A 70,753-nucleotide genomic window follows, 5' to 3' on the forward strand; every position below is an offset into this window, starting at 1 on the left:
ACACAGAGATAATTAGCAGCCACATCTTCCCAGTTGAAATCACTAAAGGAAACACTTCAGAAAGAACATTAAACACACACAAAAAAGAAAATGAGACACAGAAAAAGAATATTCCAAATGAAAAAGGAAGCATAACTATAAATACTGTAGCAAGTTTTTATCTTTAAAAGACATAAGAAAACACTATGAACAACTTTAGGGAAAATAAATTTTAAAAAGTAGACAAAATGGATTATTTCCCAGAAAGATATGACTTACAAAAATAACTCTAGAAACAAAAATAGCCTCAGTCCAGCTTTGCAGGTGTGTTTTATTTAAATAAAATGTTTAGGGAATATTATAATTCCAGTATTTTACAAACTGTTACACATCACATAGAAAATCAGATCTCATTTTCTACTCCTTTTATGAGGCAAAATAACCTTTAGTGCCAAACTAGGCAAGCACATTAAGAAAGAAAAGTTATTAAGCTATCTCCCTCTTATATGTAGATACAAATAAAATATGTCACAAATCTAAGAATAAAACCGTTATATATATTTTTTAAAACCCATCGGAACTAAGTAGATGTCTTCTAAGGAAAGCAACATAATATATCTTTATTTTTAAAAGACATAAGAAAACACTTTAGGGAAATAAAATTCATCATATTAATGAATATGGAGAAAAAAATAGATTTGAAATAATTATTCTGCCAAACTTCAACACCCATTTTGATACAATCTTTAGCACACCAAGAATAGAGAAATATGCCTTTACTTGTTAAAGCATATCTATTAAAAAAAAAAATCTACAACAAACATTCAAATTAATGCTGAAATTTTTTAAATATCTGCTTTAATGGAAACAAGATGCTCCATCTCTGTTTTTAGTTAACATTTTATTTTAGTTTGTTAGCATGATAAGACAAGGAAAAAAATTAAAGGATAAAGACAAAGAAAAAAACAAAATTATTTTCAAATGGGTATGTTTGGCTACTTAGAAATTCCAAGTGACTATGTTGAAATGAGTTGGAATTTATGAGTTCACCAATGATGACAGAAACAAGATAAATGCACAAATAATTAATAGCATTTAAAAAATACCAACAGCTTGCAATTATAAAATATAACTCAAAACAGAGTTACAATTTATAATAGGAACAAAAATTAAAGTATAGAATAAATCTAACAATATATTTTTTTAAAAAAGAAAATTATAAAGATTTTTAAAAGCCATAAACACACTAAAAAGAAATGAAATTGAAGATTTATTATATAGGTCACAATTGTCCTTACAGGAACCCCAGTGACACTCAATAAATTCAGTGAAATTTCCATCATAATCTGACCAGTATTGCTTTTACTTGTTTATTTTGTAGAATTTGATGAGCTGATCCAAAAATTCACATAAAAAATAAAGAAGCAAGACATTAAAGAAAAATAAGAATAGAAAATTCACACTACCAGACATCTGGATTAACAAATAAGGTTTTTGTTTATTACAGCCATGTGATATTGTCACGGGAATAAACATGTGGACCATTGAAAGACAGCAGAGAAACAGAACTCTAATGCTTCTTTGCAAGTGTCTGTAATGACATAGGATATACTATATGAATCAGTTGAGAAAGGATGCAACGTTGAATAAATGATGCTAGCCAAATGGAGAAAGCTAAATTAGATCCTTACTATAACCCAATCACCAAAATAAAGACAGAGTGAAAAATCATCATGAAAAACAAAACTGTGAAACTTTCAGGAAAAAACCATAGAACATCTTCATGACATCAGAGTGTAGAAAGATTCCTTAAGACCTCAAAATCACCAGAGTTTCTGTGCAGAGGACCCAGGCTCCAGCCGTGGCTACAACATAGAGTTTTCACACCAAAAATGTAAGGTGAATTAAGCCTGCTTAAAAAAAAAAAGGAAAAGGACCTCAAAAGCCCAAGCATAAAAGAAAAGATTTAAATTTAAACTTCTGGTGACAAAAGGTGTTCAAAAGTGAAAAGTCAAAGCGTAAACTTGGAGAAGCTATGTGCAATCTAATGACTAACAATAGATTATAGAGGTTGCAAATCACCTTACGTAGCTTTGTCAAAATGTCATCTTCTCAACGCAGTCTTAACTGACCACCCTGTTTAAAATTGTAACCTTCTCACTTTGCTATTTCCTAGTTCCCTTCCTTGCATTATTATAATTATTCGTTTTTTTCTTTTTCTTTTTTTTTGAAACGAAATCTTGCTCTGTCGCCAGGCTGAAGTGCAGTGGTGTGATCTCAGCTCACTGCAACCTGGGACTCCCAGAGTTCAAGCGATTCTCCTGCCTCAGCCTCCCAAGTAGCTGGGACTATAGACATGTGTCACCACGCCCAGCTAATTTTTGTATTTTTAGTAGAGAGGGGGTTTCACCATGTTGGCCTGGATGGTCTCGATCTCTTGACCTTGTGATCTGCCCAGCTCGACCTCCCAAAGTGTTGGGATTACAGGTGTGAGCCACTGTGCCCGGCTTCTTGCACTATTTTTTTTCTGTGCTATACAGTTTACTTGTTTATTTATTGTTTCTTTCTCCCTACCAGAACATGAACTCCATGAGGGTAGAGATATTTGTCTGTTTGGTTTACTGCTGTATTCCTGGCCCCTACAATGGTTTCAGGACCATATACATTCTCAACACATAGGTTTTTAAATAAAAAGATGTATTTGTATTTGTATTCAGCAATTTTTTTAAAGTCCTACTAATAAGTAAGAAAAAGTCAAGCAACAACATAAACACGCACAAAATACATGAGTAGAAATTCAGAGAAGGAAAACCAAACAGTCAGTAAACATGAAATATTCAGCTTCACTAGAAATCGGCAATTAAACTAGTAAGTAAGGAAATTAGATTCACCAAAAGTAATGCGTAAGTTCCTATGTTATGCCAATGATGTTAAGGCCTAGGAACCCTTAGTACTCGATAGAAGTTTGAGCCGATACCACTTTAGGGGATAGCTTGGCAATATCTGATAAACTGAAGATTACACACTGGGCATTCCAGTAATTTCACTCCTGAGTGTATACTGTAGAGCAGTGATTCTCAGATGGGTAAATTTTACCCCCTAGAGAACATTTGACAATGTTTGGTGACGTTTTTAACTATCAGTCTGCGGGGGTGGGAGATGTTACTCGCATCTAGTGGGCAGAGGCCAAGGATGTTGCTAAACACCCTACTATGCACAAGACAGACCCACAAGAGAGAATTATCTAGTCCAGATCAGGCTCAATGGCTCATACCTGTAATCCGAGTGCTTTGGGAGGCCGAGGCAGAAGGATCACTTGAGGCCAGGAGTTCAAGACCAGCCTGGAAAACATGGTGAAACCCCAACTCTACAAAAAATGAGCCAGGCAACATGGCACGTACCTGTAGTCTCAGCTACCTGGGAGGCCAAGGTGGGAGGATGACCTGAGCCCAGGAGATGGAGGCTGCAGTGAGTTGTGATCACGCCACTGCATTCCAGCCTGGGCAACGGAGTGAGATCCTTTCTGAAAGGAAAAAAAAAAAAAAAAAGTCCAAAATGTCAATAGCGCTGAGGTTGAGAAATCTTCCCCCAGAAGCATGATCAAAAATGTTCATCACAGCACTATTTGTCATAATAATAATAAAACAGAAACAGACATAATTCTTAAGATGGAGTGTCATGCAAGATTTAGTTGAACAAATTACAAATTAAGTATCAACATAATACACCTCAAGATCAGATAGGATGGAGAAAAGACAAATTGCTAATGGATATGTACAAACATGATTTTTATAAATTTATAAGCCAATCAATGCCATAGGCAATTCTCACAACATCTTGGCCCATGATTGAACACAATCGGCCATAGATACCTGTCCTTCTCAACAGGCCCTCTTAGTTTCACTAACGTTATGGCAACAAGGCCTCATGTTTTATCCAGATTCATTTTGTTTTTGAGAAAGAAAACATGACAAATAGAGTCAGAGAACAATCCATGGTTTTCCATTCCATCCCTCCCAGAGATAACCACACTACTGATGTTGGAGCATATCATTTCCATGTATTTTTCTTTTTTACTTTTATCATATATGTATGTAACAAAAACCAAACCTTGTTTTTTCTTATATTTTTTCTTATATTTCTCTGTACTTTAAAGTAAATTTTTCTCCCACAGTCTTATTTATAGCATTACTCTTTATAATGATAATTTTTTTTTCAATTATAAGAAAATGAATGTAGCTTGAAAGGTTTTGTTGAATAGTGACTTTTGGGTATTCCAGAGGTGAGAGATAAGATGCCCTGACCTTCTCACTCCATCCCTTCCCTAGCTTCTGGCCCCTGAGTGATCATTCTTTGTCAGCAAAAGCTTTGAATGAGCTGGCATATAAATAAGTAGTGTCACACACGATGATTCCATCTGTAAATCAAAGAACCATTTTTCAATCCTAACTACTAGGGAGGCCGAGGCAGGAGACTGTCTTGAGTCCAGGAATTGGAAATCAGTCTGGGCAACATAGTGAAAACTCCCATCTCAAAAAACATTTCTTTAAAAAATTCCTTTTAGTTTTTAAAAGAATCATCTTCCCACTGAACATAGATTTCAAAAAAGAAGTAGTTACATAGAGGCCATTTCAGCCACATCCACAGAAATAAGTGCAAAAGGCCTAACACTAGCAGGACAACCTGGAGCCCAGGTTACAGGATGGCTGTCCTGCCTTGAGCCACTTACTGTAGGATGAGGTCTTTCTGCTCATGGTCTTCCTTGGATGGGCTCCAACCTAGAGCCCTGTTGGACTAAAGTTTTCACTTTGGGCCTAGTGTGTCTTCAGAGAGGCAGTCATGAGAGAGATCATTTAAAATTCCAGGCACAGTCTGCATTTTAAAGAATGACAAGGAATTTAATCTAAAATCATCTCTTTCTCTTTAAAGAAGGAAACACCCCTTTAAAAGTTTGGTGGGAGGAGGGGGTTGAGAACTGGAGAATGTCTAAAGGCTAACTCATCCAGTTACCCCTGTTCATCAACAAAAAGAATAAATGAAGAGTCACCACCCCATAGCAGCACAGCTCAATGAAAAACTGTTTTAAGAGTTTATGACGTATAAGGTATACTAGGAGCTTTGAGACATACACAGAAGAACTAGCTCTGGCACCTGATCTCACAGAGTTTACTTTGTGTTAGAGAGAAAGACATGTGAAGGTAAAATACCAGTAGCATGCACTAGAGAGAATCAGAAATCTATTTCAACACTTTTAAGAGACATCATAGAACAGCTACATACATGATCCACTCTTGACTAACTGGCAATGATAATAGCTCGATAGTGACCTACTTATTATTTTGATCACTCTCCAGTGCTTACTTTGTCCTAGGCATCATATGAAGTGTTTTTCTTCTTCTTCTTTTTTTTTTTTTCCTTTTTGAGATAGAGTCTCACTCTGTCGCCCAGGCTGGAGTGCAGTCGCATGGTCTCAGCTCACTGCAACTTCCACTTCCTGGATTCAAGCAATTCTCCTGCCTCAGCCTCCCGAGTAGCTGGGATTACAGGTACACATCACCACACCCAGCTAACTTTTGTATTTTTAGTAGAGACAGGGTTTCACCATGTTCGCCAGGCTAGTCTCGAACTCCTGACCTCAGGTGATCCACCTGCCTCGGCCTCCCAAAGTGCTGGGATTACAAGCATGAGCCACTGCACCTGGCTTGAAGCACTTTTCTAATGTAATCCAGGGGTGTCCAAGTCCTTCAGCTTGCTGTAGGTCTGTTTCCTTTAATATTGACATAAAATATCATGAGCCTCTATTCCTCATGACGTGCAAAGGCCAACATGTCCTACAGTATTTGGGGAGTTTTCTGAGTATGTGCATGAAGGGTTAAACATGGGAGGTGGGTGTTACACTCTCCCCATCTCCTCTCTCCTCTTAAAAAAACTAGTGTACCAAATTCATCTAGTTGGTAAATGACAAAGCTGGAATCCAGACCTATATATACTGACTCTAAAGTCTTATCCACTTGACCACCCTAATTATCTCTGGTACAGAAAGCAAGGGCTATAGGCATTCAAGAAAGGGAAGATACTGAAAGGGTGCAGAGAAAAGATTTCAGTTGGAAGAAAATACACTTAAATGAAAACTAGTCCAGACAGGAAGAGATAAAGATTCATAATGAGGAGGTAGAGAACTGTGGCTATTTGGTGACATGTAAAGAGAATATTAAAAATGACTTCAAGGCTTCTTGTTTGGGTAGCAAGCTTTGTTCATTCAACCAACTGATAGTTATTGATATGTCAGGGACTGTATATGTCAGGTATTGTGCCAAGTGCTTGCAATAGTAGCAGGAATAGAAAAGTCAGGGATGAGAAGATGGGGAGTCTACAGTCGGACTTAAAGAGGTTGCAGTTCGGAGATACTTTCCAATGCAATGTCCAACAGGCAGCAGGAAATACCAAACTCATTTGCCTGAAAGAGGGAGGCACTCAGAGAACACCAGGGGGCAGCACGTGCCCAGCAACAAAAGTGAAGCAGGCCTAGCTAGTATCAATTAATATTTTGCATCTGAAACATATTAAAACAAAACATCATTTTCTTAGGCCAGTACTTTGAAAAATTGAGGAGTAATGTTAACTCACTAAATGCTTTTTTAAGCACAAACTTGGCCGGGCGCGGTGGCTCAAGCCTGTAATCCCAGCACTTTGGGAGGCCGAGGCGGGTGGATCACGAGGTCAGGAGATCGAGACCCTCCTGGCTAACACGGTGAAACCCCGTCTCTACTAAAAATACAAAAAAAAAAAAAAAAACTAGCCGGGCGAGGTGGCGGGCGCCTGTAGTCCCAGCTACTCGGAGGCTGAGGCCGGAGAATGGCGGGAACCCGGGAGGCGGAGCTTGCAGTGAGCTGAGATCCGGCCACTGCACTCCAGCCTGGGCGACACAGCGAGACTCCGCTCTCAAAAAAAAAAAAAAAAAAAAAGCACAAACTTTCCCTTTCCTTGGTTTGTTTTGGTAGATGGTTAAATGTATTAATATTGCTTAGCTTTTACATAACATAATTTATTAAAATAGTGCAAAAATAACGCATATGAGTTGGGCAACAGTCTTCCAACTGGACACATATTTCTAACATTATTAAATTGTACCAGCTGGGTGCGATGGCTCACGCCTGTAATCCCCCACATTTTGGGAGGCCAAGGCAGGTGTATCACCTGAGGTCAGGAGTTCGAGACCAGCCTGGCCAACATAAGGAAACCCCATCTCTACTAAAAATACAAAAGTTAGCTGGGCGTGGTGGTGTATGCCTGTAGTCCCAGCTACTTGGGAGGCTGAAGCAAGAGAATACTTGAATTTGGGAGGCAGAGGCTGCAGTGAGCCAAGATCGTGCCACTGAACTCCAGTCTGGGTGACAGATCAAGACTCTGTCTCAAAAAAAAAAAAAAAAGGAAGGAGGAAGGAAGGAAGGAAGGAAGGGAAAAAAGAAGAAAGAGAGAGAGAAAGAAAAAAAAAAAAGAGAAGAAAGAAAAAGAAGAAAGAGAGAGAGAAAGAAGAAAGAGAAGAAAGAAAGAAAGAAAGAAAGAGAAAGAAAGGAAGGAAGGAAGGAAGGAAGGAAGAAGGAAGGAAGGAAGGAAGGAAGGAAGGAAGGACGGACGGAAGGAAGGAAGGAAGGGAGAGAAAGAAAGATTGTACATTCCCATGTTCAGTTTATAAGGTAACAGTTACCCATATGGGCAGGGACAAAAATAATGTAACTGAAAATCTTCAGGTTAGATTATTGTTCCATGAGGTGAATGTTTTGTTACATAATTAGCACTTTATGTTCCTATGTGTTTCATTTAGATTTATTTCTATATTTAGCATAGCCCATATTTCTCTGCCATCTCACCCCACCTTCCCTGACACTAAGTGCTCTTAATAATCCCTTGCTTTCAGGTTGTTACATCTTTCTCTCACAATTAGTTCTCTGTCTTCTCACTTCATGTACTCACAAGTGTCATTATAACACCACAGTGCTCTATTATTAGGGAAGGAATCAGTGAGAAAGCTCAACTTTGAACCAACACAATGAAAGAAGACCCACTTAGAACAGAAACAACACCCCCATGCCTCCAAGCTAAGAGTTTTATAGATGCTTTAGGAAGATGCAATTGGTAATTAATGTGAGACTCACACTATGTATATGACGGTTTATATGTCTGTGATTTGTGTTTTGATGTATAGATTTGTCAGTGATAGTTCATTTCAAACTGTGAATTAGTTCTCAATAAGTTGATTTGTTATCTTTATATAATTCCAAATTATTGAAATTCCTCAGCTATTGATCCATAGGACATCCATCAAAGTAAATAAAAATAAAAATATTTAGAAGAAACGTATAAATAATCCATCCATCAAAACAGGTGTCCCTTTCTGGAATTTGGTTGAACTCAAGAAGGTAGAAAAAGAAGAGGTTTCTATAATATAAAGGAAAATTGACAAAAGAGGAAGAGATGAAAGGAAATAATTAGGGAAAACATGATCCTCTAGTGGAAGGACGTTTTGTAAAACAACTGTCAATATCAGGAAAGACAAAGAAAGTCTGACGTACAGTTTCTGTACCAGATTAAGGAGACATGACAAGGAAATGTGAGGTATGGTCCTGGATTGTATCCTGAAGTGGGAAAAAATTGCTATAAAAATTATTGTGATAATTGTGAAAATTTAAATATGGACTATATATCAGATAAAGTATTATATCAATGTTACATTTCCCAAATTTGATATTTGTACTGTGGTTGTAGAAAAGAATATTCTTATTCTTAGGAGACAGAGATAGAAGTATTTAAATGGAAAGGGGCATGATGTCTGCAATTTATTATCAAATAGTTTCAGAAAAAATATATACAGAGAGGGACAGGGTGAAAAATCAAACATAAAATGTTAATGAATGTTGAATCTAGGTGAAGTTTTGAGGTATATGGAAGTTCTTTGGACTATTCTTATGACTTTTCCATGTATTTATTGTTTTTCCATGTATTTATATAGAATAAATATATATAGCATATATATTTATATGACTTATAAACCATCATATACATAGTGTGAGTCTCACAGTAATTGCCAATTGCATCTTTTGAAAGCATCTGTAAAACTCTTAGCTTGGAGGCATTTATAGGTACTTTAAATTTAAAAGTAATAATGATAATAATAGCAGTAATAATTCAGAGCCACTTGACCAAGAGCTTCACACTAGCTACATTTTTCTGCTTCAAATCAGTCTCCTATGGTTGGACACCCTTTGTCTCATCATCTATGATGCCTATAGACATAAGCATGCCAGTGTCTGTGTACAGAGTTTACATTAAATATCTTTCATTTTAATTGATTTACATATTTATGTATGTAATATGTTATTAAATATTGTTTGCACAGAAAAGTTATCAGTACAGTATGAAGAACTTCTTTTTTGGAATCGTGGAATGTAAGTTGCCAACTCTGATATCCCAGAACTAATGCAAGGCAGGTGAGCCCCGCAGTGAGGCTCAGCCCACAAGGGTTCTTGGCTTTGCCCAGGAAAAAATTCAGGGGCAAACCGGAAGTTGAAGGAAACAGCTTAGTTGAAGTGGCAGTGTCCCAGCTCTGGTGGTGTTACAGCTCTGTGACTGCTCCTGCAGAGCAGGGCAACCCCCTAGGAGAGAACAGCAGCTCAGGGCAGTTTTGCAGTCATATTTATACTCACTGGTAATTGCACGCCAATTAAGGGATTATGCAGAGATTATGGTTTATGCAGAAATTTTTAGGGAAAGAGTAATAACTTTGGGGTCATCGGGCCATTGCCATGGAAAGGAGTGGTAACGCTGGGGTGTTGCCATGGCAATGGTAAATTGACATGGCACACTGGTGGGTGTGTCTGATTGGAAAGCTTCTCCCCACCTCCCGCCACCCACATCCTGTTTTAGCGAGTCCTCAATCTGGTCTGGCTTCTGAGCCCCACCTTTGAAGTTGAGTCATGCGTCCTACCTCAGAACCTCAGAATACTTTAGTGCGCATTTCCTACAAAACCACAATTCAACCACCAAAAATCAGAGAATTAACGTGGATAAATAATTGCCATCTAATCATCAGATCCTGTCTCATGAGTTGTCCCAGTAATGCCCTTTTACAGCAAATGGATCCACTTTGGAACCATAAGATGGATTTAATTGTAGGTCTGCTCATTCTACTTCACTCTAGAACTGTCTCTTTGACTTTCTTGACTTTATGACCTTGGCACTTGCGAAGATTACAAGAGGGTTATTTGGTAGAGTGTGTGCCTCAATTTGAGATTGTCTGCGGTTTCCTCATGATTGGATTTAGGCTGGTGTCTTTGGCAGGAGCATTACAGATGTGAAACTGTGGTCTTCTTATCACCCACTATTGGTAGGACACTATTTTAACATGTCCTTTTACTGGGAATATTTGCCCTGGTCATTTGACTAAATCTAGTGTCTGCCAGACTTCTCCAAGATAAAGCTATTCTTTTAGAATAAGTGTTTTGTGGAGGGGTACTTTGAAAATAAATATCCCCTTCCTTACCACACTTATAATTTCTTAATAACAGTATGGATTCATAGTTTTCTATTTTATTCAGTAGGTTATAATTCACTAATAGTATTATTTATTTTGAAATGCAAATCTTTCCAGATCTGGCCAGTAGGAGCCCCCCCTGAGTTCCTTTGACACGTCCTCATCATTCCCTGAGTACTTTCCTTTTTTTGTTTTATTTTGTTTTGTTTTCTGAGACAGAGTCTCACTGTTGCCCAGGCTGGAGTACAGTGGTGCAATCTCAGCTCACTGCAACCTCTGCCTCCCGAAATGGAGTGATTCTCCTGCCTCAGCCTCCTGAGTAGCTGAGATTACAGGGACCTCCCCCACCACGCTTGGCTAATTTTTGTATTTTTAGTAGAGATGGTTTTGCCATGTTGGCCAGGCTGGTCTCGAACTCCTGACCCCGGTGACCCACCCACCTTGGCCTCCCAAAGAGCTGGGATTATAGGCATAAGCCACCCTGCCTGGCATCCCTGAGCACTTTCTTAGTTTCTGACACACACAAGAAGTTTCTCTCTCATCTTATACTTTCTCCACCCAAGCCCTGAAATAAACCAGTTTTATCAGGAAACTGGTTCTTTTTTGGTGGACAATGGTATTGAGATGACCAGATCTGGGTGCTAGTGACATAGGAGGTGGAAGGAAGCTATTTAGGCAGATAGTGAGGGAAAAGAGTCTTTGGCAGAACTTCCATTTTAACAAAAAGCAGCCCAAGAAATCACTTATTTTCTAACAAAGAGCAGCCTGGAAGATCAGGCTGCAAACATAAATAAGGAAGCTGGAAGCTTGCACTGGGAGGACGCCAGCAGCTGTACAGATAGAAAGGGCTACCTGGGGCCAGGCACGTCCACCATGGGGGCTCCTCCTCCTCTTTTTTAGCACATGCACAGTAAGAAAGAAACAAGCAACATGGAGTAGCTCAACCTGGGTACCCGCCTGCATAATAAAAGGTTGGGGTGGGGGCTGTCAGAGATTCATGCCCTATGCAGATGGCACACCTGGTCCTAACAGGTTTCTGTGCCCTGTTTAGATCAGATACCACCTCCCCACTAACTCATCTATAAACACCCCTGCATTTCACTTCAGGCCAGCAGCCCTGTTTCCGGGACGACTCTCTGTAGCAGAAGTCTGCTCTCTTTATTTCTCCTGTTAAATTTCTGCTCTAAGCCTCACCCTTGGCCTGTCCCTGCCCTTGATTTCCTTGGCTGTAAGAGCAAGAACTCGGGGTGTCATCCCAGACAATGAGGCCGCTTCACTAGGAGTCTTGTCCACTGTCTTTGGAGCATCACTTCACCCAGACCCTGTCAGTGGACAGAGCCAGGAATATATGTAGATCTATTTATATGTCTTTATCTACCTCTACGTATATTAAAAATTCATGTGTGGCACACGCCTGTAATCCCAGCACTTTGGGAGACCGAGGTGGGCAGATCATGAGGTCAGGAGTTTGAGACCAGCCTGACCAACATGGTGAAACCCCATCTCTACTAAAAATACAAAAATTAGCCAGGTATGGTGGCAGGCTCCTGTAATCCCAGCCACTCGGGAGGCTGAGGCAGGAGAATCACTTGAAACTGGAAGATGGAAATTGCAGTAAGCCAAGATCACGCCACTGCACTCCAGCCTGGGTGAAAGAGCGAAACTCCATCTAAAAAATAAAATTAAAAAATAAAAAAAAAATTCCATGTATTCACACTTATACTGCCCATTCCAATCCAAGAGCACTGGGTTCATTTAGTTTTCTCCCCCTCCCTAACAGTAAGAAATCTGTCTCCTGTTACCCTCAGTCTATTTACTTATTTGATCAATCCCCTAGTATGTCAACGCTCTGACTGCTGCCACCACCCACTCCACCGTAAGAATGTGTCATTCCTTGCCATACTCGGGCTCCCATGCTCCAGGATTTGGCTGCCATCTCTGCCTCCCTCCGTCGACTCCCCTTGATTTTCTTAGGACTCTGACTCCCCAGGTGGCTAACCTCTTGCACAGATGCCTTCTCACCCAGCCTGGGCTCCAACACTCCCACATCAGGCCACCTGTCTCTGAAGACATTCTTCCCACGCTCCTGAAGTTCTAACACCAGTCGGGACATGATCCATGCATGCACTTCCTCCTCCCACTGCCCAAGGGTGAGAGGTCATTCATCTTCCAGCAGGCTTGTTTATTTGTCACAGTTATAAAATCAGATTAAAATAACAGGGCAACTGAAATGTACGTGGAGGGAATTCTGCAACTGAAAACACATCAAGGTATTTACTTCAATGCAGCAGTCTTGATTTACTGAGTTATCAATATGATAACCCATGACGCTTTCAATTCTCTGAGCTCTAATCCTATGACATTTGTTCAAGTAGCGGAGGTTTGGTAGACAGCCTGGGTTTCTGAAGCCAAAAAGACAGAACCTGCTCTTCCTCCCTTCCCAAGATTGTGGAATGTTTTATCAGCGTCCCAGATAATAGCAAGAATTCAGAGAATGTACCTCAAAGCCTCCTCCATGTTAGCAAAGTCATCTGCTGATTCTGTTTTTATTCTTAAACAAGTCTTCAGATGTGCCAGATCTTCTCTTATCACTGAATGGCTCATGTATTGAGCAGTTCTTTGCCCAGTATTTACTTGAACGATTCGGATCACCCTGGCACAACGGTGATGGCACACTGCATTTGTCTCTGCTGTTTTCTCCGACTTTCAAGAATCTGTAGGCAATTTAAATGGTGTGGAGGATGCCATTGACATGGTGCCTTTCTGGCTTCCACTCTCAGCTCTTGATCCCCATCTCAACTTTCAGCTTTTCACCAGAGGCAGGATTGTATGCAGGAAAGAACGTGGGTTTTGGAGGCAGTCAGATATAGTTTGAAATCTGTTTAAGTGAAGCTTCATTAACTTATCTGTAGAATAGTGTCAAAAGTTATATGCATTTTGCTACATTTCTGTGAGGATTTGGGACAACATCAATATAATGGGGAACATAATTTGACCATTTTGTATGTGCTTTTTTTTTTTTTTTTTTACTTCCTGCTTTCCAAGTACATGGCCTTGATTCTAGTACATTCAAGGCACACATCAGCCTGAGAAAGGGGGATGATTTCTATAAAAGGAACACAAAGCAAAATTAACAAAAACCAGGGCAACAGTTAATATTGAATTTCTGTCATTAAAACTATGACTTATGTTCTATCAAAAAGATACAGGCACTATCATGTTCATCACAGCACTATTCACAATAGCAAAGACATGGACTCAACCCAGGTGCCCATCAACGGTGGACTGGACAAAGAAAATGTGGGCCGGGCGCGGTGGCTCAAGCCTGTAATCCTAGCACTTTGGGAGGCCGAGACAGGCGGATCACGAGGTCAGGAGATCGAGACCATCCTGACTAACACGGTGAAACCCCGTCTCTACTAAAAACTACAAAAAACTAGCCGGGCGAGGTGGCGGCGCCTGTAGTCCCAGCTACTCGGGAGGCTGAGGCAGGAGAATGGCGTGAACCCGGGAGGCGGAGCTTGCAGTGAGCTGAGATCCAGCCACAGCACTCCAGCCTGGGTGACAGCGCGAGACTCCGTCTAAAAAAAAAAAAAAAAGAAAAGAAAATGTGGCACATATACACCATGGAATACGATGCAGCCTTTAAAAAGAATGAAATCATGTCCTTTGCAGCAGCATGGATGCAGATGGAAGCCATTATCCTAAGGGGATGAATCGATACAGAAACAGAAAACCAAATACTGCCTGTTCTCACTTGTAAGTGGGAGCTCACACCTGTGATCCCAGCACTTTGGGGGGCTGAGGCACGCAGATCACCTGAGGTCAGGAGTTCGAGACCAGCCTGGCCAACATGGTGAAACCCCATCTTTTCTAAAAGTACAAAAGGCCGGGCGCGGTGGCTCAAGCCTGTAATCCCAGCACTTTGGGAGGCCGAGGCGGGCGGATCACGAGGTCAGGAGATCGAGACCATCCTGGCTAACACGGTGAAACCCCGTCTCTACTAAAAAAATACAAAAAACTAGCCGGGCGAGGTGGCGGGCGCCTGTAGTCCCAGCTACTCGGGAGGCTGAGGCAGGAGAATGGCGTAAACCCGGGAGGCGGAGCTTGCAGTGAGCTGAGATCCGGCCACTGCACTCCAGCCTGGGTGACAGAGCGAGACTCCGTCTCAAAAATAAATAAATAAATAAATAAAAGTACAAAAAACAAGTTAGCCAAGTGTGGTGGCACTTGCCTGTAGTCCCAGCTACTCAGGAGGCTGAGACATGAGAATCACTTGAACCCAGGAGGTGGAGGTTGCAGTGAGCAGAGATCATGACACTGCACTCCCTCCTGGGCAAGAGGCAACAAAGTGATACTCGGCCTCAAAAACTAAGTAAATAAAGTAAGTGCAAGCTAAGCACTGGGTCCTCATGGACATAAAGATGGCCACAATAGACACTGGGGATGATTAAAGGAAGCAGGGTAAAAACTACCAGCTGGGTACTATACTCAGTACCTGACACCACAAACCTCAGCATCATACAATATACCCAGGTAACAAACCTGCACATGTACCCCATGAATCTGAAATAGCAATTGAAAAATTAAACAAAAAAAAACCTTAGTTGAAAAAGACAAAACATTTAGAAGTTTAAAAACATAAGAAGTGTACTTTTAAATGGAGCAAAACAAAAGCCTATTGGGCAAGGCTTTTGCCCTCAAAAAAGATTAGCTGAATTCATTTTTTTCTTTTTCGTTAGCATTGTGAGTTAAACTGTAGAGTTTTATGTAAGGCACAAACAGCAGAAAGAAGAGGCAAGCAACTTGCCCTTTTCCAGCCCTGAAACAAAAACGTAAAGGAATAGGGAGTAAGAAGGGAGAATTAGATGGAAGGAGAACCACGCCCGTTTCTTCCCTGCAAAGTGTGTTGTGCATGCTGAGTTCATGGACTCTTGTCTTGTGGCTTATTGAGGTCCCAGGAGGGAGGATACCTCCCAAGCAGCCTCATACCAAACAGAACATCGTCACCACAGTCAGGCAGAGAAATGCCTGGGAGTTGAGCTCCTCAGCTCCTCTTCCTTTCTACTAGGTAAGGACACTGAGTCCAGGGCCAGCGGGGCTGCTGCAGGGCTGCTTAGATAAGGCAAAGCGATCCACAGCAGAGGCTGAGGATATATCATCTGGCCAGGTGACCACATGGAAGAGAAGGCAGGTTCAGGAGTCAGCAGGCAGTGAGACAGGAGGAGACCCCTGGTCAGCTTGTGGAGGTGACTGGTGCAGCCCAGAAGCATTGCCCAGAAAAATGGCCCACATGTTCATGAGCCCAAAACAGCAGGGTTGGAAGCAGTTGATCAAGGGACATCACCCTGGTGGCCAGCAGATGTTGCCAGATCACACCCCAAATCCAGCACGAGATCAGGGTCCCCCTTTACCCCAAACCCAAGAGGCTGTGTGGTCTTTCCTCAGTGCCTTCTCTGCCAACTGCACCATCTCAGAGAGGAGAGAAGAAGAGGGGGGTATTTGGAGAGACGCCCTTTGCTCTCAGCTTATTTCTTCATTCTCTTACCATTTTTATCTAAATTAGATTGTTTTAGTCCAAAAAGCATTGTTTAATTTTCTTGGGTCGGGTTGTTTAAACCATGATAAAGATTTAACTTTTGCTTCATCTCCCAGAGAGTGGGGGAAAGTACATCTGTGAAAGGTCTTCCAGTATATGAAGACTAAAGTTGTTCATACCTGACTTGTTCCCACCACGCTTTTAGGGGCAAGTCAGTCCCAGCGACTTCCACCAAAATAAACAGCCAAGAAACTGAAAACAGGGCCTGAACACAGCCAAATCATGTTCCAAGAATGGTTATTAACATCCCATCTGTCCCTGGATCTTTCAACCAACCATGAGTGTGCCACTAGTGGCCAAGGATAGGAGTCGGGGGAGGGCCAGTGAGTTCCATTTCCTTCTTTGTTGAGCATACCCAGTGAAGTCACCTCTTTTCCATTTTTAAGGACCTGATGTTAAGAGCCTTGAATTTCATGAAAACAAGAGAAAGTATTAGGGAAGTTTTGCATGTGCTAATCTAAGACTTTCTGCTACTCTGGTCATGGTAGGACAGCAATACCAGCCATTTCTCATTCCCATGTGTCCCAGAAGATGAAAACAGGGAAAAGCCTATTATATACGATATCTGAGTAGACACTTAGCTTTTTATTTTTTATTTATGCATTTATTTTTATTTCATTTGTTTTTTTTGTTTTTTTTTTTTTTTTTTTTTTTGCGGGGGTGGTATTACCCTGTCGCCCAGGCTGGAGTGAAGTGGTAGGTCTGGCTCATTACAACCTCTGTCTCCTGGGCTCAAACCATCCTCCCACCTTAGCCTTCTGAGTATCTGGGACTGCCAGCACATGCCACCACACCCAGCTTATTTTAAAATTTTTTATAAAGATGGGATTTCACCACGTGGCCAGGCTGGTCTCAAACTCCTGGGCTCAAGCAATCCGCCTGCCTCGGGCTCCCGAAATATGGGGATTACAGGCGTGATGAGCCACTGCACCCGGTCTACACTTACTTTTTTAAAAGAGCCTTGAGCTCAAGTTTGGATTAAAGGAAGAAAACAAATCGTAAGGCAAAACAGGAGAGGAAAGTGCACCACCTGGAACTGTATGATAAAACATCAGTGATTCAGCCTGGGAAGGTGCCCTGCCAAAATAGCGTTTCCAATGTGCTTGGAACATAATTTGTGTTTAATTTTAAATGAAACTGATTAGAAGTGTATCTATATTTTATTTACCAACAAGGCCAAATGACTCACTAGTGTGAGCTGTGTGTCTGCCCAAGCTTTGCAGGTGCCAAAGTCTATATAAAAAGATTCCTAATTCGGAAGAGACAATGGGAATTTTCCGACTGGCAGCTCTCATCTTGGTTAATTAGATGGTATTAAGAAGAAAAAGGTTGGCCACGTTATCTTGAAGAAAGTGTTATTAGAGATGGCAGTAGATCCTAAAACATTTAATACCCTGTGTTCTGGTCTCCAACGTGCCATCTGGAGTAGTTACTTAGGGAAAATTACAACAAATTGATAGAAATACTAACTGCCTCAACTAACAAAAATAAAAGCTCTCTTGATGAAAAATAGCATTTTAAGTGTAATTTGTGGATCATGATTTGACAGATGACAAATATAGGTTTTAAAGTGTCACAAGACTTGTGTCTCTCATTAGAATCACCACCACATATGTACTATTAAAACACAAGGACCAGAAGTGTTGGCTCACGTCTGTAATCCCAGCACTTTGGGAGGCTGAGACAGGTGGATCACCTGAGGTCAGGAGTTCGAGACCAGCCTGGCCAACATGGTGAAACCTCATCTCTACTAAAAATACAAAAATTAACTGGATATGGTGACGCATACCTGTAATCCCAGCTACTTGGGAGGCTGAGTCAGGAGAATTGCTTGAACCCAGGAGGCGGAGGTTGTGGTGAGCCAAGATTGCTCCATTGAACTCCAGCCTGGGAGACAAGAGCAAGACTTTGTCTACAAAAAAAAAAAAAAAAAAAAAAAGTCAAGTAACTTCTCTAAGACCCATTTAAAACACATACAACCTATTCGAATGGCCCACATCAAGAACATTGACAACACCAAATACTGGTGAGGAAGTGGAGCACCAAGAACTCTCTTTGCTGGTGGGAATGCAACGTGGTACAGACCCTCTGGAAGACGGTTTGGAGATTTCTTACAAAACTAACCATACTCATCATATGACCCAGCAATCATGTGCCTTGGTATTTACCCTAAGCAGTTGAAAAGTTGTGTTCACACAAAACCTGCACGCAGATATTTATAGCAGCTTTATTCCTGATTACCAAAATGAGGCAGCAAGCAAGATGTCCTTCAGTGGGTGAACGGATACATAAACTGGGTTACATCCAGACAATCGAATATTATTCAGTGCTAAAAAGAAATGAAAAGAGAGGGAGGAAACTTGCATGCCTATTACTAAATGAAAGCAATCAATCTGTAAAGGCTATATACTGTATAATTCCAACTATATGACATTCTGGACAAGGCAAAACGAGAGACAGGAAAAAGATCGGCAGTGTGGTTGCGAGGGGAAGGCAGGAAGGGAGGGATGAACAGGCTGAGCACATTTTTAGGACAGTGAAACTATTCTGTAGGATACTATAATGACAGATACATGTCACAATCCATAGAATGAACAATACCAAGGGTGAACCATAATGTAAACTGGACTTCGGGTGATAATGCTGGGTCAGTGTAGAGTCATCAGTGACAAGAACTGTACTACTCTTGTGGGGGATGCAGATGCTAGGAGAGGTTATGTGGGTCCTAGGGCTGGGAGTCTACAGTTTATCTCTGTGCTTTTCCTTCTGTTTTACTGTAAGCCTAAAACTGCCCCCAAAAAGTTGTCTTTAAAAAAAAAAAAAAAAAAACTAGCTATCAACTCACAAATCTCATACATATTTTTCTTTATTTTCTGGCTTAAACAAGGAAGGAATATTCTGATGAATTACTTACTTTGGTTTTAAAGTCCCAGATAAAGAAAATTATATTATGACAACCTTGTTTCAGAAAGCTTCTCATGCTCTCTACCAATTAGATTAGGATAAGCAGAAAGACTGAAAGGCTTAAGACATGGTTCTCAGAAATAATAAACAACAGTGAACACACCTGCTATTTACTTACTTCTTGCCAGGTGCTACAAAACACCTGATAGAAAATGAGGGAAAAGTGCTGGTCTCACAAAGGTCATTTCAGCTTTATCTGGGCCCACTGGCAAGTAAATACCAGCAGAATCCTTTTGGACCAAGGACAGAAATATGGTAACTTTACAGTGAAAGCTTTCCATTTTTCCTTCAGAAATGTCTTTTTTTTTTTTTTTTAATAAGTGGGGCAAAATAGAGGTTAGGAGATAAAACTTTCTTGTAACATGATTCATTTCTGGTTTTGCTAACAGAATTGCTCATCATTTTCTGTTTCAGAAAAAGCATTTTATCATTCTGAAGTGAATAGTTCTAACCTCAGACTCATAATTTTGAAGCATAGATTCTGTAGTCATATCTAGTTATGTTTTGAAATTCAGTTCTCTTATGAGTAAATAAATAGGGTTTGGAATGTTTCGTTGACAAAAAAAAATGGTAATACAGGATCGAAGTGTCTTTTCAAGTTAATGATCATGTGATAGCACACTGCAAAGAAAAAAACCCAGATAAAACACAAGAAATAAAGATAAATGGAATATGTTTTGGCATAGCCAAATTATCTGCTACAAAGAAGAGTTGCTATGCTTTCGGTGGAAAATAAATGAGGAACATTCTGTCCAAAACAAAACTTTTTGAAGAGAATATATTTCATTGAAAAGTTTTTAAAGTGTGGTTGAAGCTATTATCTAACTTTATGGATCCATTTAAAAATGCCTACGAGAGGCCTGGCGCAGTGGCTCAAGCCTGTAATCCCAGCACTTTGGGAGGCCGAGACGGGCGGATCACGAGGTCAGGAGATCGAGACCATCCTGGCTAATACGGTGAAACCCTGTCTCTACTTAAAAATACAAAAAAAACTAGCCGGGCGACGAGGCGGGCGCCTGTAGTCCCAGCTACTCGGGAGGCTGAGGCAGGAGAATGGCGTAAACCCGGGAGGCGGAGCTTGCAGTGAGCTGAGATCTGGTCACTGCACTCCAGCCTGGGTGGCAGAGCGAGACTCCGTCTCAAAAAAAAAAAAAAAAATGCCTACGAGAGAACCCTGTGGACTCCCTTGCCTTTTCTGTATCATATTTAGGATCATATATCATTCATTCTGAAGGGGGGGAAAACCCATACCTAGCTGGTACAGGATAATCCCTTGATCAGGAAGGTAATTAAGCAGCTTCGAGCTGGATTCCATAGTGCCAGTGACGTAGCCCCTGGTGTTTACCCTAACACACCTCCTGGCTCCATTACAGTAGTCATATGCAGAGTCCCCAGGCCTCCCCACTCCCACCTTTGGGCAACTCAGGCACTGTGACACAAATGTTACTCCATAGCCAAAAGCACTCCATAGTTAGTGAGGGTTCTTTTTAGGGCATGGGATGCCATTTAATGCAAAATGTACTTTGATATCTTCAAAGATTAAATGCTCTTTTATCACTGATTTCAAAGTTCGAAGACATTTAAGAGCGCTTATGATCTGGTCTTATTATCTCTTTCCAGCTTTTCTACAACTCCCTCTCCCATTATCCCACACTGTTACACAGCTGGAATACTAGGGTGTGTGTGTGTGTGTGTGTGTGTGTGTGTGTGTGTTTTCTTGTTTGTGTGTTTGCTTAATGCTTCCACATAATTTGTTTCATTTGCAAAAATCTGCTTCTCCTCTAATTCTGACTATTTATGTCTCATCCACCCTTCCTCCAAACAGCATTTAAATGGCATTTCCTCTGTGAAGTCTTCCCTGGATCTCTGTCAACTCCTGGCTAGACATAATCTCTTCTTTCCTTTTGCATTCTTATAGCAGTTAGCTAGTACTTCTCTTATAGACAGATGATCATATTCTAGTTCACATTTGTTATTTGAATGCAACTCTTATTTTCTCTAATAATAATAACAACAATAATAGCATCTACCATTGTTTTGAGGGCTCACTATTGGGCCAGCACTACCTAGCTGGTGCTTTATTCCTCACAGTAACTCTATCAAGCAAGTATTACAATATCTGTTTTACAGATGCACAAACTAAGGCTTAGAGAGCTTAAAGCAGTGTCCAAAGCCACAGAGCCACCATGTGTGTAAGTCCCCAGTCTCACTCTAGAGCCTATTATCTCAGCCACTGCTATATTGCTAGATCCTGAAGTTCTTTAAAGGAAAAGGGAGGAAACTCACATTTACTGAACACCTAATCTCTGCCTGGCACTGCAGCAGGAACTTTCATGCATATTATCTGATTTATCTGTGAGTGAGACAGTATCATCCACATTTTGCAACTGAGAAAACCAAGCTTCACCATAAATACATGTGTTTTAAAGGGAGCTGACTGGATTGAGATATTTGTGGTGCATATAACTGCTGAAAGATTGATAATCAGAATATATAAACACGTCCTACAAGTTAATGAGGAAAATAATAACTACCCTGTAGGGAAGTGAGCAAAGGAGATGAACAGGCAAGTCATCAAAGAAGGAGGCAGAATGAGCCAAAATCTATGAAATGGTGCTTAGCTTTACTAGAATTAAGTAGAATACAAATTTAAACAATGAGATATAATTTCTTTTTTTTTTTTTTTTTTGAGACGGAGTCTCGCTCTGTAGCCCAGGCTGGAGTGCAGTGGCTCAGTCTCGGCTCACTGCAAGCTCCACCTCTTGGGTTCACACCATTCTCCTGCCTCAGCCTCCCGAGTAGCTGGGACTACAGGTGCCCGCCACCACGCCCGGCTAATATTTTGTATTTTTAGTAGAGATGGGGTTTCACTGGGTTAGCCAAGATGGTCTCGATCTCCTGACCTCGTGTTCCGCCCGCCTCAGCCTCCCAAAGTGATGGGATTACAGGCGTGAGCCACTGCACCTGGCCACAATTTCATACTCATCAAAATGACAAAAATTTAAATATCTAATGATCCCCAAATGTTAAGGTAATGAGAATTTTCACACACTGGAAGTGGGAATACAAATTGATAAAGCCATTTTGGAGAGCAATTTCATTTCCACATATGGAAGAAGTGAAACTGGAGGTTTGAATTGTCCCAGGATAAGTACAAGTGTGTTCGCTCCAGTATTGTTTAGAAAATGGAAAACTATGATATTATAATATAATGGAATGTTACTAAGACAAAAGAATAACCTATATGCATCAAAAATAGATAAATCTTGATAGCATAATGTGATGACCCAACTAGAAGGCACTTTCTGTGAACCAGAAAGTGGACTGTCACCAGAAATCAAATCTGCTGGTGGTGTGACTTTGGACTTTCCAGGCTCCAGAACTCTGAGAAATAAATTTCTGTTGTTCTTTTTTTTAAGTTGCGAAAGTGTTAACCAGCCTGGCCAACGTGGCAAAACCCTGCAAAAAATACAAAAGAATAGCCAGATGTGGTGGCGCATGCCTGTAATCTCAGTCACTCTGGAGGCTGAGGCATGAGAATTGCTTGAACCCAAGAGTCGGAGGTTGCAGTGAACCGAGATGGCGCCACTGCACTCCAGCCTGGGCAACAGAGGGCCACTTTGTCTCAAAAAAAAAAAAAAAAAAAAAAACCCACCACAACCCACAACAAAAACCCACTTATGGAAGCAGAAGAGGAGGAGAAAGCAGGGAGGAGCCAGTCCTGAAGACAACATCGCTCTGTATTTACACCTGGTTCTCGGAGTCCCAGAGAAACATCCTGATTATTTTGGGGCCGATTTTTAAAACAAATGAACTCATGGATTCAATGTCTGTTCTTCATGCCCACTTAACAAAATGCATCTGTGTTATGTTTTCATTTGATGAAACAGGAGATGAGTTCCCTTGGCTCCCAACTTTTTTTTTTTTTTTTTTTTTGAGACGGAGTCTCGCTCTGTCGCCCAGGCTGGAGTGAGTGGCGCGATCTCAGCTCACTGCAAGCTCCGCCTCCCGGGTTCCCGTCATTCTCCTGCCTCAGCCTCCCGAGTAGCTGGGACCACGGGCGCCGCCACTGCGCCTGGCTAGTTTTTTGTATTTTTAGTAGAGACGGGGTTTCACCGTGGTCTCGATCTCCTGACCTTGTGATCCGCCTGCCTCGGCCTCCCAAAGTGCTGGGATTACAGGCATGAGCCACCGCGCCCGGCCAGCTCCCAACTGTTGATGTTTGTAACTGGATGGCATCTGGCTTATTCTCACCGTTGCCATCTAAGAGCTACTGTAAATCCAAGAACCTGGTGCCCAGAATTATGAAGCAAATTTTCGGTCCACATTCCTTCAAAAAGAAAATTTACCCCACCTCCCATCACTTGACTAAGTGACAGAAATTGATGGTATCAGGCAAACATCTAGTGAAATGCAGTTTAATTCTATGGCCTAAACTACAAAAATGCACTGACTTTATATTAGGAGTTAGCAAAGCACAACAAGTTTTAACAAGATATGAACAGACTGGAGGTTTGAATTGTATAAACATATTTTGGTGCCAAAAGAAAACATTGTCGAGTGGTTTGAGCACCTCAAAGAATAGATGGTTTGAGTATATATTTAAGCAGAAAAGGAGAACCTAGTACCTCTCCTGAGGGGTAGGGTTGGGGAAGGTAGTAATACCTGGTTTAACATTTTCAAACTCTCTCTTCCTTGAGCCTTTACTTATTTTAAATTCGTTTGCCATTTTGTTTGTATTTGATTTAAATTTATGTTTGTTTGTTCTACCTCTTTCAGTAAAATCCAGTACAAATAAACACAGAGAAAAATTGGAAGGTCCTTCTGGAAAGTACTTATTTCAACCTTCTCTCAGCCCATCCCTGTGAAGGTTCAGGGGATTAAAGTCTTCCATCTCTAGCCAAGAAGAGGACTCATCAAAAATTATACTATGTAAGCCTCTCTACTGATTTCTGTATGATATAGACTTAATTTGAACAAGGACTGTATTAATTGAAAAAGAAGTTGCATTCTGGTGCTAGGGAAAAGACTATATATGGAAGCTGCAATCTGATCTGATCTGCTCAAAGTTAGTGACAGTTAAACAGATTTTACATTAACTGTATATCTATGAGCCTCAGTGCTTTACCCAAAATGGCAGAGATACTTTCTCTTCTCATATTCCTATCTTTGCTGAATTATTACCCTAATACCACTGTATGTTGTCTATTACTCTGTAAAAAAAACAAAAACAAAAACAAAAAACCTCAAAATTTAGCAGTATAAAACCACAGACCTTTATTACACATAGTTTCAAAGGGTCAGGAATCCATGAGTAGCTTAATTGAGTGGCTCTGGCTCAAAGACTCTCATGAGGCTGTCATCAAGGTATAGTCCATGGCTGCAGTCTCATCTGAAGACTTGACTGAGGATGTAGGTTCTGCTTTCAAGATGGCACACTCACATGGCTACTGGAAGAAAGCTTTAGCTCCTTGCTGACAGGTGGCAGAAAGCCTCAGTTCCTTGCTCCATTAGGCACTCTATGGGCTGCTTGAGTGTCTTCATGATATGATAGCTGGCTTCCCATAGAGGGAGTGAACTGAGGGAGAAAGCAAGGCTGAACCACAATATCTTTTATAATCTAGCCTAAGGAGTCACATGGCATCACTTCTGCAGTGTTCCACTGATCATTCAGACCAATCCTGATGTCGTCTGGGAGGGGATTACACAGAGTGTGACAGACAGGAGGCAGAGATCATTGCAAGCCATCCTAAAGGCAGGCTACCACAACTACACCCCCAGGTAATGAACTATTAATATTTGCTTTAAAATTCTGAATCCCTGTTTCAAGTAACCTCTTTTCCCTAGTGCATTCAAGTTTATATTACCCTTGGGAATTACAAAAATTGAAAATGTATAAATATTAGTGCTGGACTTTGTGTTGCCCCTCCAGTAGTATGTTCAAAAGGATAGTTTCTTTTGGAGGGCAGGGGAGATACTCTGGAATCAAACTGTGATGATATTTGCATAACATTGTGAATATATAATACTGAAACCATTGAACTGTGCGCCTTAAAATGCTTAAAATATGTTATGTGAATTTTATGTCAAAAAAATGACTTTAAAAGAGAGGGCATGAATAGTATTATTATCAAATTGACTGGTTTAGAAAGACTTAGGGTTGCTTTTAGCGCTTTCTGTTCTGTTTGTTCTGTTAGCTCAAAATTTTAAGTATGATTAACCGACACTATTAGGTCCTGGGAAAATGGATTCATGGAAATAAAGCTCATGGTAGGTTGGAATGTGCTGGTGCAGTGTAATGACAAGGGTTTTCAGAGCACATTGGCCTACATTCTTGTGATCTGACTCCCATGATCCTTCCACTAAAACAGTAATTATAGCATATTTTATTCTGACCTAACAAGTGTTGAAAATGTTATTAAAGGACTTATGTATTGTTTGAGCAGTTCTCCCAAATGCCTTTTGTCAGGGCATTTTTCACGATTTGTCATTTCAGTTGGCAATTGTTTTGCGTTATGTTGTAGTGTGTTGTCAGTTATTCAGAGAGACACCACAATTTTTTGTCTTACATTTAATACTACTTATGGCTATGAGACCTGGGTCTGCCAAAGCTCCTTGAGCAGTTTTAGCTGCAATGTAAGCATCATCCTTATCAGTAATCAGGAAAACAAAGTCAATATCAACTAGCACTGATTGGCTCCATATGCCAGGAATCATGTATATTGCATCATTTAATATTAAGCCACTGTCCTGAATAGTTGTTAGTCTTGCCATTGAGCTTCAGATTCATTGCATGACTTTCCCAGAGGTCATATAACCATTTAAAAATATATCACCAAAACTACAATGCTCAGACACAAGATATTTATCCACTTTGAAGCAATTCAATGTATCATAATCAAATTGAACTGAAACTAATAACATTGAATTCATTCAACTAGAAATGTACAAAGATTGTGTGTCAGCTGGAACTCTCCAAGAAGCCATTGTAGGATAAGCTGAAGTGGCACAACTACTTAGAAAAAGGAGAGAAATAAACAAACAATTTTAGGTGCCCTAAACCACATTTCAAAATCATTTAGCTTAGTAAGAGGAGCTCTTTGAAACAGCAACTATAGATATATTACTTTGGAATATTGCTAACCGAAAAACATCAATTATGGAGAATCACCTCACACCTTACTGAATTTCATAGTAAATAGTTAAAAAAGATTTAATCTTGAAAAGTAACCAGGGGAATTGTAAATATAAGCTTATTTTATCTTTTTTCTTTCTTTTTTTTTTTTTGAAACGGAGTCTCGCTCTGTCGCCCAGGCTGGAGTGCAGTGGCTTGATCTCCGCTCACTGCAAGCTCCGCCTCTTGGGTTCACTACATTCTCCTGCCTCAGCCTCCCGAGTAGCTGGGACTACAGGCACCCACCACCATGCCCAGCTAATTTTTTGTATTTTTAGTAGAGACAGGGTTTCATAGTGTTAGGCAAGATGGTCTCGATCTCCTGACCTCGTGATCTGCCTGCCTCGGCCTCCCAAAGTGCTGGGATTACAGGCGTGAGCCACCATGCCCAGACTATTTTATCTTATATTTAATAAAATGTTGGTTTTTATTGCACCTATATGTTAATTCTTTAAAATGAACAAAGAATAAATGAAATGTTTATGTACAGAGTTTTGGGGGACATTGTCTTTCTAAAAATGTAGGCTGGCCCTTTTACGCACCTTTCCTTTATGTGCCTCACTGATGCAGTGTAATTGTAAAGAGGATTATTTTACTTAAAAATTCTAGGATTTGACCCATTTCCCAGGGGCCAGTCTTAATTCTCTGATACTGAAATCACACCATGCAATCATTGGCTCTCTCTTCCTAAGTTGTAAACTGGTGTTACTTTGTCAGGTTCTCATTATCAACAGATTTGTGCATGATTCGAGCAGTTTCCCAAAATCTCTTTTTTTTTTTTTTTTTTTTTTTTTTTTTTTTTTTTTTTTGAGGCGGAGTCACGCTCTGTCGCCCAGGCTGGAGTGCAGTGGCGCAATCTTGGCTCACTGCAAGCTCCGCCTCCCGGGTTCACGCCATTCTCCTGCCTCAGCCTCCAAGTAGCTGGGACTACAGGCGCCCGCCACCTCGCCCGGCTAGTTTTTTGTATTTTTAGTAGAGACGGGGTTTCACCATGTTAGCCAGGATGGTCTCGATCTCCTGACCTCGTGATCCGCCCGTCTCGGCCTCCCAAAGTGCTGGGATTACAGGCTTGAGCCACCGCGCCTGGCCCATCTCTTTTTTCAAGGCAACTTTTGCATGATTGCTGATTTCACTTGTCAATTGTTTTCCATTATGCAGCATTGTGATAACAATTTTATTTCCAAAATCAAAAAAGAAAATCAGTGACAATCCACCTAAGTGGATAGACCGTTCGTGAGTGCTTTTGTTCAGTTGACATTTGCTTCCCTCTATAACCTTGTAACTCAACTCAAATAATAAATCCTGTGATATTGAGGCCATCCTCTTGGTAAAAGATGATGTGGCTTCCTGGCTTCTCACAACCCCGGAGGTATCCACCTCAACCATGGTACTCACCTCTTTTTAAGGGAATTATTCCTTACACCCCCATTCCATTGCTGATGTGGTTTATAAAACAGCTGCCTTACCTTTCTGGCCTCAATGATTTGTTTACCTGCAGACACCTTTCTCAGCATGGTCCATCATAATATCGTATCTTCCCAGCCGTTTTGATTTTGCAGGGAAGTGGTCTTATGTCCCAGGTCATGACAATCAAAATTTCCCTTAGAGATTGTTTTTAGAGAAGAGCATGAAAGAGAATCCCTTTCCTCTCAGAGTTGATGAGCTGTCAGCCATGGTGTCTGCTGCAGCTTGGAGAAAGGAGAGGTGAAGTAAGAGAGAAGCTACCATGCCCAGCAAAGCAGAGGCAGTAAATGAAGAGGAAAGTGGATGACATTTGAGTCCCCTGTCATAATCATTACCAACGCCATCTCCACTCTGATATGGAAGTGCTGAGAAGGGAAGGGCGTGGTCCCTTTGAATAATATGGAAAGGGGGAAGGGAAGTGCTGGGCAGAGGAGGGCATGGTCCCTGCTAGCGCTCCACCCCCATGGACCTAGGTGAGGACAGGCACCTCTGCCTTCCCGCCCAAATGTTGCATTTCCCAAGACCACCCTGGCCCACCATGCCCCCATCCTGGGCCTGTAAAATCCCCAGACCCTAGCAAGGTGGAGACACAGGTGGTCAGACACAGAGAGAAGCACATCAGAAGACAAGACAAGCGGCAGGCAGGCAGAAGAGTACACCAACAGACTGCGGCATGCCCGCAGGCCACTGACTGGTGGGACAAGGCAGAGTTTGGCCAGGGCCGTCAGAGGAGAGCTGGGGCACCCAGTGGCCCAACTCCAAGGGAGAACCATCTCCCTTATGGCTCCCTCATTGGCAGAGAGCTATTTCCACTCAAAACTTTACACTCATTCTCCAAGCCCACTAGTGATCCGATTCTTCCAGTACACCAAGGCAAGAACCGGAAATACAAAAAGCCCTCTGTCCTTGCAACAAGGTAGACGGTCTAATTGAGCTGGTTCACAAAAGCTGCCTATACACACAAACTCAGAGCCCCTGTAACACATGCCCACTGGGGCTTCAGAAGCTGTGAACATTCACCCCTAGAGAGTGCGTGGGGGAGTCGGAGCCCCACAGCTTGCCTGTCTGCATGCTTCCCGAGAGGTGTGAGCAGCAGGGCACTGAAGAAGCTAGCCACTCCCCCTGTCTCATGCCCTGCGAGGGGGACAAGGGAACTTTTCCCGTTTCAACTCCATCCAATAAATTTCATTCCTTGTCTCCCACTACTCAATCTAGTGTGAGTTGAATTCTCTGCCTCTTATAATCTAAAATTAATTATGGGTCCAAGTGTTAAGGCCCGTTGGTTGCATTGCAGTCAACAGAATAAACAGCAGAATAAGGGAAACTCCCAACTTCACTGTGGTGTCTTCTGGTATCTAGTATCACTAGTATCACTAATAATAATAAAATAGCCACCAGGAGTGATAGAGTAAAGAGGACTTGCCTGGGAGTTAAGAATTTGTTTCTGGATCCAGGTAACTCTTCTACTAACTCACTTGGGCTCTTAAGAAGGTCACTTTTTCCCTCTAAGGTTCATGTTCTTGATATGTAAAATTAAGCCAAGCTGCCTTCTTACCTTATTAAAGATCCATGCACCTCAAAGTGTCATGAACACTATTCTAGTATGTGCTGCAGTGATTAAATGCCGACTCAATAATTTGAACAGATTGTAACCTAAGAGATTACTTTTTCTTTTTTTTTTGAGACGGAGTCTCGCTCTGTCGCCCAGGCTGGAGTGCAGTGGCCGGATCTCAGCTCACTGCAAGCTCCGCCTCCCGGGTTTACGGCATTCTCCTGCCTCCGCCTCCCAAGTAGCTGGGACTACAGGCGCCCGCCTCGTCACCCGGCTAGTTTTTTGTATTCTTTAGTAGAGATGGGGTTTCACCGTATTAGCCAGGATGGTCTCGATCTCCTGACCTTGTGATCCGCCCGTCTCGGCCTCCCAAAGTGCTGGGATTACAGGCTTGAGCCACCGCGCCCGGCCGAGATTACTTTTTCAAGCCACGTCATTGTACTGATCAGGCCATTAGAAACACAAAAACCACCCTTCCCTTTTACCAAATTCTCCCTTATCATTCTGTGATCCACTGCTCACTCTGGCAGCACATGTATCATTCTATGGTCCAGACAAAGGAAGTGAGGAAAGATTCACAGTAAATGGGAGTGAGGAAGCATGCAGCTTTCAGACAGGTCCTGATCATCTCATCTCGTCTGTGCCTCTGCCCACTGCTTTTTCTTTTCCTCCCTTTTACCAAGTGCTATGGTCTGAACATGTCCCCTAAAATTCATGTGTTGGAAATTTAATTCCCAATGCAACAGTTCTTGGAGGTGGGGGCATTTGGGAGGTGTTTAGATCATAAGAGCTCCATCCTCATGAACAGATTAATGCCATTAAAAAAAAAAAAAAGCTTGATGGAGGGAAAAACTTGACCCCCTTTTGCCCTCCTGTTCCTCCTGCCATGTGAAGACCCAGCATTTCTCCCTTGGGAGGATGCAGCATCAAGCTGACATCTTTGAAGCAGAGACCACACCCTCATCACACATGGAATCTACTGGCACCTTGATTTTGGACTTCCCAGATTCCAGAACTGTAATAGAATAAATCTCTACTGTTTATAAATTACCCAACCTCAGATGTTTTGCTATAGCAGCCCAAACAGACTAAGACATTACGTCCCGAGCAGAATTGTTGGTATGAGATCAAAGCATGGCTCCACTTGTACATGTTGCTCAAAACTGGAGTGTCAGCACAACAGATCTGCTCAGTCCTCCTGAAGCCTGGTTAGTAATTTCAGTCTCTTGAAGACCTCTCAGATGCCTCTTACAGGCTCTGTTTTTCAGGTTTTCTATGGTGACTGATTAAAATAAGGAAGGCATTGACTCTTGAGATTGGACGTCTCTACCATAAGTTAGATTAAATGCTTTTGTTGTTTTTGTTCTGTATTAATGTCTTCTATTTGTCAGAATCCTGAAGTATCAGGCTGCGTGTGGTGGCTCATGCCTGTAATCCCAACACGCTAGGATATCGAGGTGGGCAGATTGCTTGAGTCCAGGAGTTCAAGACCAGCCTGGGCAACATGGCGAAACCCCATCTCCACTAAAAATGCAAAAAATTAGCTGGGTATGGTAGCACATGCCTGTAGTCCCAGTTGTTTGGGAGGCTGAGGTGGGAGAGTCACCTGAGCCCGGGAGGTCAAGGCTGCAGTGAGCCAAGACAGAGCCACTGCACTTCAGCCTGGGCAACCAGAATGAGACTCTGTCTCAAAAAAATAAAAGTAAATAAAAATAAAATATCTTAGGTAGAATCATAAATTAAGCAGCAATAATAAAATGTTCATTAATCAAACAGATGTTAGTCAAATGTAGTAAAATAGGAAACAACCGATTTTGAGTATTTATTATTGTTTAAAAATTATTTTATTTAATGGTAAGTTTACATGACTTAATTTTCGGTTGTGGCTATATTTAACAATTGGATTGCAAAAACTGGGCTGTCATGAGCCAGTACAAGCCTGCATAGGCACACGACTATTTGTGACCCAGATATTACACGTCTAGGTATATATCCACAGAAATAGGTACATGTGCTCTCAGAAGACGTGCACAACAATTCTTATTGCAGCATTTTCCATTATGGGCAAATATTAGAAAGAATCTGAAGGCCCATCAGTAGTAGAATGGAAAAATAAATTGTTACATTTTCATAGCACAGAATATGAGTCAGCAATAAAATGGAAGAAATGACTGCTTCAGCAGGCTCAAGGAACAGACTATTGAGCCAGGTACCAAAGAGTGCATATTGTCCGATTCCATTTACAGAAGTTCGGAATAGCGGCAAATTAATCTACAGTGATAGAAATCAGAAAATAAACTTGTTATGTTCTGGCGGGGGTGGGGAGGGGAGTGACTGCAGAGTGTCTTATAGGAGTTTCTGGGGTCCTGGCAAAATCCTATTTCCTGTTCTAGTTGTGGTTCCATGAGTGAGTGTCTGCATAAAATTTCGTGGAGTTGCACCCTTTGTGTTGGCACGTGTGTTTGTTATGCTTCCTAACAAAGTTTACATGAAAAAAAATCGCTTTGGGAGTTATCGTTCTTTGTTCTCACTTCACATCCCACCCCCCACCCCCGACTAGAGAATGTAATGTGATATCCGGTCCTGCAAAAAAATACACTAATTTTAAGAAAATTGTTGGGAAAAGTGAAGATGAGAGGCTGCTTATGGTGAAATCACTGGATGAAAGGGAAAACACGGCCTGGCCCTTATGTAGAAACCTCTTTCCCAGAGGGTGAAAAACACTTCGTTACAATGACCTACTCTCTAAGAGAAATGCCTAAGTAAGATCATATTAAATTAAAGCTTAGGGAAGATAACACCACATAAACCACCACTTCCCTAAAGTTTAGGGAAGAAACCACCAATGAAAGTCGGGGGATGCAGTTTCTATTGACGTTCAGGGAAGGCCAGAGAGCTTGGTAAAACCGTGTGGGATTATCAGACCGTAAGGGAGAGGAGGCTCCTTCAGCAAATGTCCTCAAACGCTGTTGTCTTCTGTAGTACACTCTGATTTCCAGCTTGAGATTTTTCAGGGTCAGTGATTCTGTCCTTCGAGGCTTCGTCTGATTTTAATGTACTGCATTATGAAGGCATTCTGCCCTGTCTGAGGTTTTCTTGAATACATAAATGTATTCTCCAGTGTTTTGGCTTCGTTACTTATTGTGCTGAGAACAAAGTCACACTCCACAGTCATTAAAATGATACAGGACATTCTGAAATGGTAAAGAAATCAATCAGGCAACTTCATTTTAAACAGTGGAAGATTGTACAGGAAATTCTAGAAGGTCAGAGTTAAAAGGCATTTAAGTCAAGTAATGAGTTGAAGTACAAATAGAACAGAGTGTTTGGAAGCCTGCCTTGTTTTTCCAGTGTTCACTAAAGCGGAATCATGTGATCAGTATTCACCCTCAGCTTCACTCTTTTCTCAATATTTTAACCATCAAGAATCCCTGTTTAAGATCTCGATCTCCCTTTATCCCCATGCTTTATAAGATTTTGCACATCAAAAAATTGCACATTATAAGTAACTTTTTTTTTATTTATTCGGATTGATATATGATTGCCAAAGAGAACATTTACCCAACATGAGATAACCAGTATTACTATTGATAAACGATGTAATAAATTCTATCCAAAGAAAAAGGATGAACATTTGAGTTACCCTGCACTAAGTAAATGAAAATATGATCTGGGAAACTTCTGCAAAACTCAACTAGCCTGCAAATTCCCATTACTATCACCAATACTTCTAGAGACGAAGACACTAGTTTATGAACCATGGCCCTACTATTCCCTTATTATCATGTTAAAGGCACATGCAACTGAAGCTGAGTAATTTTAGATTAATTAATAGGTAGTTGCTTTTATTTTTTTAGAAAAAGTCTTCTGCTGGCATTTTTCAGTCTTTTACCGCAAGTTGAAACTCCACTAAAGAATTATTATTAAAGCAATGTGGACATTTTCCCATTACTGGATGCTTCAGATTCAATTTGAGAATTGGCTGCACCAACAAAGACTTTCCTCATCATCTAACATCCCTTAGTAGAGAGTACAAGGGCAGCAATGTAAACAAAATTATGTCCTTGTCTAGGACAGAGATGAATGAGGTAGAGGTCAAAATGATTGTCTAAAGTAAGGTGTGAGATCATATGCCAAATTTCAATTACCCACATTAGCCATGTTTCTCTTTGAAGACAATAACACTTCTATCATCATTGAAAGGCTACAGAGCACTTTTCTATATCTTTGCTACAACCCTTACAGGGAAGTCAAGGAGTGTATTGTGATCCTTGTTTATGTATATAGATATGTAGCCTGGAGATTTGATAATGGCCCACTCAGGACTTCGGACTCCTCATTCAGAGCTCTGTCCATCATGACATTATGCTGCCCTACAGAAAATTAAGGAGTCTTTGGTATTACTATGGATTGAATTGTGTCCCCTCCAGAAAGTATGTTGCATTCCTAACACCTGTAAAGAGGAAGATGCCATGTGAGGAAAGAGGCAGAGACTGAAGTGGTGCAGTTGCAAGCCAAGAAATGACAAGAATCAATGGCCACCACCAGAAGGTAGGAGGAGGCAAGGACTGCTGACACCTTGGCTTTGAACTTCCGGTCGCCAGCGCTATGAAAAAATAAATTTCTGCCAGAATTAGTCACACGGCCTTCCTTAGCTGCTGGGGAACTTGAGAAAGGTAGGGTACATGCAGCCATGCAGTTTATGATACTTTCTTACAGAAACCCTAGAAGATGAATACAGGTGTAAATGCTTAAATTTCAGTTAAAGACAAGAAGCCTGATGTCAATTATTTTCCTGTAATGAAAATGTGACTCACATAAATGAGCCTGGAGGTTTCTCCAAGCACTGATATAAGCACAGAAATCGGTCCTTTCTGCAGAACTACATCTGCATTGTGGTTGTAGCTTTCTGTAGCCCACCATCAAAGATCTTCCTCATGGGAGATGAAACCTCAGTGTGACTCCAACTCCCTTGAACTCACACCCTTTCCCCCACAGGTGATCTAACATGTTGTACATGTCACTCTTAGCTTTTGGTGGAGACCTGAGAGATGCACCAGTGTCAATGCAGAAATGACAATATTGCTGGAATCAATGCTTACTGAACAGCAAACTCCAGACAGGGAGCAATTTTAAACAATAAAATCAGGAAGAAAAATCACCTTCTTCCACTAATGCTACAAAAACAAAAACTTAGTTTCCCCCAAGAGATAGTCAATAAATATTTGCCGCTGATATCAGGAGAGTGCTTTCAAATCATGCTTCACAAAAATATAACCCACAAACTACTTAAAATGGGGGTTTGGTGGTTCAATACTTTTAGGAAATACGCCTTCTCGTGCTGGGATATTCACTAGGCACATTCTCACATTGCTTTCTCTGGGAAATACTGTAGTTAAAAACATAGACAAAAATATATTAGCTAATATTATATTTTTCTGTTACTCTTTTTTCTTATAACAATTATTAATATCTAGGAATGTACTTTGAGAAACAATGGGCTGTGCTATTCCTAAATGTCACCAAGTAGATGATCTGAAGCAGGAGAAACTCTGAACTATTGACTGTGCTCCATGCCCCATGCAAGAGACACATGTGAAAAGACTCACTGGCTTATCGTGGATGAGTTGTGAGGTTTATACAATTGAGGAACTCTTTAAAGAAAAGAGTATAAGATGACCATGTGACCCCAGTGTCGGGGTTCCTCCTCAGGCTTTGGAGTTATCCTGGCAAGCGAGGGTTTTGTTTTTTGTTTTTTTGTTTTTTTGTTTTTAAGATGAAGTTTTGCTCTTGTTGCCCAGGCTAGAGTACAATGGTGTGGTCTTGTCTCACTACAACCTCTGCCTCCCAGGTTCAAGCAGTTCTCCTGCCTCAGCCTCCCCAGTAGCTGGGATTACAGGCGCATGCCAACACGTCCACGCCCACCCCATTTTTGTATTTTTGTAGAGATGGGGTTTCACCATGTTGGGCAGGCTGATCTCGAACTACTGACCTCAGGTGATCCATCTGCTTCAGCCTCCTGAAGTGCTGGGATTACAGACGTGAGCCACCATGCCTGACACAACTGAGGGTTTCTAAAGTTCTGCTCCATTAGCTTTGTGGAAAATCCACCTTGGCTTAAAGTATGACTGGGTTCATGAAATAAAATTGAAACTCAAATTAACAGTGGTATAAACAAGATACAAATGTATTGCTCTTTTACCCCAGAGTCCAGAGATAGGGTCTCCAGGGCGGGTATTTCACTGCATTGCATGAGGTTTCTTCTGGGACATTGCCTTTGACACCAAGTCCGTGGTCTAGACAGCAGGGTTGAGGAAAGGCTGGAAGAATGGGTGTGTTCCTAACTTGCTCTGTGAAATGTGCTTCGAATTTCTTACATCCCATTGGCCGGAATTAGTCACATGGCCTTCCTTAGCTGCTGGGGAACTTGAGGAAGGTAGGGTACATTAGTTAAATATCAAGGGCTTGTAGAAGAGGAAAATCAGTATTAAGGCAGCTAGCGTTTTTCTACTCTCTCTCTCCCCTCACTCCTCACTCTCTGGACTTTTAAATGTATGAACTCAGAGCTTTATTATCTAGCATTAATATCTTTGCATTGAGGAATAGATGTTCCTAAAGTCATCAGAATGGGCTTATGTTGTAAGTGCTTTTAGAAAATAAAAGGCTTTTGAGAAGAAAGTAAAATAGAAACAAAAATTCATGGACTGCAGGGATTCCCACATTCTTCGTAAGCGAACAGTATTCTTCATTTCCCTGTATGGTCCTGGAAGACCTGATTGAGGGTGAGGCCAGGGAGATACCAAGTGAGAGGAGATAGGGAAGGGGTGGCCGCCAACTGCTGGCCCTCCCTGCCCACCCCTTGGAATCAGCAGAACTTGAGAGCTGAAGGGAGGGGAAGTGACTCCATTTGCCTTAAAGCACCTTAAGCCTTTTATTTCGTCACCCCCAGGGGAAAACAGGAATGCAGACATTTTCTGGGAGGAAGGTTTTTAAAAGAAAATCTGTACTTGGATAGTTAAAAAGAGAGAAACGAAGGAGAGAATGGTCTGAGAAATTTGAGTAGGTTGATTTCTGACTATCTGAGCTATATATTCCTATCAACCGCCTGAGCTCTCAGCTCAAGAGCCTGTCAACACTTCAGCAACAGCAGAAGATTCCCGGGAAGCATCTCTGGGTGTTTGGCAGGCTCCCCCGGGGCCAACTGCCTGGCCCTTCAGACTGATGGGCTTGGAACTGCTCTTTAAGGAGTGCACTCCTGGAACAAAGGGGCCTTGTCTCCTCTGTGTTCTGGAGTCATCGCTGCCTTTAAAGACGTTGTAGAGCGAATGTGATGCAAACTTCCTATACTCACAGGAATTTTTTTTTAATTTTATTTTTTTTAAGTCAGCTTAAGAGGCATGTGGTTGAAACAAATACACACTTCCAAAAGGAGTCTGTCTGCTCCACGGCGGTGTTAGATGCCATTCCTAACCCTCCTGGGGCATAAACTTGCACCAGTAAAACAGAAGGCATGAGATATGGCCTATAAGGAACCGTTGTTACCTTTTGTTATGAATGATACTTCAACAACCTCTTACTGGTTTGTTGAGTCTATTCAATTACGTTGATTAGATGTGATCTACAATAGAAAAACCAGATTAAATCCAAAGAAAACCGTTCTTAACCAGGTGGAGAAAAAAAATTTGGAGAGAACTGAACTTCCAGTAAAGGCTAAGCACAAGTTAAGATGAATGATTAATAGTTTATAATACTTTACTAAAGTGAAGCATTAATTTTAAGAATACATGTGACATATACATAAAGTTAGATTATTTGGTATTTTGACTAAACACATGTAGTGTTCTACACTACTAATTATATGGTTCTCGTTTTTTAGGTAAGTAGTAATTAATAATTTTTTTCTTTTTTTTTTGAAACGGAGTCTCGCTCTATCGCCCGGGCTGGAGTGCAGTGGCCGGATCTCAGCTCACTGCCAGCTCCGCCTCCCGGGTTTACGCCATTCTCCTGCCTCAGCCTCCCGAGTAGCTGGGACTACAGGCGCCGCCACCTCGCCTGGCTAGCTTTTTGTACTTTTTAGTAGAGACGGGGTTTCACCGTGTTAGCCAGGATGGTCTCGATCTCCTGACCTCATGATCCGCCCATCTCAGCCTCCCAAAGTGCTGGGATTACAGGCTTGAGCCACCGCGCCCGGCCATAATTAATAATTTAGCATTAGGGTTGGTGCAAAAGTTATTGCGGTGTTTGCCATCTAAGAGCTGAAGCAGCATCGTTGGTCTGTAATACCCGAGGTTTGTTGCCCCATGCCAAGGAAATTAAGGACGCAAACACACAAACAGTGAGGTTAAGAGTGGAGGTTTAATTGGCAAAAGAAAAGGAAGAGTTCTCTCCTGCAAAGTGAGAGGGCCTCCCCATCAGGTGTTCTGGTCCACAGCCAAGTGTGTAAGATTTTATAGATGAGCTTGAGGAGGTGGTGTCTGATTTACATAGGGCATGAGAGATTGGTGAGGCCAGGTGAGCCATTTGCATAGCTGGCCACCCCACCCTAATCTTTTATTGTGCAGATGACTCTCTACTTGGCCAGTGCCCTGTTACCTGTTCCTTTACTGCACACGTGGTGACAAAGAAAAGAGAAGATGGAGCCTCCATGTTGAACGTGCCTGGCCGCCAGGTAGCCTTCTCCTATTGCAATGCACAGCCGCCGTCATCCACCCATGCAAGCTTCCAGCCTGCTTATCTGTGTTTACAGCTAGATTTTACAGGCTGCTCTTTGTTAGAAAGGAAATCATTTGGGGGCTGCTTTTTGTTACAAGGGAAGCCTTGCCAAGGACTCCCTAACTCTCACTCTCTGCCTAAATAATTTCTTTTTAGCTTCTGTATCACTGATAGAGAGTCAAGTCTGTTTTGGCACATTCAGTCCACTCCGTTGATCAGACATGTATTGACTGTATATATTGTGCAAGACAGCTGGGTGGGGATGGAAGAGATAAAAAAATGGGCAGCTATTGTTGCAGCCTCAGCAAGTGAATAATCAATGGGAAGGGATAACTTAGGTCTACAAATAGATATAATTTAACCATATTTTGTCATCAGTGCTAAAATCTAGCTAAAGGCAGTAATAGTAGGCTCCCTTTTTGGTGACCGATGGATACTTGCCATTATCCTATTTTATTTATATTATGTCCATTAATACAACATGACAACTCCCTGTATGATATTTTAGGAAACTGAGTGACAACAACAAAAAAATAAGTAATTTGCTCAAGGTCAGAGCTAAGAAGCCAAGGAGCCAGGTTTCAAATGCAGATTGCCAGATCCTTGCTCTGGGGCACGCTTTGGACACACAAATGAAGGCTTAACTGTTTTTGGCACAGAAACAGAGTGTCTCCTAGAAATGGCATCTGAGCTGGGTCTTGAGGGGTACATTTGTTAATGATGGAGTGAGGAAAGGGAATAAAGTCATCAAAGACACGGAGATGAAAAAGTACAGAGATTGTTTAAGGACCTGAAAAGAAGTCTGATTTGGAAGCAGCAGGGTGAGAGTAAAGGGAGATGAAACGGAGAGGCTGAAGCCAGCTGGGAGTCACGTGACCGTGCAATGATGACAAGTCATGGGTTTCTAGAATTGTGGGAAGGCCCAGGGCAAATCACAGCTCTGTGGAGTGGTTTCCTCTGTAAAATAGAAATAGAATAAGATCATAAACTCACGTTCCAGTTCTGGATCTATGCTTTCCTGTCCAGGATCATTTAGTCTCCCCTTCCCACTTCCTCCCTCTGTCCATGAGGGAAGCAAAATGTGTCCATTCTTCTGCCCATGCCCAGTCCTCCACTAACTCCTCCCCAAAGCAGAGCAAGTGGTTTCCTGGTTGGTGAGAACTTGAGAGTGTCACCGCACTGGGTTTTACCCATGGTCAGAATTCCTGAAATTCCTGAGTGGTTAAGGACAAACCCACGCAAGTCACTCTACTGCTGTTTCCTGTGTCCACATGGTAAGCTCTCTGCTTCTGGTCAAAGACCTTGGTGGACCCTGCTGACTTGCTGTAAGATCTTACTTTATTTTTGTTTTTTTTTTTTTTGAGGCGGAGTTTCACTGTCTTGTCCAGGCCAGTGTGCAGTGGCACGATCTCAGCTCACTGCAACCTCCGCCTTCTGGGGTCAAGCAATTCTCATGCCTTAGTCTCCTGAGTAGCTGGGATTACAGGTGTGCACCACCACATCCGGCTACTTTTTGTATTTTTAGTAGAGACGGGATTTCACCTTGTTGGCCAGGCTGGTCTCAAACTCCTGACCTCAAGTGATCTGCCCACCTCAACCTCCCAAAGTGCTGGGATTACAGGCGTGAGCCACCATGCCTGGCATCCTTATATCCTTTTTGATGTGTTTTGGAGCATAGGTGGACTCCCTGATAATCTTAGAGTCAGGCACAGGGACTTAGGCTTCCTCACTTCAACTTTATTCTCCAAATTCCTCTTGCTAGAGAGTGTTGCGTTGGGATGATTGAGTCCTCGCCTAGCTCTTAATAAAGTGATATCTTGTTTTCCCATTGGCAGTTGTTCTTTGTGTGTATAGATTTCTTGGTTAGAAAATTCTAGGTTAGGGAAGAGGAGAAAGGGAAGGAACAGGAGTGGATAGGAGAGAAAGAGGAGGAGGTAGGAGCAGGAAGAGCAAAGGAAGAAGAAGGAAGGGGAGGGAAGACAGGATACTCACTCCCCAGCCCAGTAAAGGCAGATGCTTGAGAGGCTGATGTCTGTGGGTGTTTGTGGGGAAGACTGGTAAAACTTCCTGGCTTCATATTTTTTTAGCTTCATTTTCAAAAGAAGGAAAAATTTCCCAAATTCGATTTAATTCTACAATTATGGGGCACTCACTACATACAAGAAACTGTTCTAGAAGTTGGGAGTAGGTTGGACATAGATAGGAAAGAGATAAAATAGGTTCCCTCAATTTAGTTTCTTAAGAAACTAAAGCACAAAATAGTTTGTCATTGAAGTTAAGTAGAAGAATTCACGTCTTCCAATTTACTGCAAACTCTACAAAATATCAAATGACAAACTGACTCATGAGAGCTCTCAGAAGTGAGAACTGGGTGTCTTCCAGGGGGTTATATAAGACAATAGCATTTATAAAAATGAGCTTCTTTTGTAGTTTTTCTTGATTCTGGAAACTTCAGTTACCCTTCTCACTTCTGCTAACTTTTAAAAATCATGCAGAGGTGTTACCCAACAAATGCCTGTTTAAGCCAAGGGAGGTCACTCCTGAAGCCACTGTCCTACAGACCTGCTCTTTTCAAATCTCTTCACAGATAACAGAAAGCAAATGTTCAAAATAATTATAAACAAAGGAACAAGTATGAGATTTCCAGAAGCAAACACTTTTTAAATTAGATCTGAGAAAACACTATTTCAATAGTTAAGATTTATCTCCATCTAGGAACATTAATCCTTAAAACAGCCTGCCTCTGATAAAGCTTTTCTTTCTCACTGAAAAAGAGAACATGCAATGTTCTTTCTCACGGTTCAGTAGCGTTTTTGCCTCCTTCTGGGTATACTATGCTGTAGGATATAAATGTCATTCTTTTTATTACAGAAAATATTTCTAAACTTCTACAGGCATATTCTTAATATTTTTTTCTGGTTTTAATGTTTTCTATGGTAATTACGAGATTAATTTGTTGTTTTCCAAGTAGCTCTGGTGTTCTGTTGACTCTAGCCCAAATTAATTATCCCAAGAAGAAACTAAAACCAAAGCATTTTGATAAAATAACTTTGAGAGTCACACGCAAGACCGTGGACAATAAAGTTTGGAGAAGGCAAAGGCAGATTTGCTGATTTCACTGCTGAGTTTAGTTTTTGGTTTTTGTTTTGTTTTGTTTTGAGACAGGGTCTCACTCCTGTCACCAAGGCTGGGGCTCAATGGCACAGTCACGGCTCACTGCAGCCTCAACCTCCTGGGCTCAAGCAGTCTTCCCACCTCAGCCTCCCGAGTAGCTGGGTCCACAGGAGTGCACCACCATGCCTGGCTCATTGTTGATGGTTTTAGTAGAGGTGGGTTTTTGCCATGTTACCTGGGGTGGCCCCAAACTCCTGGGCTCAAACTTGCTTTGGGCCTTGGCCTACCAAAGTCCTGGGATTACAGGCATGAGCCACCACAGCTGGCATACTGCTAAGTTTTTGACAGTGGACTTCAAGATACACCCATCCACACTTTTTTTCCCCATTTTTTAACTCCTCTCAGAAGCCAAATCTCCTAGCAAATAAGAAAAAACAAGGTAAACACTTAAGTGCAACTGCCACAACTTTTGAACACTGTGTGGGGAAACGCAGTAGACACAGAAAGGGAGCAAATGGATTCTAGTGGAAGAGCATCGAGATATGTGAGTTTTTCCAAATCATGCCTTTACTGGTTTGCATGGTGGAGATCATCAGTGACATTGTACCCTGTGCTGCCGGAAGAATATGGCTTTTTGTACTCACAACCCCCCCATCAGAGGAGCAAATACAGAGGGACTCTTGCAGTTTTCCTGGGTGCAAATGATGGCACCAAAGACATAGTAGGATCTGGTTCTTACAGCGGTGAAAGAAAACACTGAAGTGGAAAAGAGGGCCTGGCGTGGTGGCTCACACTTGTTCTCACAGCACTTTGGAGAAGGCTGAGACAGGAGGACCACTTGAGGCCAGGAGTTTGACACCAGCCTGGGCAACATAGTGAGACCCATTGTCATGCGCGTCCGTGTGAAGAGACCACCAAACAGGCTTTCTGTGAGCAATAAAGCTTTTTATTCACCTGGGTGCAGGCGGGCTGAGTCCGAAAAGAGAGTCAGCAAAGGGAGATAAGGGTGGGGCCGTTTTATAAGATTTGGGTAGGTAAAGGAAAATTACAAAGGGGGGTTGTTCTCTGGCTGGCAGGAGTGGGGGTCACAAGGTGCTCAGTGCGGGAGCTTTTGGAGCCAGGATAAGCCAGGAAAAGGAATTTCACAAGATAATGTCATCGCTTAAGGCAAGGACCGGCCATTTTCACTTCTTTTGGGGTGGAATGTCATCAGTTAAGGCGGGGCAGGGCATTTGCACTTCTTTTGTGATTCTTCAGTTACTTCAGGCCATCTGGGTGTATACATGCAAGTCACAGGGGATGCGATGGCTTGGCTTGGGCTCAGAGGCCTGACACCCATCTCTACAAAAAAATTTATCAAAAAAAGTAGCTGGGAGTGCACACAGTGGCTCAAGCCTGTAATCCCAGCACTTTGAGAGGCCAAGGTGGGCATATCACTTGAGGTCAGGAGTTTGAGACCAGCCTGGGCAACATGTCGAAATCCCGTCTCTACTAAAAATAAAAAAATTAGCCAGGTGTGGTGGCACACACCTGTAGTCCCAGCTACTCAGGGGCCTGAGTCAGGAGAATTGCTTGAACCTGAGAAGTGGAGGTTGCAGTGAACTGAGAGAGCACCACCGCACTCCAGCCTGGGTGACATACTGAGACACCATCTCAAAAAAAAAAAAAAAAGAAAAAAAGCCAGGCATGGTGGTATATGCCTGTAGTCCTAATTATGGGAGGATTGCTTGAGCCCAGGAGTTCGAGATTACAGTGAGCTATGATTGCATCAGTGTACTTTAGCCTGGGTGACAGAGCAAGACTCTGTCCCTAAAAAATACGTAAATAAAAATGAATAAAATGAGAATAATAAAAAATATTAAATGGAAAAGAGAATCATCTTCCACTGCTATCAGAGAACACCTGTGGTTCAGAGTGTGTCTGTGCCAATTGGGGTGACGAAAATCTCTGGTTAACTCTGATTATGCCTTTAGGTAGAGAAAGAGAAGCTTGAGAGAATAAGGTTACTATCCTTGCTACCTTCCAAGGTACCACGGCCCAAGTCCATATCTATCCATGGCAAGTAAGGGCTCTGGCACCCTGATCTTTTTCAGCAGCCCTCAGGGAGAAATATGATTCATGATGATTCCCGCAGGGCCACTCTTTCTACTAAGATTGCACACCAAGTGGCCTCACCTTCTTTAAAGACTGAACTGAGCTTTTTCTTGCTCCGAGTCCTCATGCCTACCAGCTGGCACCTCATTGTTCCTAAGGGAACTCTAAGGACTCTGAGGGAGCTGCTCTCTTGCTCAGCGATGAGTCCGTCATGCATTGAGCTCATGTGCCGCTGCATACTGAGCCCATCCTTGACTTTCTTCTTGACGCCCTAGCTCTTCAATGGCCTGGCTCCTATGTTGTCCTCCCAGAGACTTTCTTCTTCTACGCTGCAGTCTCCTTCGTGGCTGGATGGTTCTGTTGTTGACTTCTTTCCTTGCAGTGACCCCTATCCTGTCAGTGCTCAACTGCCCACCTATAAGGGCTCTTTATGAATGTCTGGCCCACTTTTAGTTTGCCAAATACTGTGAACTTTTACTTTGTATATTGCCTGGTTTTCTTCTGAGGGCTAACTCTTCATTTCTAAGCACTCCCTTTAAACTGATATCTCTGGGTACCAATTGTTCCTAAAATAGCTGGCCCTTGACCCTACTTGCTTGTTCAAAAGCATAGCCTTCTATAGTGCTGTGGGTCTAATTGGATACTTAGTCTTTTCTTGTTTCACTTTGGCTCATTTTACAGCCTCTAAAGTCTGGTTCGAGAAGACTAAATCCAATAACTGAAATGAGCACTTAAAACTGATTAATTGGGGGTCTGTCTACAACTGTGTTGTCACATATATCATACTCTTCTGCTTTCTCTAAAATTAACATCGCTTCTCATGAATTTATTCAAATACATAAACATTTGTTTATGTTTGATTTTCATAAGTCTTAAACATTTTCAAGCAGTTGGTATTTTTTTAATAATGACACCGGCAGATAAAGCTTGAGACCGTCCTTGAACTAATAAGTTAATTATTAGCTTACAACTGAGCTCTCTGTAGGATTCTTATTCTTTAATTTGCTAATGGCCTATCATAAGAACATAGGATTTGAACTGAGTCATACTGGGATTAATCCATATCAGTGTTCAGCTATGAATAGTTACCTCAAATAACACGCAGTGAGAAGATGCAACTGTTCTTCCTAATATACTTTAAAAATAATTATATCTCAGAATGCTAGTAGCAATCGATGCCTCTATTAGTCATAAGTTAGTCCTTACCTTTTATTATTCTATTTGTGTGTCCTAAGAGAACTACTTCTGCTGTAGACAATAGTCACTCTCTTCTGTTGTATCAAATAAAGAGAAATAGGTACAGAGAATGACGGAGAAAAAATTGTATTCTTTATGCTAATAAAATGTAATAAATGTATGGCTTGATCTAGAAAAGCAGACATAGATAAAATTTTTAAGTATTTTTATCTGTTTGGTAGTTTTGGTATGATGTAGTGGGAAAAATATAGACTTCAAAGTCAGACAGGTCTAGGTTTAAATTCCAGCTCTGTCCTGTACTATCTTCATGACCTCTCTGAATTTCAACTTCATTGTGTAAAAAAAATTCATATTTATCTTGAAGGCCTGTTGTTAGAATTAAAAGTAATAATAAGGCCGGGCACAGTGACTCATACCTGTAATCCCAGCACTTTAGAAGGCCAAAGCAGTGGATTACTTGAGCCCTGAGCCCAGGAGTTCAAGACCAGCCTGGACAACACAGGGAGACTCTTGTCTCTAAAAAAAAAAAAAAAAATTAGAGTTTTGTTTGGTTTTGGCAATATGTAGACAAAACTGTCATAGGGAACATGGTCCCGACCTGTACTCTCTGGTGGCCACTAGCCACCTGGGGTTATTGATATTTACACATTTACATTAAAAAACTCAGCTCCTCACTTGTACTAGCCACAGTTTGTACACTCAATAGCCACATGTGGCCAGTGGTTACCATATTGGATAGAGTGGATGGAAGTCATTTCCACCATTGCAGACCACCATTCTGCTGGGCAATGCAGTTCTAGACCTGGAGATTCTTTATAGGCTTTACTGCTAATGTCGCAAAGGTCATAAAATGTCTAGGATCAGGCAGCCCTTCCGGGTGCTGGGAATGAGACAATGTCTATTTCTGGGTCCCTTTCCCCACCAAGTCAATTGTCTTCCCAGTCCCTGCCCCTTTACCTCATTTTACAAAACACCAAGGTAAATTTTCCATTCCTAAGCCATCTGCCAGTAACCTGTCTTGTTTCAAGGTATCTGTTCATTAAGCCCAGTTGAGATAGCCTTTGGGAGCATAATAGAAAACCCTTTATGGGAATGACCGAGTTTCAAATTCAAAGTAATGCCTGAGATGCCTCTGCTTATGGAATGTCAGGGGGAAAACTGGGGGTGAGGATTGCTATGTACTGAATGTTTGTGTCCTTCTAAAATCCATATGTTGAAACCTGAACTCCAAGGAGATAGTATTAAGAGGTAGAGCCTTTGGGGGTGATTCAGTTGTGAGGGCTCTGCCCTCATGAATGGGATTCGTGTCCTTATAAAAGAAGCCCGAGGGAGCTTTTCTGCCCCCTCTGCCATGTGAGGACACACAGAAGGCACCGTCCATGTGGAATGGGCCCTCACTGGATAGTGAATCTACTGGTGCCTTGACCGTGGACTTCCCAGTCTCCAGACCTGTGAGCAATAAAATTCTGTTTATAAATGACCCAGTCTAAGGTGTTTTGTGGGGTTTTTTGTTTTGTTTTGTTTTGTTTTGTTTTTGAGATGGAGTCTCACTCTGTCACCCAGGCTGGAGTGCAATGGCGTGATCTCAGCTCACTGCAACCTCCACCTCCTGGGTTTAAGCGATTCTCCTGCCTCAGCCTCCCGAGTAACTGAGATTACAGGCATCTCCTACCATGTCTGGCTAATTTTGTATTTTTAGTAGAGATGGAGTTTCACTGTGTTGGTCAGGCTGGTCTCGAACCCTTGACCTCAGGTGATCCACCCACCTCGGCCTCCCAAAGTGCTGGGATTACAGGCGTGAGCTACCACGCCTGGCCAAGTGTTTTGTTATAGCAGCCTTAACAAACTAAGACAGGGATCTGCCTAGTATTGGGGTGGCTATCCAGTTCCCTTAATGTCTGTGGCTAGTTCTGTTCTGGCTAACTGACTGGCTAGGTTAAAACAAAATATTTCTTAGAAGGATCATATTTTTGGAGATAGACAAACATGGCAGTTATATTAAAGTAGTATATTGTTTGGGGAGTTTTTGTTTATTTATTCAGCTTGTACAATGCTAGTTCAGTCCTCATACTAGTAGTGAATGATTAAACAATGAAACCTTGAGGTTCTGCTGCTTGGTAAAGCATTTAATGATGTTTGACTTGAGTGTCAGTCAAACATCAAGTCTTAATTGACTTACAGAAGTTAAAGGGTCATAATCTGCTCAGATCCCATCAGGAAATTACTCTTTCTGACTGAAGTTGCTAAGTTTAAATGCTTCTATTGCCATAATAGGGCAGAAGTTTGAGTCAGAGAGAGAAATCCAAGGTCACCTAATAGAAGAGACTTTCCCATTGTGTGGCATGCATTTCAGAGGGATCCTTTGAGGAAATCAACCCCTATAAATACCCCTGGCAAAGACTGTATCTAAAACCAGCACCTTGAACATTTATAACACAACAGACGGTTTTCTGCACTTAATACATAAGAGTGACAATCTTGGTATAAAACAGCCTGAGACCAGAATTACACAGAAAACACATAAAAAAGATCAATAAAACTTGGATATGAGAGTTCTGATCAGACTAGAACAGAAACAATTCTATTTGTCACCCCGAAGGGAGAAAGTTAAGAAGTCAACATTCATTAGAAGGGAAGGATTATAAATTGGTGATGATGCCAGTGATACTGCATTGGGATGGACCCTTCAACCAAGGAGATCAAGAGAGCCAGAGCTCTAGATCAGCAATCTTGGTTCTTGTGATAGTGAGCAAAGAATTGCAAAATAACACCAAAATGCAAGCTCAAAGCAAAGTTCATTGAAGCACAATAATGCACTCTCGGAGGGAGAGTGGGCTGATCCCTGCCAAGTGAAATCAGCCCCATATTTTTTTTTATTTTTTAATTTACTTTTATTTTTATTTATTTTTTATTTTTTATTATTTTGTGTGTGTGTGAGACAGAGTCTTGCTCTGTTGCCTGGGCTGGAGTGCAGTGGCACGATCTTGGCTCGCTGCAAGCTCCACCTCCCGGGTTCACGCCATTCTCCTGCCTCAGCCTCCCAAGTAGCTGGGACTACGGGCGCCCCCCACCACGCCCAGCTAATTTTTTTGTACTTTTAGTAGAGACGGGGTTTCACCGTGTTAGCCTGGATGGTCTCCATCTCCTGACCTTGTGATCCACCCACATCAGCCTCCCAAAGTGCTGGGATTACAGGCCTGAGCCACCGCAAATCAGCCCCTTTTCACAGAGCTCAGCTGCTTTTACGGAGTTTATGGGGAGGAGTCGAGGCTTGGGCTGTGTTTGACTGACAGGATGGTGTCATTTAATTGGCAGTTTATGGTTCTATCACTGAAGTTAAACTGTGCATTTTTTTTTTTTTTACCCATAATTCATTTAGGAAATCTCACTCGGGGGCAAACACACATGTAAATTTTATTGTAATGACTGTATAGTCAGGATGAAGTTACCTGGTTGCAGCCTAGATGGACTGGGTATTCATGACTTTAAGGGATCTTTATCTGTGCCCAGTTCTTCTTCCTCCAGGATGTGCTGGCCACAGACTTTACCACAGATTCCATCCATTAAGGTAGAGTTAGGGTGGTCTTGGGAGCTGAACATAGGTGGATCAGGGCCTGTCTTAGTGACAGCCCTTCTGCTGTCCTCTCTCACCCCTTCCCAGCTGCACCTAACAATATCTAACCACCTAACAATATTAGAATTCTTACTGCATATTAAAGATTGCTCAATTAAATTATTAATTGAATTTTATGATTAAATGTACATAGCTCATGATCTATAGTGTGAATTAGTCTTTTTTCAATTAATTATTTGTTTGTTTATTTATTTATTTATTTTTATTTATTTATTTTTTTTGAGACGGAGTCTCGCTCTGTCGCCCAGGCTGGAGTGCAATGGCCGGATCTCAGCTCACGGCAAGCTCCGCCTCCCGGGTTTTATGCCATTCTCCTGCCTCAGACTCCAGAGTAGCTGGGACTACAGGCGCCCGCCACCTGGCCCGGCTAGTTTTTTGTAATTTTTTTTTTAGTAGAGACAGGGTTTCACCATGTTAGCCAGGATGGTCTCGATCTCCTGACCTCGTGATCCGCCCGTCTCGGCCTCCCAAAGTGCTGGGATTACAGGCTTGAGCCACCGCGCCTGGCTGTTTATTTATTTTTTTGAGACGGAGTCTCACTCTGTCACTCAGGCTGGAGTGCAGTGGCCAGATCTGGGTTCACTGCAACCTCCGTCTCCCAGGTTCACGCCATTCTCCTGCCTCAGCCTCCACAGTAGCTGGGACTATAGGCGCCTGCCACCGCGCCCGGCTAATTTTTTGTATTTTTAGTAGAGACGGGGTTTCACCGTGTTAGCCAGGATGGTCTCGATCTCCTGACCTCATGATCTGCCCGCCTCAGCCTCCCAAAGTGCTGGGATTACAGGTGTGAGCCACCGCCCCGGCCTTATTTGTTTCTTTAAATCCTAGTTAACAGTTACATCATATTCAAAGATAAATAGATCTCCTATTCATCATTTCTATTTATAGACAGATATTTGGATTGGCTAGACTGAAGTGATACTTGGATTTGAGATTGTGTGCCCTAAATTGCAATGGAAATGGGCACTGTCCCAAATGTATCTTAGTAGGGCTCATTGCTGTTTCACCAGCAAATACAATGAATAAGCTGTTGGAGAGAATACAAAGATGTGATACACTTCCAGAAGTTAGCAGTCTAGAGAAGGGGACTTACATAGAAAGACTTGCCTACAATAAAATTATTCCAGTTTTCTATAAGGACAGTAGTTGCTATTCTAAAGCAAATCTATTTTGTTAAGCAGCTAATTCACAAAAAGCCATTTCAGCAAAAAGCAATTCACTGTGATCCATTGTTACATTACTGAGGGTTTTTCTCTTTATTTTAGTTTCTCCTCAGCATCACAGAGTCATCTCATCATGAATTTCTAAGCTCAGCTCAGTTGGATATGAATTTCAAGTGGTTCAGTTGGTTTTAAATTTCAGACCCTAGAAAACGTCTCTTAAGGTACAATGGTGATGGGAGCAGCAGCCCATCTAGAGTGGCCACTGCCGTGACACCGACTGTAGTGGGGAGGCACTGCCAGGGCAGGGCTGCACACTCCAGGGAGCCTGCGGGAGCCTCCTGGGCACAGCTGCAGCTGCCCAAGCTCTGGCTGTAAACCTGGGCATCTCTGCACTCTTGGGGGCCTGGGAAGGCCCACCAAGCCCTGTAGTCTCAGGGGTGTCTGCTCCCGCAGCCTGGCCTTTCCCTGCTCCTGGCACCCACTCCAATTTTGAAGCAAGGTTGGGGCCAAGCTTGGGGGCTGTTGCAGCCTGGCCAGGTGTGCGCACACTCAGGACAGCGCTGACGTGCCAGCCCCCTGCCACCTCGGCCCCCTCTGAACTTTGGTTACCAACGAGCACAGGAGAGAGGCCAAGGGAGGCTGAGGGCAGTTTGGGGCTGGCCTGCAGGTGCCCCTTGACATGAGCAGCCTGGGCATCATGAATGGTAGCAGGAGGCAGAGAGGCTTCTGGGCAGAAGGAGGTGGGTCGCCAGTGAAGCCCCACCTTCAAGCTAGGGAGGACCTGAAGCCTGGGGGCCAGTCTGCCCGTCCCATGGACCGGAGTGGGAACTTGTGGTGCTTTCTCCGGGCCCTCCCATGGCTGCCCATAGCCCAGTCAACACGCACTTCCTCCCCTCTAAAGACCATAAAAACCCCAGACTCAGCCAGACTTGGGAAGATGATGGGACAGCCAGCTGCAGAGAGGAGCTACCCAATGTTGGTCTCCTTGAGTTGTTTTGTCACTCAGTAAAGCTCTTCTCCACCTTTCTCACCCTCCACTTGTTCACGTACCTCATTCTTCCTGGATGCAAGACAAGAACTTGGAACCCTCCGCATGGTAAGGCTAAAAGAGCTGTAACACAAACAGGGCTAAAACACGCCCCTTGCTCATTGTGGGCGACAAAGAGAGAAGAGAGGAGAGAAGAGCTGTGACCCTTCAGGGAGTCTGGACCTAAGAGCTCCCCACACCAGGACTGTGACACCTCTTTTGGGGCTCTGGAGTTCCTGCTGTCTCCAAGCTTCTGGGTGCCACCATGTTCCCCAGTGTCAGCTGTGGAAGCTGCTTGTGGTACACCTGGTCCAGCTATAGCCTTGCAGGGAGACAGTGCCCATGCTAGCACCTGGAGCTGCCTGCCCCACTGCAGCTGGTGTGCCTGGCTGTGCGCAGTGGCCAGACCCCTTGCTTGCTCACACACCCCTTGCCGCTGCACACCTGGCTCGCCCTTGGTAGGCCTGGGGGATCCAGGCTGGTACCACCAGCTGAATGCAGCCTGTCAGGCCAAGTGGTGGAATGAGCCCAGAGGGCCCCAAGCAAAACTCAGGCAAAGGCACCACTGGCCACAGAGGTTTCCAGCTGGCAAAGCGACACCCCAAGGATCCTGTAATGGTGGGACAGGATGAGCCCAACTTCACTGCAACTTACTCTCTTCTTTATTTTTGAGAATTTATGTCCTGTCCCAGTTCTTTCCTGTGCATTTTCTTCCACTTCTCAAAGCGAAACACTAAAAGATCTGTTTTAAGATATCTGTCTGTCAGTATTCTTTGGGCCGATTGGTTAGTCAGTTATTCAGTGAACTGGCTTTTAGCAAATGGGTGATCCAGTGAGATGGCCATTGGTAAAATGATGACTTAGGGAATTGAATAGAGTCAGTTTCACCTGTTTCTCGTCTTGAAAGTGATGTATGGGCCATCACCAAGAATAATATAGATCAACCATGACTTGTTCATGCCAGCACATTGATTTCCCCATGCCCTGTTTCCTAAGTGTCAATCTCATACCAACTTCATGATTTTTGCAGTATCCTCATAGTACCTATACTATTATGTATTTAATATTTGTCTTGAATCTGACACACCTGTAAGTTTTCAATCATTATTTTAAAGGGAACTTTCATACTGAAAACTGCCAGACTACGCCACTCCAAAATCTGCCAGTGTGACATGAGGATTATTTTGAGCTGTAGACACTTGAAAAAATAGTAGGTATGAGAAGGACCCTCTAATCTTCCCTTTTTCTTCCTAAAGGAAGGCATAAATTCCCATATGGAAGATGTCCTTCGTAGACCACAAAGAAAGTCACACTCTTATCCCTAGAAATGGGGAGTGAACATTCAGACCAGTCTGTAGAAACTTTCTTAAACTAATCCTTATCTTCCTAGTTACTTTTCCACCATAACTGACCCAGCCCAAGCCCCTTCCATTTGTCACACTTTAACAATTTACTCCTCTTTGTCCAATTCAATATATGTGTTCTACCCCAACTGCTTGTTTGGGTCTTATGAGGGCTTCTGTGTCATGGAAAACTTATATTAAATGAATGTGTATGCATTTCTCCTGTTAATCTGTCTTTGGTCAATTAAATCCTCAAGCCTAGCCAAAAACCCTGAAGGCAGAGATACAATTTTGCCTCTCCTTCAGTATTGAGCAAAATATTTGTGCATTCATAAGTTTGACATGCCAGTTATATATATATATATATATATATATATAATATTTATTATTTATTATTTATTTATTTATTTGAGACGGAGTCTCGCTCTGTCGCCCAGGCTGGAGTGCAGTGGCGCGATCTCGGCTCGCTGCAAGTTCTGACTCCCAGGTTCACGCCATCCTCCTGCCTCGGCCTCCCGAGTAGCTGGGGGGGGCCTGCCACCACGCCCAGCTAATTTTTTGTATTTTTAGTAGAGACAGGGTTTTATGGTGTTAGCCAGGATGCTCTCGATCTCCTGACCTTGTGATCTGCCTGCCTTGGCCTCCCAAAGTGCTGGGATTATAGGCATGACCCACCACGCCCGGCTGCCAGTTACATATTTTTAAGTGCACATAAAAAATATTTAACTATTTGGATAAAAAATGTTCATCTTTGAACTCTATGAACTCATCTCCCATGTGAATATACACTGGGAAAACAGCTGGAATAAAGAAATAAAGAATATGATCACATAACACCTTGCATAGCAGCTGTCTGCCCCACAGTAATATTTCTCCGACCAGTAGTTCTTGACCACAGCTGCACCCTGCCTCCTCCCCAGGCCAAGTGAATAAGGATCCCTGGGAGAGTGGGACCCAGACATGAGATTTATAAAAGCTTCCAGTTGATTCTAATTGCGGCCAGAGTTGAGAATCACTGTGCTAAACCATATCATTCTGGTAAATTCCGTCAAGGCATGAACCCAGACAGCTTGTTTAATACTCTATCCCCTGCCTTTAGAACAATAGCTGCCCAAGTCAGTGTTGAGCTAATTTATATTATAGACAGGCAAAAAGGACCCAGTATCTCCATCTGGAGAGCAAAATGATCACTTATAATTCTGCATTAAGGTGGAGATACACTGCTAAGACAAAGAATAAGAGGGCTGTCCTAGAAGGCTGTGCTCTGAATGAAGAGGTTAGGAGTTTCCTTCAATTGTATCTTTTGATTTTTTTTTATGTTTCCTCTTTGCTACTCTTCACTTTTGTGGTCCAAACAGGATCTTTGAGACCTAACCTCTGTTTCAAATTTTCTCTTTGTCCTGAAGCATAGTGGCTTAACTTTTCGCTGCCTCAATTCCCTCATTAAAAAAAAGAAAAATCAAATCACTGAGCCAGTTAGTAGATGTGTTAGCTATGCTGGAGTTATGGTCTACAAAAGGCCTGGTGAACAACAGCTTGCTTTAAAAGCGTATCCAGGGCCGGGCGCAGTGGCTCACGCTTGTAATCCCAGCACTTTGGGAGGCTGAAGCGGGTGGATCACGAGGTCAGGAGATCCAGACCATCCTGGCTAACACGGTGAAACCCTGTCTCTACTAAAAATACAAAAAATTTAGCTGGGCCTGGTGGTGGGCGCCTGTACTCCCAGCTACTCGGGAGGCTGAGGCAGGAGAATGGCGTGAACCCAGGAGTCGGAGCTTGCAGTGAGCTGAGATCGTGCTACTGTCTCCAGCCTGGGCAACAGAGCGAGACTCCGTCTCAAAAAAAGTGCATGTATATGTTTTCAGGAAAGATTCAGAAAATAGCGTTCACAATAGAGAAACTCTCCTCCCTTTCCCCTACACAACCTAGGCTAAACATACTTGGAGGAACACAATGTGAGCTTTCACTGTGTTGGCAAGAATGTTTATAAATGTAAATGTGTGTGTTTACCCAAGTAATTTAAAAATAACCGAAGTGAACTAAGTAAGTGCATGCCATGCTTACCAAGAATATTAGGAAGCAAAGGTCCTTAAATATCTGAATTAGCTCTGACACTGATTCAGGAAAGAACTGGCTCACAAGTCTTGCATAAGACTTATGTAAGAGCTTATATGTGGTGCCCGAACTATTCCAGTTATCTACAGCATGAGGAAAAAAGCAAAGTATGCTACATTGTTGATACTTGCTCAGTTCTTTCCATTTCAACAGCTTCCTTGCTTAGAGAAGTAAAGCAGCTCTGATTTTTTTTTTAATGCTTAAGTATTCTAGTGTTTGCTACACACAGGTAGAAGTAAACTAAAAGAACAAAGCTATGGTATAGGTAGTAAGTAATTTAGAAATTAGGTAGAGATTTAAATTTGTTCATATATAGACAGTAACAAGAGTTGTCATTGTGATAAAACTTGAAATTCCAAGGCCACATTCTGCACGTAGGTATTACAGATTTTCCCACATCTTAGAAAATATCTTCTCAACATTTAGATCACAATTCATCATCTTAATCATTATATTCTGAAAGTGATTTTTGTCAAATCTGATTTCCAGATATTTTGACCAAAATAGTAATGATGATCATACATGACTCAGATAGCCTGGTCTCTGCCATAAGCTTCTCATTTAAAATACACACACACACACACACACCACACACACACACACACATAGATGTAGAGATATATAGATATTCCTCATGGGGCTATTTGATATAGAGAAAAGAAGAATTTTAGAGTCAAACCATTCAATATAAGTACAAATACCAGTACCATCACTTACTTGCTGTAAGACTGAAGAAAATTAATTACTCTGAGCTTATTTTATCTATTGTAAGATGGGAATAATAATATGTACCTCAGGGCGGTTGTGAGGATTTAGATTTAAATAATCAGCGTGTGTTAAGTGCTTACTATGTAACAAGCATGTTCTCAGCACTTTAAAAAATTATTGAATCCTTATATCAAGAAGTAGGTATTATTGTTACCGGGGATCCTGAGTTGGGATGGGCCCTTCAACCAAGGAGATCAACAGAGCCCGAGCTCTAGGTCAGCAGTCTCGGTTCTTGTGATAGTGAGCGAAGAAATGCAAACTAACACCAAAATGCAAGCTCAAAACAAAGCTTATTGAAGCACAGTTGCACACTCTCAAAGGGAGGGCGGGCTGATCTCTGGGAAGTGAAATCGGCTCCTCAGTGCTTTTCTGGGGTTTGTGGGGAGGAGTTGAGCCTGGGCTGTGTTTGAGTGACAAAATGATGTTATTCGATTGGCATTTATAGTTATATCATTGAAATTCAACTAGGCATGTTTTTACCCATAATTCATAATTCATTAAGGAAAACCCACTCAGGGGGGCAAAATCACATGTAAATTTTATTATAATGACTGCATAATGAGGCGGGAGTTACCCGGGTTTATGGCCTAGACGGACTGGGCATGCTCCTCGTTAGGGGATTTTTATCTGCGCTCAGTTCTTTCTCCAGGGTGTGCTGGCCACAGACTTTACCACAAGCTCCGTCCATCAGGGTGGAGTTATGGTGGTCTCGGGGGCTGAACGTGGGTGAGTCAAGGACCTGTCTTAGTGACAGCCCTTCTGCTCTCTTTTCTCACCCCCTGACGGAGCCTGGGAGTCACACTGTCAGCTGCCCTGGTTCTCGGGGATTTGTCTTCAGACTGAATTACACCACCAGCTTTCCTGTTCTCCAGCTTGCAGACAGCAGATCATGAGACTTCTCAGCCTCTGTAATTATGTGAATCGATTCTCATAATAAATCTCCTCTTATAGATCTCTTATTGTTTATGTCTCTCTGGAGAACTCTGACTAAAACAGATGACACCAGTGTCAACCTGTACATTAAGTATATGTAAAGGTTACTTCCCATCTTGTTTTTAGATGAAAAATAAACATAAATCAGTGTTCTCCAGTGAATCTTCTCACGTACACCCAGAGGAGTGTGTACTCCACTTTGAACACAACCACCGTAAGGTAAAATTAAAGTTAGAGAACGTTAAAACTAAAGCTCCTCCAAACCCATTATTTTAAGAATTAGCATGGATAACATCAGCATCCTTGAACGTTTTTTACAGAATTGTTTATTCTTCCTCCTCAACAAACTCTTTCTGGAAATTACAATTTAATACAATATTTGTTCAGCTATTGTTCTCTTCTGATGCCATCAGATAGTTTTGTAGCACAGATTACAGAGCTATTAGGTGCGTGCAAAACTAATTGCAGTTTTTGCCATTACATTTGCACCCACCTAATAGCTTATCCCATCCTGGAGTTTGTGGCAGCTCATGATGGATGGACCTCTTCTAGCATAAAATAGCAATACATTTCCGTTTGTTAAGCACCATCACTGAGGCAGACCTGTGGTCCTCCAGGCAGATTAGAGTGTGCATCTACAAAGATGGTACAGTCAGGCCGGGCGTGGTGGCTCACGCCTGTAGTCCTGGCTCTTTGAGAGGCGGAGGGGGGAGGGCAGATCATGAGGTCAAGAGATCGAGACCATCCTGGTCAACATGGTGAAACCCCGTCTCTACTAAAAATATAAAAATTAGCTGGGAGTAGTGGTGCACGCCTGTAGTCCCAGCTGCTTGGGAGGCTGAGGCAGGAGAATCGCTTGAACCCGAGAGGCAGAGGTTGCAGTGAGCCAAGATGGTGCCATTGCACTCCAGCCTGGTGACAGAGCAAGACTCCATCTCCAAAGCAACAAAAAAAGGAGGTACAGTTATAGGTCAGATCTGGTTTCATATGCAAAGACCAGTTAGCTCATTTCATATTTAGAAATGATGTGATTAAGATATTTAGATATGATTAAGATTAGTTTAAATATAGTTTACAATAAGAATAGAAACATTAAAAATCACTGTCATGCTTATGCAAAAGTTACTAACTGTACAAGCATTTTATTTTATGGTTTAGAAACAGTGGATTTAAAAAAAAATGAGATAAGAGAGGATGTCAATTTGAGGACTGCACTAAAGTTAGCTAGAAATAATGAGCCCCTTCTTTTCCCCTTACCACCATGGACACAGTTCATAGCTGAAGAGAATATCAGAACGGCTATCCATGAATACAAGACACAGTCTAATGTTAGCCGTTTACTCTGATTTTTCTTGAGACATGTGTGTATTAATAAAAATAGAGAATAGAGAGGGATTCAATGATCCTTTAATATATGAATGATGCAATTCTAAGACTTGAAGTTGTGACTGTAGCTGGATATTTAATTTTTGATTTTAGAATATCAGTCAACCGGGTTCCCTGCTTTGTGCCAAGTAGTGCCTGTCACCTGGGGAACTTGAGTGCGGAAACACCAATGCCACTTTTCTTTAGTTCTTTAGAACTTTTCTGCGCACATGCAAAGCAAATCATCTTGCAGCTCTTGGAAATTAAGCCCTTTGTTAAATTCATCAGCTAGCAACATATTCCCTCCATTATGTACATTTTGTGGTTGAGAAGGGTAGGAAAATAATAAACATGCTAAGTTCTCTTAGTAACTGAAGGGATGGATTATCTCCTGGTTAGAACTGAGTTTCTATTCTCCAGTCAAGCATGGAATGGCACTGGTATCGAAAACATACAAAGAAGTTGAAGGAATGATACAGAGAATACTTGTATATCCATGTTACAGATTAAATATTATTAATATTTTGCCATCTTTGCTTTATCGTTCTATGTATAATGCTACACACACATGCACACACACACCCACACTTTTTTCAGTATACATTGATGCTCCTTGCAAAACTGATTATTTCACTGATGGTGGCTAAACCATGATTTAAAAAATTCCGTCATTTCTTCAATACATATTAACTGTCATTCTTCTGAAAAGAAAATATTTATTTTGCTCAGTGATATGGTGTGGCTCTATGTCCCCACCCAAATCTCACACTGAAATGTAATCCCCAATGTTGGAGGTGGGGCCTGGTGGAAGATGATTAGATAAAGGGCTTAGCAGTATCCCCTCAGTGCTGTTCTTGTGATAGTGAGTGAGAGAGTTATTAATATCATGAGGATGCAGTGGCTCACACCTATAATCCCAGCACTTTGGGAGGCCAAGGTGGGCAGCTCACCTGAAGTCAGGAGTTCAAGACCAGCCTGGCCAACATGGTGAAACCCCCAACTCTACTAAAAATACAAAAATTAGCCGGGCGTGGTAGGGTGCATCTGTAGTCCCAGCTACTCAGGAGGCTGAGGCAGGAGAATCGCTTGAACCCGGGAAGCAGAGGTTTCAGTGAGCTGAGATTCCGCTACTGTATTCCAGCCTGGGTGACAAAGCGAGACTCCATCTTAAAAAAAAAAAAGAAAAGAAAAAGCACTAAAATTTATATTCGGCCAGGTGCCATGGCCCACACCTATAATCCCAGCACTTTGGGAAACCAAGGCAGCAGATCACATGAGGTCAGGAGTTCAAGACCAGCCTGATCAACATGGTGAAACACTGCTTCTACTAAAAATACAAAAATTAGCCAAGTGTAGTGGTGACCACCTGTAGTCCCAGCTACTCAGGAGTCTGAGGCATGAGAATCACTTGAACCTGGGAGGTGGAGGTTACAGTGAGCTGAGATTACACCACTGCATTCCAGCCTGGGCGACATAGCAGGACTTTGACTCAAAACAAACAAACAAACAAACAAACCTGATATCTAGTTGTTTAATAGCCCCTCCCACCTCTCTCTCTTCCTTCTGCTCTAGCAGCATAAGATAAGCCAGCTTCTTTTTCACCTTCTGCCATGGTTGTAAGTTTTCTGAGGTCTCCCCAGAAACTGATGTCACCATGATTCCTGTACAGCCTGCAGAACCATGAGCCAATTAAGCCTCTTTTCTTTACAAATTACCCAGTCTCAGGTATTTCCTTATAGCAGTGTGAGAACAAACTAACACAGAAAATTGGTACTTAGAAGTGGGGCACTGGTATAAAGACACCTGAAAATGTGGAAGCGGCTTTGGAACTGGGTAATGGGCAGAGGTTGGAAGAACGTGGAGGGCTCAAAAGAAGACAAAAAGATGAGGGAAAGTTCGAAACTTCCTAGAGACTTGTTAAATTGTTGTGACCCAAATGCTGATGGTGATATGGACAGAGATGGACGGACTGATGAGGTCTCAGATGGAGATGAGGAACTTATTGGGAACTGTAGCAAAGGTCACTTTTGTTATGTTTAAACAAAGAACTTGGAGGCATTGTGCTCCTGCTCTAGGGATCTGTGGAACATTGAACTTGAGAGTTATGATTTAGGGTATGTGGCAGAAGAAATACAACTGGAAACTGGAACTTATATTTAAAAGGAAAGCAGAGTGTAAAAGTTAGGAAAATTTGCAGCCTGGTCATGTGGTAGAAAAGAAAAGCCTGTTTTCTGGGGAGGAATTCAAGCAGGCTGCAGAAATTTGCATAACTTGCGTGGGCATGGTGGCTCATGCCTGTAAACCCGGCACTGTGGGAGGCTGAGGTGAGCAGATCACTTGAGGTCAGGAGTTCAAGATCAGCCTGGCCAAGCACAGTGAAACCCTGTCTCTACAAAAATGCAAAAGTTGGCCAAGTGTGGTGGTATGTGCCTGTAATCCCAGCTACTTGGTGGCTGAGGCACAAGAATTGCTTGAACCTGGGAGACAGGGGTTGCAGTGATCCGAGATCATGCCACTGCACTCTAGCCTTGGCAACAGCGTGAGACTCTGTCTCAAAAAAACAAAAAAGAAATTTGCATAAATAAAATTTATGCCGATAGCCAAGACAACGGGGAAAAGGCCTCAAAGGTATTTCAGTGACCTTCATGGTAGCCCCTTCCATTACAGTCCTAGAGACCCAGGAAGGAAAAAAACGGTTTCATGTGCCAGGCCCAGAGCCTCATGCTGTGCAGCCTTGGAACACTGCTACCTGCATTCCACCTACTCCAGCTTGTGGCTACAAGGGGCCCAGGTATAGCTTGGACAGCTGCTTCAGAGGCTGCAAGCTGGAAGCCTTGTCAGCTTCCATGTGGTGTTATGCCTGCAGGTTCACAGAATGCAGGAGTTGAGGCATAGGAGCCTCTGCCTAGATTTTGGAAGATGTATGGAAAAGCCTGGATGTCCAGGCAGAAGCCTGCTACAGGGGTGGAGCCTTCAGCCTAGAGAACCTCTACTAGGGCAGTGCAGATGGAAAATGTGGGGCTGGAGCCCCCACACAGAGTCCGCATTGGGGCACTGCCTAGTGGAGCTGTGAGAAAAGGGCCACCGTCCTCCAGACCCCAGAATGGTGGACCTCCAGCAGCTTGCACCCTCAGCCTGAAAAAGGTGCAGGGACTCAACACCAGTCTGTGAGAGCAGCTGCTGGGGATGATTTCAGGAAAGCCACAGGGGTGAAGCTGCCCAAGGTTTTGGGAGCCCACCCCTTGCACCAGTGTGCCCCAGATGTGGGACATGGAGTCAAAGGAGATTATTTTGGAACTTTAAGATTTAATGAATGCTCTGCTGGGTTTCCAACTTGCATGGGGCTTATAAGCACTTTCTTTTGGCCCATTTCTCCCTTTTGGAATGAGAATGTTCACCCAATGCCAATACCCCCATTGTGTCTTGGAAGTAACTTGTTTTTTATTTTACATGCTCATAGGCAGAAGGGATGTGCCTTGTCTCAGATGAGACTTTGAAGTGGATTTTTGAGTGAATGCTGGCATGAGTTAAGACTTTAGAGAACTGTTTGAAAGGCATAATTGTATTTTGAAATGTGAGAAGGACATGAGATTTGGGAGGGGCCAGAGGCAGAATAATATGGTTTGAATCTGTGTTCCCACCCAAATCTCATGCTGAAATGTAATCCCCAGTGTTGGAGGGGAGGCCTTGTGGGAGGCGACTGGATCATGGGGTTGGATCCTTCCTGAATGGATTAGCACCATTCCCTCGGTGCTTTTCTCATGATAGTGAGTTAATGTGAGATCTGGTTGTTTAAAAGTGTGTAGCCCTTTCCCTATCTCTCTCTTCCTCCTGCTCTGGCCGTGTGAAGTGCCTACTTCTTCTTCACCTTCACCATGACTATAAGTTTCCTGAGGTCACCCCAGAAGCTGATGCCACTGTGCTTTCTACACAGCTTGCAGAACCATGAGCCAATTAAACCTCCTTTCTTTATAAATTACCCAGTCTCAGGTATTTCTTTATAGCAGTGTGAGAACAGACTAATATTCAACTGGAAATGAGTATCATTATTCTCAAAAAGACAGGATAAGTGCTTACTTTTTTCACTAAAACATTTCAGAGTAAGTTGTTGGCATAATAGTGGCCTCTGGCTACTATTCTTTTTCTTTCTTTCTTGTTTTTGTAGTATCATGTGGACTCATGAATTCTTACTTATTCATTGGATTACAATCAATTACAGTCATTATTGTTTTGAATAGTCGCAAATTTGGCCAGTTGGAGGCCCTTCAGACTCACTGTGTCCTTTTTAATTTGTTCTACTTTTATTTTGAAAAAATTTCAAACTCACAGCAATGTTGTGAAAATAATACAAGACTCCTCATTTCCTCACCCAGTGGTTAACATTTTATGACATTTGATTTGTCATTCTCTCTCTTTCTTTGTTGCTTTTTTTCCTTGAACCATTTGAGTAAATTGTAGTTATGATACTTTATTAACTCTAAATACTTCAGCCTTTCCCAAAACCACATTATTCTTTTAGATAACCATAAAACAGTCACCAAATCTGATCATCAATAATATAATATTATCATCACCTCCCATCTGCTTCATTGGATTCTTCACTCAGAAAGAAACTTAGTGCTCAGATCTTGATGGAAAGAAGGCAGCCTGAAATGTTACAATATGCATGCTAAAACTGAAATATCTGTTTCCTATGACATGTTTGTAATTCTAGCAACTTTCTCTAGAACTGGGACATTGTTTCACCAAATATTCTTAGATTAAGGTCTTAGATTAAGGTCTAGACCATTGTTTTTGTTTTTCTCCAGCAAAATGCATTCTTTTTCCATGTAAGGATATGGAGAACCACAAATAATTATCAAGATTTACTTAAGAGCAAGAGTTAAAAAAGAAGACGTCTAAGCAAATGCAGGGCCTTGCTGACTTTAAAACAGCTTTTAGTGTACTTTTTGATTTTTACAGCTGAAAGTTTAATAATACTTACATTAAGTGTTCAGCTATCATAAATGGTGCCACATCTTGGACTGTGCACAGCATAGCTGACTTGCAAACACTGGAAGTCTGGATGTTGGAAGTCTTCAAAAAAGTCTTTAGCTCTCTGAGGTCTAAAAAAAATCTGAATATTGGTCTTATTTATATCCTTTGACCTTAATGACAATTTTATTTTGTTTTATATCAACAAGTGCTGTTTCAGAAAAGGTTATTTTATTTAGTTTTTAAACCTATATTTTAAAATTTGAACTATGAGGTGATGTGATTACTTATGAACATATTCTTTGGAAATTCTTAAATGACAACTTATGCATATGTTACATTATTGTGAAATATTATGGTGGTTGCTTTCCTAATTCAAATACTTCATGTGTAAATAAAACAGTTACATGCCACAGATTCTAGGGCTATTCCATGTAAAACCCGTCACATGACTTTAAGTACTAGACATGCAGTTAGAACTTAAGATTTAGGGATTTGTTCTGTTTGTTGCCAGAAAGCATTTTGCCTTCTGTTTTGAGTTGCCATAACAGGAGTAATATGGTTTGGCTCTGTGTCCCAACCCAAATCTCATCTTGTAGCTCCCATAATTTCCACGTGTTGTGGAAGGGACCTAGTGGGAGATGATTGAATTGTGGGGTTGGGTATTTCCCGTGCTATTCTCATGATAGTGAATGGGTCTCGAGATCTGATGGTTTTAAAAACAGGAGTTTCTCTGCACGTGCTCTCTCTCTTTGCCTGCTGCTATCCACCTAAGAAGTGACTTGCTCCTCCTTGTCTTCTGCCATGATTGTGAGGCCTCCCCAGTCATGTGGAACTGTAAGCCCAGTAAAACCCTTCCTTTTGTAAATTTCCCAGTTTTGGGTATGTCTTGATCAGCAGCATGAAGACAGACTAATACAAAGAGTATACCAAAATCTTCACCTATCCCATCTTCCCTTGTACCTCTCTTTGCTCCATGTCCTTACCCAAATATCATAAACATAATCGCATCCACCACAATTCTTGACACCCAGGAAGAAACTACCCTGCTGGCTTCTTTTCAGGAGCCTTTCTCTTGAGCAGCATGAGCTCAAGTGAGTTTATCCTTCCATGCATAATTAGTCCCCTAAATCTCCAGTCCCCTACACTCATGGGGAGAGTGGGAGAGACACGGCTGTCTTCCGATGATGTGCTGGCTGCAGTACTTTTAATGTAAGTTTGCTCCTAGATTTTTTTTTTCTTCTGGTTTATAGGTCATTAAACATTGTATGACCATTCCCAGTCTCAGGACTGCCAGCTAATTCTTCTGTCTGAGGTGTAAGATGAGCCAAATTATTTTTCCTTTATCAATATTTTAAAATATATTTGAATTCACACAAAGACATAGCAAACAATATCTTTAATATAGAGTACAGATATTTCCTCAATATATATTACATACATATTACTTAACGATATAATTTATTTGGACTTCAGGAATGAGGAAACCAGTTAAAGTCTCTGTTTAAAAAGACTTGTTGGGACAGTGTGGTGGTTCATGCCTATAATCCTAGCACTTTGAGTGGCAGAGCGGGGAGGATCACTTGAGTTCAAGAGTTTGAGACCAGCCTGGGCAACAAGGGAAGAACATAGGGCAATGCAGCTCAGGAGGCTGGGATTGCTCAGGGGGCTGAGGTAGGAGGATCACTTGAGCTCAGGAGGTTGAGGCTGCAGTGAGCTGTGATCATGCCACCGCATTCCAGCCTAGGCAACAGACATCCTATCTCAAATAAATAAATAAATAAAGAGTCTTATTATGTGTTTCTCTGTGAGTCCTGTATTTTGCAAAAGATGCTGACACATTAAGAAAACATTCCGGCCAGGCGCGGTGGCTCATGCCTGTAATCCCAACATTTTGGGAGGCCAAGGTAGGCAGATTACGAGGTCAAGAGATCGAGACCATCCTGGCTAACATGGGGAAACCCCGTCTCTACTAAAAATACAAAACATTAGCCGGGCATGGTGGCGGGCGCCTGTAGTCCCAGCTACTCAGGAGGCTGAGGCAGGATAATCGCTTGAACCCAGGAGGCAGAGCTTGCATTGAGCTGAGATCGCACCACTGCACTCCAGCCAGGGCAACAGAGCGAGACACCATCTCGAAAAAAAAAGGAAACATTCCATATAAACCCTAAGTAATAATCTCAAGTCATTGCTCAAGTTAAATGATGCTTCACATCTCTTTAAATGTGTTTGTTTTGATAGCAGACCCATGGATCACATGCTGTTTATAACGCTTGGTAGACTGCAGAAGAGGGTGATATACAGGCAATATGACCCATGTAACTGCAGAGAAGAATTGATCTTTTCCCATCTGCACACATATAACCCAACCATGCTGTCTTGCACGTATTCTAGTGTGCACTTCTTTCCTTGAAACAATGATTACTTTTACTTATTTATGACATCCTATCTCTAAAAAGAATCTAAAGCAGCTTGCAAAGTTGATTAATAGCCATTGGAAAAATAGAGCCCAGGGAGAAAATTGCGTTTTATCGGGAAGAAGTTACACCACACTAAGCATAACAGTTGATCAATGCCAGGAGTGAGCTAAAAATTGCATAGAAAGACTTACTGATGCTCATTATGTAATGTTTGAGCTGTGCAAATACAAATGCACTATAAAATCTCCAAAATATAGCAGGTTACATCAACCGAGACCATTTGCAATTATGAAAATGTCGTTGACAGCTTCAAAAATAAAGGACATTTGTGTAACAAAATATACAAAGCTTGTCTTTGAATAAGAGTCGCTCCTTACCTGAGTAGAAATTAGGTCCAGCTACAAACAAAATTTTCCCATAAAGGAAAATGTGAGATTTGCTGATTTGTTTTTTTCTGCCGGCCTAAAGAATGATGATGCTGGGAAGAATTTTTTTGGAACATGTATACAAACAGGCAAAGATCCCCCTGAAATAAGGCCTAGAACTTTGGCATCATACTGTATTTCCCAAGGTAGAATCTTTTATTATAAGGGCATTGCGCTGTTTTGAATTTTTTTTTCAGAAGGCATATTTTAAAATACATCCCAAATCTGAACATCCTAGTCCAGTCTCCACCATTTCTTACTTGGACTATTGCAGTAGTTCTTTTTTCTTACATGCTTACGGCATTACTGGCAAGCAAAGTGTTCACTGATGAATGAACAATTACATTTACCTGCAAGCTGAAATATGACGTTTATTTTGTTTTGACTGAAATTCCAACTCAATGTGAGAATACCGGTAAGCTCATATAAATCAAAAGTTCTAATTGGAAGTCATTTATATGAGTGTATCATTACCTTCTTCCCCTAAGAATTCTTTTAGACTTTTTTAAATAACTCCCTTGAAAATTTAGTACAATAGATGCACTGTGCTTTATATATAAAAGAGTAAGATGGGCCTGGCGCAGTAGCTCACGTGTGTAATCCCAGCACTTTGAAAGGCCGAGGCGGGTGGATCGCCTGAGGTCAGGAGTTCGGAGTTCGAGACCAGCCTGGTCAACATAATGAAACCCCATCTCTACTAAAAATCCAAAAACTCAGCTGAGCATGGTGGTGGGCACCTGTAATTCTAGCTACTGGGGGGCCGAGGTGGGAGAGTGGCTTGAACCTGGGAGGCGGAAGTTGCAGTGAGCCAAGATCGTGCCTTTGTACTCCAGCCTGGGCAATAAGAGCGAAACTCAGTCTCAGGAAAAAAAAAAAAAAATGAGTAAGATGTATTCACTCGTACCCCTAGAACCAATTTTTGCTCCATTGAGAATGTGTGATCTATTGAGTAAAATGGGGAAAACTAATGTATTACTTAATATACTATAGTTAGTCTCATGGAGAAGACCTTCCTAAATATGGGGTCCACAGGGGAAAAATAGTGGTCCTAACTGAATTTTTATTAAAGTCCAGAACCAGATAAATAGCTGTTAACTCTGTCATCTTGCTGGGCTATGTCTTCTTAATGCCAGTTGTATTCCTTCTTCCATGCAGTTGAGAAACTATGGAAAATGCAGGAAATATACTGCTCACAGAGCCCCTGCCTGTAGTTCCTGTCTAGCTTGCTGGCTATATTGGTTGATTATATGCCTGCTGTCTGTGCCTCTTTACAATTCATAAGACATGCAATGCTTTATGGCTGTTTCTCCTGTCTCCTACATGAAGGGGCTCAGACCACAAGCATACAAAAAGTAAGCAATCAAAGGCAATCATAAAGCAACACAGATGAAACTACAAGAAGATACAAGGCCAAGGCAGTATACAATCCAGGGTCAGGTGACTAATCCAAGAGTGAATGGTTTTCAAAGTGTATGTTGTGGAACCTCCAGAGAGGCATCCCAAAGGCTGTCACAGACAAAGAAGCGTCCAAATTTAGGTCCTAGAGTAGGGTTTGCCAAGATGTGAGACTTACGGTCTCCCACCATCACTCAACCACAACTCTTCACTTTCATACATTTCTTGTGTTGGCATTTTGCATGTTTTCTTTAAAGAACAATGTAATGATATAGTCTGTTCTGTGAAGTTTTTTCAATATTTGAACTGATTGAATTTAGAAAGTTGTTTTACAGAGGTATGATTTTTTTAAATATTGGCACACTTAATATTAAAACTATTTGATCAGAAGATACTTACATGTCAGAATCAACCACTGTTGTGACAATCCATACATAATCCCAGTGCTCTGAGGGTACTCATTGTGGTAGTCTTTACGGCGATGGTTTTCAAATGTTAGTATTTATCAGGATCACCTGGAGGGCTTGTTGAAACAAGTGTTCTGATTCAGTAGGCCTGGGTGGGGCACTTTGCTTTTTACTAGGCAGTAAGACTTGGCACCAACGTAAATAAAAATGGTTTAAAATCACTATAAAAGATGCCCAAAAGAATTTTTTTCTAAATACTCAAGATTTATCTTCTACACCTGAGGATCCCTCCTGCTCACTTTCATTTTAGTCATTGTATTAAAATTAAAATACAGGTGTGGCTCAAGCCTGTAATCCCAGCACTTTGGGAGGCCAAGACGGGCGGATCACGAGGTCAGGAGATCCAGACCATCCTGGCTAACACGGTGAAACCCCGTCTCTACTAAAAAAAAAAAAAACCAAAAACTAGCTGGGCGAGGTGGCGGGCGCCTGTAGTCCCAGCTACACGGGAGGCTGAGGCAGGAGAATGGCGTAAACCTGGGAGGCGGAGCTTGCAGTGAGCTGAGATCCGGCCACTGCACTCCAGCCTGGGCGACAGAGCGAGACTCCTTCTCAAAAAAATAAAATAAAATAAAATAAAATACAGGTGTCATATAACCATCAATAACTAATGTTGAGTTTGTAGGTTCTGTCATATGGTCAATTCCTATTAAGAATCAAAAGACTATGAATGCCTAATAGAGCTGCAAATGTTCTGTTTCCTATACCACTTTTTTTCTGAGACAGAGTCTTGCTCTGTTGCCCAAGCTGGAGTGCTGTGTCACAATTTCAGCTCACTGCAAGCTCTACCTCCTGGGCTCAAGCTGTCCTCCCACCTTACCCTCCCAAGTAGCTGGGCTACAAGGGCATGCCACCTCTACCTGGCTAATTTTTGTATTTTTTATAGAGACAGGGTTTCACCATGTTTCCCAGGCAGGACTTGAACTCCTGTGCTCAAGCAATCCTCCCACCTTGGCCCTGCAAATTGCTAGGATTACAGGTGTGAGCCACTCAGCCCAGCATCATATACCACTTTCTGCAAGAATATAAAAGGCAGAACAATACCATGCTATGTGAATAAGACAGTTGACTAGAGGTGTCCAGCACTAATCTCCTCTTCAAAGAAGGACCAAAATGGTGAGTAGAGTATGTTGAATAGTATGTAAGGGAGAACACTAGAATTTAGCAGGGAAGTGACAGGGACCCTCTGAGGAGGGAAACTCAAGATGATAGCCTAGAGAGGGCAGCAAAGCAGCCGGCCAGAGCCAGGAGGGGTTCCCCATTGTGAGGATCCCCATTGCAAGAGATCTCCAACATTCCATATTCCCATAGCCCACACGTGCAATCGTAGTGACAGGAAAGCCACTCAGGCCTCAGAAGCCCTGTGCTTAGTAAAGGGAACTGCTTTGAGTCCCTGTGATTACATTGTCCTGAAGAGGGAATTCACATTGGGTTCCACTCACCCTCCAGAACCCAGGCTGCTGCTGCATGACACTGTTTTAATAATGTAATAAACACGAGGCTACATCCTGCCGGGGTCCCAAGAATCCCTGCATTTCCACATCCCTGAGGCCCAGCCAACATTCCCCTCATATCCACTTAGAGGGCTGCAGCATCATGACACCAACTGGACCCAGCAGTGTGGCTGCATGCCAGAGACTCAAGCCCACACAATGCCCTACACTCTGGGAAACAGGTGGTCTTGTATATTAGGAAGGCTGCCCCTAGGATTTATGGAGCTGAAGCTTGTACTCCCCAAAGCCTGAGAATCACCCGCCAGGAGCTGCCACCACCACCAATTACCTTGCCCCCTCCAGCAGCAGGGCTGCCACAGACCCAAGTGTGCCCCCAAGAGACTCAAAAGCCAGTCCACCACTGGCACTTGCACGTGCTGCCAGTGGACCCTGGAACTGATCCTTACCAGGGCTCACTGCTGCCATAGTCTGTGCTCATATGCACAATCCAGGGGCCTGAGAACCAGCCCATCTAGCATCCCAGGCTCCAGAAAAGCCTCGCCACAGCCTTCATAAACAACCGTAACCTAAGCTACTAAGAAATTCACAGACACCACTGACATTGATACAGTCAAAGAAATCATATAGGCACTACACTGTGACACCCACCACAACCAAACTCAATGTACTCAACCCAACTGACAGTAGAGATATATCTGCAGCAAAAAGTCTTTCACTGTGAAAACTACTCCATAAAGTTGGCAGAAGTGACTGTTACACCAGATGTGTAGCTATCAATGTATGTACACAAAAAACATGAACAAGTCAGGAAGATGACACCATCAAAGGAACAAAATAATTATCCAGTGACAGATCCTAAAGAAAAAAAAATCATAAAATTCTTACAAAGGATTTTGAAACATTATTAATATAAGTTGATATTAATTGTATTAATAATAAAATAGTACGGGTGTTAATGAAAATATAATTATTAATGAATTGATACTAATATTAATGATTAAAATATTAGTTATTAAGGAAACAGTGAGTTATGAGAGAATACAAACAATACAGAGAAGTTTTAAAAAACAATTCACGATGGGAATGGAAAAATTCGAAGAGATAGTGTATTAGTCCATTCTTGCACTGCTATAAGGAAATACCTGAGACTGGGTAATTGATAAATAAAAGAAATTTAATTGGCTCACAGTTTCACAGGTTGTGTAGGAAACAATGATGGCATCTGTTTGGCTTTGGGGGAGGCCTCAGGAAACTTACAAATATGGCAGAAGGCAAAGGGGGAGCAAGCACTTCCCATGTCTGGAGCAGGAGGAAGAAAGAGAGGGGGAAATACCACACACTTTTAAACAACCAGATCTTGTGATAACTCACTCTCATCATGACAATACCGAAGGAGGTGGTGTTAAACCGTGAGAAACCGTCCCCATGATCCAATCACCTCCCACCTACCTCCAGCATGGGGGATTACAATTTGACATGAGATGTGGGTAAGGACACAGATCCAAACCATGTAAGATAGATATTATTAAAAAGAACCCAACAGAAATCCTACTACTGAAGAATTAGGTGATAAAATAAAAATACAATTGAATGCTTCAACATTAAACTAGATCAAGCAGAAGAAAGAATTTTTGTACTTGAAGACAAGTCTTTTAAAATAACCCAGTCAAACAAATAAACAAAAAGAATAAAAAGGAATAAAGAAAGCCTGTGGGACATATAGGACAACATCAAGGGAACAAATATTCAAATTATGAACGCTTCCGAAGGAGAAAAGATGAGAAAAGGCATAAAAAGCCTATTTAATTAAAAAATAGCAGAAAACTTCCCAAGTCTTGGAAGAGTTACAGAAATGCAGATAGAGGAGGTTTAAACATTCCCAAATAGATTTAACCCAAAAATGTCATCTCCAAGGCACATTATTGTCAAATTGTCAAACATCAAAAAGTAAAGAGAGAATTCTAAAAATAGCAAGAGAAAAACATCAGGTCACACATAAGGGAATCCCCATCAGACTAATATCAGATTTCTCAGCAGAAACCTTACAGGCCAGAGAAAATGGAATGATAGACTCAAACTGCTGAAAGAAGAAAACTGCTAGTCAAGAACACTAAACTGAGCAGAGCTATAATTCAGGAATAAAGCTGAAAATGAAGTCTTTCCCAGAGACGCAAAATGTGAGGGAATTTATCACCACTAGACTAGCCCTATAACAAAAGCTTAAGGAAGTCCTATAACCAGAAGCTAAAAGATGATATCTACCGTCAAAAAAACACACGAAAATGCAAAACTTACTGGTAGAACAGATACACAAGTGAGAAGGAGAAAGAATAAAAGGTTATCACTGCAGAAAACCACCAAATTGCAAAGATAAACAAGAAAAGAAAAAGATCACAAAGGATATATGAGACAATCAGAAATCAGCTAACAAAATGACAGGAGTAAGTCCTCCTCACCTATCAATAACAATGATGAATGTAAACCATTTAAATCCCTTATTTAAGAGATATAGCCTTGCTGAATGGATTTAAAAACTGAAGACCCACCTATATACAAGAAATGTGCTTCATCTATAAAGACACACACAGACTGAAAGTAAAGGGTTATAAAAAGGTATTCCACACAAACAGAAACCAAAAGTGTGTGGGAGCAGCTATACTTATATCAGAATAAATACACTATAAGTCAAAAAAACAAATACAGACAAAGAAGATCATTACATTATGATAAAGGGATCAATTCAGCAAGAGAATATAACAATTGTAAATGTATATGCACCCAACACCTACATATTAAAAGCAAACATTATTAGAGATAAAGAGAAATAGTTCCCAATACAATAATAGTTGGGGACTTTAACATCCCACTTTCATCATTGGACAGGTCACGT

At 41.9% G+C, this 70,753-nt stretch overlaps 1 long non-coding RNA gene across 1 annotated transcript; it reads right to left on the reverse strand.

The window, feature by feature from the left end:
- Nucleotides 1-32,118: 32,118 nt before the first annotated feature.
- On the reverse strand, nucleotides 32,119-54,762 carry LOC117062758. Its single transcript, XR_004428547.1, has 2 exons — nucleotides 54,585-54,762; nucleotides 32,119-32,457 (listed from the first exon to the last, which is right to left on the reverse strand). It is a non-coding gene; the product is annotated as an uncharacterized LOC117062758 (long non-coding RNA).
- Nucleotides 54,763-70,753: the final 15,991 nt, after the last annotated feature.

This window comes from Trachypithecus francoisi, unplaced genomic scaffold (assembly GCF_009764315.1).
Source record: "Trachypithecus francoisi isolate TF-2019V2 unplaced genomic scaffold, Tfra_2.0 Contig01554, whole genome shotgun sequence".
NCBI lineage: Eukaryota > Metazoa > Chordata > Mammalia > Primates > Cercopithecidae > Trachypithecus > Trachypithecus francoisi.